Source organism: Haliotis rufescens, unplaced genomic scaffold, assembly GCF_023055435.1.
Source record: "Haliotis rufescens isolate VD_foot unplaced genomic scaffold, xgHalRufe1.0.p SCAF_18, whole genome shotgun sequence".
Lineage (NCBI taxonomy): Eukaryota > Metazoa > Mollusca > Gastropoda > Lepetellida > Haliotidae > Haliotis > Haliotis rufescens.
In genome coordinates, this window is record NW_025963868.1 from 6,986,865 (window position 1) to 7,040,987 (window position 54,123).

Consider the following 54,123-nt stretch of genomic DNA (forward strand, 5'->3'; position numbering starts at 1 on the left):
ATTACTAACTAACAGTAGTTTGTAATGATCGGATACATATGAATACAGATAGTAGTAGTTAAAAAATTAACGATTAAGAGCTGACGCATATAGATGTAGATTTTCATGGGTCGAACAAGTCTGAGATAAAGATATTTTTATCTAACATGTTTTGTCATATTCAATTGATTGCTTTGAAGAAGTTCATATTTTAGCTTTCGAATGACAGTCGATACGTAGGACGTTTATATAACTTTCTTATATTTCTTGAAGGTGGCATACCAGACCAGGTGCCATGTCTTACGCCAGGCATTGTCTAAGAACAAGGAATGGAACTAAGGTCAAGGCCGTGAACGTGGCTTTTGATTGGCCCGAGTACATCGGGAAGCGAGGGTTGTTGGTCGTCTCCCCCATGTTGTCGATGTAGTACCACATGTCCATGCCCTGCAGAGGGAGAGGAAGACGTTCAAGCATGTTTCAGAATGTTCAATATCAAGCGTGGGAAGTCAGATAGTGCTCTATTAGGCGTTATTTAAGTTACTTGCTATTTACATCCCACAAACCAACATCCTACAAACGTAAAGTAAATTGAATTGAATTGAAAACAGTTGTTTTCCCCAATTAGTCTGTAAACTGACGTCAAACAAAAACGCCACAGAAGGGAACTGTAGGATGCGACGTCACCCTATACAGTCATGCCCCGCTTATACGGACTTCAGATATCCGGAAACCTCGGTTCCCGGACGATTTTCATTCAAAACGAAATAATTACTATATAAATTTACCCGTATTTCCGGAAATTCAGTTTCCGGAACCGGACAGTCATTTTCATACACAAAACACTGAAATGCACACAAAATTGTCTCACATATCCGGACAATACACTTCCGCTGTTGGTAATCCTTTAATTCGTGAGAAGTCAATTAACCAAGTGACACTGAGTTACGTTTGAGACGAGCTTGTTTATTGTACATGTAATCCCCTTCGATAAATATGGCGTCTGTGGAGGTCAGGTCAAAGTTGTGTAAGTATGTATATGTTCATTCATAATTATAGGTTTGTTTTAAATGCACGGGGATAATGATGTTCTTATGGAATCTTCTTAAAAATATTTCTGAATGTTGTTTTCATTTCATTTCGACCATCGAACATGCGTTTTAGCACCAAAACATCTTGATACATATTTTGACATTTCAGGGACCAACATCCAGGAATAGTTCGATGAGGATGGGTTAATACACCCACAAGCATGGAACGGTGAACGGATTGCCAGATTAATGTTTCTCACATCCATCATGTCATAGACTATTTGGTAGCCACAAAACACAACGATGCATAATATGTTAAGAAAAGTGATCCACCCATCAAATTTAACTATTTCTACAAATTTAGAAGAAATAATAATTCCTCAGCTTCATAAAGGTCCTGAAAGACTGGTATTATATCCCCGTCCTTTAGAGTCAATGTATATCTTTCAACAAATGACGCAGTTGCACATTTGATAGGAGATTTGCGAGAACATCTTTTTGACACAAAAATACTGATATTTATTGATTCGTTCTTACCCGAGGAAAGGTGATGTTGAAGTTGAAGCGAAAATAGCCTGATTCGAACGTCCACGAGTCGTTTTAGCACCAAAACATCTTGATACATATTTTGACATTTCAGGGACCAACATCCAGGAATAGTTCGATGAGGATGAGGATGGGTTAATACACCCACAAGCATGGAACGGTGAACGGATTGCCAGATTAATGTGTCTCACATCCATCATGTCATAGACTATTTTGTAGCCACAAAACACAACGATGCATAATATTTTAAGAAAAGTGACATGCACTTTTCGTTAGAAGAACCTGATAAAATACTATAAAAGTGTGATACGTACCGAAATTCCGTTCATTGTGCCACATCTGTTGGCCACCACGTACCACATCATACCACGATCGACGTTGAAGGTAACGCGGCCGTTACAGGTGACGCTGTCCCCCATGGTGGAGTCGTAACGCTGCATACAGCCGGCTTGGGTCATTCCAACGTCAAGGTTCAGGATTTGCTGACCGGTGGCGCCGAATTGTAGAACAGACAACTTCTCGTCGCAAGACTGTGAAAAAGCAAACATACATGTACATATGTGAGTGTGTTGGGTTTAACACCGATTTGAGCAGTATCAGCTTGATGTGGGAGGAACGCCCAAGGTGATGCATGTTCTAACTGTAAACACTTTGTGTGGGCCTCTGGTACGTTGATGACAAACCTTAATCATGCAGGGGATGAACGGAGATTCGAATCCACTATCATAGTTTCTGACACGCCGTGATATAACTTTAATACTGTTAAAAGCGGCGTTAAACCCAACTCACTCACTCACTGTACAAGGAAAGGAGCCACCCATGCCCCAGCAAACATAATCAGTGATATTAGTTTGAGCTTTGTGGTATTTATATAATTGTTTCCCTTAATAGCTCTGTACGTTATATTCGATCATCTGTCTTTAAAGGTAACACATTGTACCACCTGATATGTCACGTGACCACTAAAAGGTCCGGCTTTAGAAAAAACAAATATAACAATATTTCCCATCAACTCTGTGTGAGGGAGACTTTCTCAAAGTTCAATTGGTGAGGTGTATATTTGGAATCATCATTTTGAACACTAAACTGAGAGGACAAACACATTGTATTTTAATGTGTACAGCCAATAAGGTGTTGTTCGTATATATACCATTGGCTTACATTGCATTTAATAGTGCTTCAATAAACATCATCTACCCGTACACTCAGCTCATTGCAAATTCACCAAAGTTGTTTTCGTTTAAAACTCATTTCTGAATTTTCATTTGTAATTATTTTTGCAGTCATATAAAATATAGATAATATATTGTTCTCAATAATTAGGGACCGTAAATGTCGTCTTAATTGATAAATTTGATAAAATTGATTTACATTCAGCGTAAAGAAATATATCTACAAGAGGGATGACTCTGCTTTCGAATATTAATTTTGCAAACACCTGGTATCATCATAAAGATGATGGTGACTCATAAACACATGCTTATGATATTGTCGGAATCGTACAATGGACTTATTTCTAATGGTTATAGAAAAGGTTACATCACTGTGCTGGACACGTATTAACAATAGGTTTGGTGACGAATTCCCATGATATGTCATCACATCTATGATCTGAAGACAACGGCTGTTCAACTATCAACTATTTGGCTCACGACGTTACTCAACAAAATAAGTAATAAAAACATTCTTTCAGGTAGGGACAGGATAGATATATAATACACCTGAAAATACTTCTCCTCTTCAGACCGCCTCCGTGGTTCGATCCCCGGACGCGTCATACCAAAATACGTTTAAAGATGGTACTTGCGCTCGGCATTAGGGGCTAAAACAAGGACTGGTCGGCTCGGAGTCAGTATACTGTGTCTGAGTGGGGTATTCATATTAAACTGCGGCATGGTATCTCAGTGAGCTAGCACTATAACTCGGCATCAGTCCGGACTAGTACAAGCAACCACACACACACACACACACACACACACACACACACACACACACACACACACACACACACACGTCCATGTACGTCGCTATATAAATGCAATAATCTTGGACGCGACGTTAAACCAAATTTCACCTCACCTCACCTCTTCATTTTTTAATGTCCCAAAGTCCATTTCTGGTGTCCCCGCCGCCCATTACTGCTGAAATATTGCTAAATTCGGCGTTCAACCCAACTCACTCACTCACCCACTATGATCTCCCTCACCTTGGAACCTTCGTTAGCCTGGAAGTACTGGTCCTGTTTGTAGAAGAGAAGCTTCATGGGGGAATAACTCTGGAAGAAGAGAGAAATCTTTCACAGCCGTCACAAACACATCTCTGTTGAAGACAGTCTTATATCGATGACTGACGTTTCGGTAAAGATGCTTTTGCCTTTATCAAAAGGATTCATCCATTAGTTTATTCATAACTAAAATATTAACTTCAATGATACCAGTGATGTATCAAATTTAACTATTTCTACAAATTTAGAAGAAATAATAATTCCTCAGCTTCATAAATGTCCTGAAAGAGTGGTATTATATCCCCGTCCTTTAGAGTCAATGTATATCTTTCAACAAATGACGCAGTTGCACATTTGATAGGATATTTGCGAGAACATCTTTGACACAAAAATACTGATATTTATTGATGCGTTCTTACCCGAGGAAAGGTGATATTGAAGTTGAAGCGAACGTAGCCTGATTCGAACGTCCACGAGTCGATCAACTGCCATTCCTGGAAGGAACATAATGTTTTTATACGTTACAGATGTATTACTTTAAAAGTTTTAATTTACTTCGTATGTGAATATTGCAAATGTTGTACATGTATAACATATTGGAACACTTTACGAAACAATACGAAAATAGTTATAACTAATATTTGAACGCCAAATGTTTTTTTGTCATTTCTGTCATGTAAGGTTGAAGTAAAATATATTTGTTTGTTGCTTAACTCCTCACTCAGCAATATTCCAGCTATTTTACAGCTGTCTGTAAATAATCCGGAGCACCCAATCCGGTGATTGATATCATGAGCATCGATCCACGCACTTTGGATACAATGACATGCATCAAACAAGCTGCTGAAGACCCATTCTAAGCCGGATCGTCAAGGGTATGAAGACAAAGGGTATAGAGAAATTTAAAAAAATGTCAATGTGTTAATAAATTCGAAAAATAGAGTGGGGAAGAATAGGAAAATGTGAATATGTCAGACTTGGTGACGTGTATATTGCCCCATTCATAATATAATACGTAGGGCAGGGCTGGCCCCGTCGTCGAAGGCGCCGCGACTCGCTGTGCGTCCCTTGGGCACGCCAGAAACCTATGGTTGTGGGTTCGAATCCTGGTTCGCCCAGATTATGTTTCTAGGTTTGTCAGCACCATACCCGTGCTCGTGGGTTTCACCGAAGCGGTACACGTCAGAGACCTGCATCACTTCGAGCTTTCCTCCCACATTAAGCTGACACGCCGCGATATAACTGGAATATTGTTAAAAGCGGCGTTAAACACAACTCACTCTCTAGTATAATACCTAAAGCATTGGTTTGTATGGTCCAGACTGCATTACTTACAAGCGGCCGGTATATCGTTCGAATATTGCTGAGCGCGGCTTTGTACCCATGCGGGGAATCAAACCAAGGTATTCGGCATGACGAGTGAAGGCTTTAATCTACCCCAACGGCCCGTATCAATGATAAAATACAATTACAGTAAACTACGGTTATAACGAACTCAAAGGGACCACTTTTTTGAGTTCGTTATAACCGTAGTTCGTTATAAGCATATATACAGCATATAAACAACAAATGGCCGGGACTAAAAAATGAGTTCGTTATATCAGTCGGTTTGTTATAAGCGTGTTCGTTATAACCGTAGTTTATGGTATACTTACATTAGATGTTTGAAGCCTCCTCTGGGCGACTTTGAAGGTAGCTGAAGTGTAGGACGAGAACACAAAGACGACGCATAGCACGGAAAGGAACGTGGCGGCCATCTTGGCGTAAAGACGTCGAAGAATTGTAGTGCTATTCCGTAAATCATGCTTTATAAAGGCACCGCTCGGACAGGATATGCAGCCTTAGTAGCGACTAGTCCTACGTTCCCACAACTCGTGGGGTAAACAACTAAATTAGACTACCGCATGAGAGCATTCATGTCAAATTAGTTTCAACCAAATCGGCTCCATGACGTTAAAACGTCACATTTGTTTCAGTAGACTCGTTATTTTCGGATTGTCATGTCAGCCTGTCGAATTAAGGAAACGGGTGTGGTCAAATTAAAGAAATAAACAAGCTTGCTGTGCTTGTTACTACTGACGGACCTCCTGACTGTGCGAGTACGACTGTCAAGTGTTTGTTTACGCGTCCCCGTCGAAACACGTCTCCCAGTAGTCTATGCTTGTCACCGGGGCTGTGAACTAACAACAGGGTGGTCAGGCTCGTTGACGTGGCCGTTGACGTGCCCCGTTGACGTAGGTCCTTATCATTCTGTAATTGTTGTGACTGGTGTTTTCTCAATTATTGATCGGCCCTTGTGATATAGCAAGAATATTGTTGAGTGCGATTTACTCAATGATATGTTTGTATATATCGTTCAGTATATACAATTTCATGAGGTTGTATCATGTATGCAAACTCGTATTGCTGTTGCACAGATGGAATCTTTCAAATTTTAAAGGAACATGCATTTGCCTTTTTAGCAGTAAGGGTGCATTATTCTTTGTGATGTTTGTTTTGTGTTGTTTGTTTGTTTGTTTGTTTGCTGTTTAACGCCGCACTCAGCAATGTTCAAGCTTTTTGTCGGCGGTCTGTAAATAATCGAGACTGGACCAGACAATCCAGTGATTGACATCACAAACATCGATCCACGCAGCTGGGATATGATGACATGCATCAATCAAGTCAGCGAGCCTGACCACCCGATCCCGTTAGTCGCCTTTTACAACAAGTATTTTATTTAAAAGCTGTAAAATAATGTGCCGCTTGCAATTTATTTGATTCTGTAAAATTCTGCTTCCTTAAAAGGAAGTATTTATTTTATTTGAATCGAACACATTCAAATGATCCGACTGATCAATACATGAAGTGTCGTTTGGAGGTAAACGTATTCGGTAACATGATTCGTCAACAATGCGCCTACGCTGTTGGAAGCAGATCTGTCTTTATCGTTTTTGGTTTCAACAAAATGAGTAAACGCGCTATCGTGTGACTGGATTGTCTGGTCACAAACAATTTATGTGCCCATCGTAGGGATATTAATATATATATAGAGAGAGAGAGAGAATCTCACCCTCGTGTCTTTTGATATCAAATATATCAACACGAGTTGATAAAGGTGGAAAAATACCGAGGCTTGCCGAGGATATTTGCCACTTTTATCAACGAGTGTTGATATATTTGATATAAAAAGACACGAGGGTGAAATTTTATTTATCATCCATCATCATTCTTCCCACTTTTTCTGTTTGTAGACAGTAATTAGCAGTGTCTAAGTGTAAAAAGAACTGCTAACAGCTTCAGTAACAGAGCCATTAGTGATGTCATTTGATTGTGACGTCATGGTAACCAGTGACGTCCCAATGGTCTTCAAAGCATTGTGATGCAATTTCATTGCAGCGATATCTACAGTGTAGATATCGCTTGCTCTCATCAAAGCGATATCTCCAGTGGGAGCAAGTTTTGGATCATATATCAATATTATATATATATTAGTGAAACTGGCCTAAAATTCAGCTTATCAATACAGGTAATTTGTAATTTGTGTTAACATTGACCTGCACACAACGTGAGTATCTTGCCTTGGTTGCGTCTCTCGATAAATCGTAACACTGTCAAGATCCAAATGCTGAATCACGATCTTTACGATCAAGCCATGCAGAGTTATGCCCCTTATGTCGTCACCAGTGGTATCCATGCGCCGATGTGGGGCAGGCCTTGTTTTCATAGAGTGTTACGTGTCTCAAAAGCGGCATGTTTGGTTCAATTTGTTGTTTGACGCCGCACTCAGCAATATTCCAGCTATATGACGGCGATATCAAAACAATCGAGTCTGGTCCAGACGGTCCAGTGGTCCACATCATGAGCATCGATCCACGCAATTGGGATCGATAACATGCATCAAACAAGTCAGCGAGCCTGACCAACCGATCCCGTTAGTCGCCTCTTACGACAAGCATAGTCGCCTTTTGCGGCAAACATGGGTTGCTGAAGACCTATTCTACCCCGGATCTTTACGGGACCAAAGGCAGCATGTACGTCTTGTGATGTACAAATATATTCGCTAAACCCTGTACAAAAGTGGCATGTAGAGTGTTCAGCGAATATATTTGTACATCACAAGGTCACAAGTTACAAAAAATTATTCTGGAGTGTTCGTTGTGATGGGCAATATTGCATCTATATCGTGACAGCCAGTGTACTCTATATTGTAACTCAAAGTGCTATCAACCAATTGTGGCACTATGTTTGCCGTTAAAGGCGACTATGCTTATCGTAAAATGCGACTAACGGGATCGGGTGGTCAGGCTCGCTAACTTGGTTGATGCATGTCATTGATCCCAATTGCGTGGTATTATTCACTGGATTGTCTGGTCCAGACTCGACTATTTACAGACCGCCGTCATATAGCTGGAATATTGCTGAGTGCGGCGTTAAACAACCAACCAACCTCAAACCTGATGACCTTCCAGGCTAGCTAGGGCAGTCGATCTGAGGTAAAGTGTTATACCAGGGAACATGTTGCATCCGTGACCGTGGTATGGCTCCATCAGTTTTGGGTTTTAATGAACTATATTCACGATTGTGTTCCTAAGTTAATCATTTTGGAAGTATTTGAATTGACAATCAGCCAAATGCACTGATATGCATTTGCACGTCAGCATGCTCTTTCTACCACGATTTTTAAAAAAACGTCTTACGACTCTTGCTCAGAAGTTGTTTGATCAAGTTTACAACATTCAAGGCCCCAGTAAAGCTTTCAAAAATGTTATGGTAGTCATATAGAGGATATTTCTAAATTTGACGTATCAGTGACAAAAATGATGTCCGATGCAATTCCCTATTGACTTGTACCATGTGTTCCCGTTTTTTTCCCGATGAACACTTGATTTGCCCTTGTATGTGTTTATGACGGGTGCCACCGGCGGGGCAGGATACGCTCACCTTTTCGCAAACACCTGGTATCATCTCTATTTGATAGTGATTCATGAACACATGCTCATGATATAGTCGGAATTGTACAATAGAGATTTCTATTAAATATGGAAAGTGTTTTGTCGCTTGTATTTATTCGTGCATTCTAACTGAGCCACAATGACATATGCATGTACTATATTTCCTCTCAAACCCAAACGTCAGCATAAGTACGTGCTGTGTGTGTATAATGCGTGCTCCATCCTTCCATACACTCGTCACACGAGGCACCATCACCACACTTAGTGGAAGAGGGACACTAGATGTCTTGGAAGGTATTTATACAGAAATTACTTGACCAATACTTCTTGCATGATTCATTTTTATCTCACATGAAGATGTTCTAAGACGACGAACATGCAATCGAGAACCAGCACATATGCATTTGTAGGTAGATCGCTGTTTATATGCCATTGTTTGTATATTCATGATGCTATCGCAGACGTCTTTAGGTAAACATTGTTTGTATATTCATGATGCTATCGCAGACGTCTTTAGGTTACATTGTTTGTATATTCATGATGCTATCACAGACGTCTTTAGGTTACATTGTTTGTATATTCATGATGCTATCGCAGACGTCTTTAGGTTACATTGTTTGTATTTTCATGATGCTATCGCAGACGTCTTTAGGTTACATTGTTTGTATTTTCATGATGCTATCGCAGACGTCTTTAGGTTACATTGTTTGTATATTCATGATGCTATCGCAGACGTCTTTAGGTTACATTGTTTGTATATTCATGATGCTATCGCAGACGTCTTTAGGTTACAGTGTTTGTATATTCATGATGCTATCGCAGACGTCTTTAGGTTACATTGTTTGTATATTCAGGATGCTATCACAGACGTCTTTAGGTTACATTGTTTGTATAATCATGATGCTATCACAGGCGTCTTTAGGTTACATTGTCTGTATATTCATGATGCTATCGCAGCCGTCTTTAGGTTACATTGTTTGTATATTCATGATGCTATCACAAACGTCTTTATGTTACATTGTTTATATATTCATGATGCTATCACAGACGTCTTTAGGTTACATTGTTTGTATATTCATGATGCTATCACAGACCTCTTAAGGTTACATTGTTTGTATATTCATGATGCTATCGCAGCCGTCTTTAGGTTACACTGTTTGTATATTCATGATGCTATCGCAGACGTCTTAAGGTTACATTGTTTGTATATTCATGATGCTATCACAGACGTCTTTAGGTTACATTGTTTGTATATTCATGATGCTATCACAGACGTCTTTAGGTTACATTGTTTGTATATTCATGATGCTATCGCAGGCGTCTTTAGGTTACATTGTTTGTATATTCATGATGCTATCGCAGACGTCTTTAGGTTACATTGTTTGTATATTCATGATGCTATCGCAGACGTCTTTAGGTTACATTGTTTGTATTTTCATGATGCTATCACAGACGTCTTTAGGTTACATTGTTTGTATATTCATGATGCTATCGCAGGCGTCTTTAGGTTACATTGTTTGTATATTCATGATGCTATCGCAGACGTCTTTAGGTTACATTGTTTGTATATTCATGATGCTATCGCAGACGTCTTTAGGTTACATTGTTTGTATATTCATGATGCTATCGCAGACGTCTTTAGGTTACATTGTTTGTATATTCATGATGCTATCGCAGACGTCTTTAGGTTACATTGTTTGTATATTCATGATGCTATCGCAGACGTCTTTAGGTTACATTGTTTGTATATTCATGATGCTATCGCAGGCGTCTTTAGGTTACATTGTTTGTATATTCATGATGCTATCGCAGACGTCTTTAGGTTACATTGTTTGTATGTTCCTGACGCTATCGCAGACGTCTTTAGGTTACATTGTTTGTATATTCATGATGCTATCACAGACGTCTTCAGGTTACATTGTTTGTATATTCATGATGCTATCACAGACGTCTTTAGGTTACATTGTTTGTATATTCATGATGCTATCGCAGGCGTCTTTAGGTTACATTGTCTGTATATTCATGATGCTATCGCAGCCGTCTTTAGGTTACATTGTTTGTATATTCAGGATGCTATCGCAGACGTCTTTAGGTTACATTGTTTGTATATTCAGGATGCTATCACAGACGTCTTTAGGTTACATTGTTTATATATTCATGATGCTATCGCAGACGTCTTTAGGTTACATTGTTTATATATTCATGATGCTATCACAGACGTCTTTAGGTTACATTGTTTGTATATTCAGGATGCTATCGCAGACGTCTTTAGGTTACATTGTTTGTATATTCAGGATGCTATCGCAGACGTCTTTAGGTTACATTGTTTGTATATTCAGGATGCTATCACAGACGTCTTTAGGTTACATTGTTTGTATATTCAGGATGCTATCACAGACGTCTTTAGGTTACATTGTTTATATATTCATGATGCTATCACAGGCGTCTTTAGGTTACATTGTTTGTATAATCATGATGCTATCGCAGACGTCTTTAGGTTACATTGTTTGTATAATCATGATGCTATCGCAGGCGTCTTTAGGTTACATTGTTTGTATAATCATGATGCTATCGCAGGCGTCTTTAGGTTACATTGTTTGTATATTCTTGATGCTATCGCAGACGTCTTTAGGTTACATTGTTTGCATATTCAGGATGCTATCGCAGACGTCTTTAGGTAACATTGTTTGTATATTCATGATGCTATCACAGACGTCTTTAGGTTACATTGTTTATATATTCATGATGCTATCGCAGACGTCTTTAGGTTACATTGTTTGTGTATTCATGATGCTATCGCAGACGTCTTTAGGTTACATTGTTTGTATATTCAGGATGCTATCGCAGACGTCTTTAGGTTACATTGTTTGTATATTCATGATGCTATCGCAGACGTCTTTAGGTTACATTGTTTGTATATTCATGATGTTATCACAGACGTCTTTAGGTTACATTGTTTGTATATTCATGACGCTATCGCAGGCGTCTTTAGGTTACATTGTTTGTATATTCATGATGTTATCACAGACGTCTTTAGGTTACATTGTTTGTATATACATGATGCTATCGCAGCCGTCTTTAGGTTACATTGTTTGTATATTCAGGATGCTATCGCAGACGTCTTTAGGTTACATTGTTTGTATATTCAGGATGCTATCGCAGACGTCTTTAGGTTACATTGTTTGTATATTCATGATGCTATCGCAGACGTCTTTAGGTTACATTGTTTGTATATTCATGATGCTATCGCATACGTCTTTTGGTAACAATTTTTGTATATTCATGATGCTATCGCAGACGTCTTTAGGTTACATTGTTTGTATATTCATGATGCTATCACAGACGTCTTTAGGTTACATTGTTTGTATATTCATGATGCTATCGCAGACGTCTTTTGGTAACAATTTTTGTATATTCATGATGCTATCGCAGACGTCTTTAGGTTACATTGTTTGTATATTCATGATGCTATCGCAGACGTCTTTAGGTTACATTGTTTGTATATTCATGATGCTATCGCAGACGTCTTTCGGTTACATTGTTTGTATATTCAGGATGCTATCGCAAACGTCTTTATGTTACATTGTTTGTATATTCATGATGCTATCACAGACGTCTTTAGGTTACATTGTTTGTATATTCAGGATGCTATCGCAAACGTCTTTATGTTACATTGTTTGTATATTCATGATGCTATCGCAGACGTCTTTAGGTTACATTGTTTGTATATTCATGATGCTATCACAGACGTCTTTAGGTTACATTGTTTGTATATTCATGATGCTATCGCAGGCGTCTTTAGGTTACATTGTCTGTATATTCATGATGCTATCGCAAACGTCTTTAGGTTACATTGTTTGTATAATCATGATGCTATCGCAGGCGTCTTTAGGTTACATTGTTTGTATATTCATGATGCTATCGCAGACGTCTTTAGGTTACATTGTTTGTATATTCATGATGCTATCGCAGACGTCTTTAGGTTACATTGTTTGTATATTCATGATGCTATCGCAGACGTCTTTAGGTTACATTGTTTGTATGTTCCTGACGCTATCGCAGACGTCTTTATGTTACATTGTCTGTATATTCATGATGCTATCGCAGCCGTCTTTAGGTTACATTGTTTGTATATTCAGGATGCTATCGCAGACGTCTTTAGGTTACATTGTTTGTATATTCAGGATGCTATCACAGACGTCTTTAGGTTACATTGTTTATATATTCATGATGCTATCGCAGACGTCTTTAGGTTACATTGTTTATATATTCATGATGCTATCACAGACGTCTTTAGGTTACATTGTTTGTATATTCAGGATGCTATCGCAGACGTCTTTAGGTTACATTGTTTGTATATTCAGGATGCTATCGCAGACGTCTTTAGGTTACATTGTTTGTATATTCAGGATGCTATCACAGACGTCTTTAGGTTACATTGTTTGTATATTCAGGATGCTATCACAGACGTCTTTAGGTTACATTGTTTATATATTCATGATGCTATCACAGGCGTCTTTAGGTTACATTGTTTGTATAATCATGATGCTATCGCAGACGTCTTTAGGTTACATTGTTTGTATAATCATGATGCTATCGCAGGCGTCTTTAGGTTACATTGTTTGTATAATCATGATGCTATCGCAGACGTCTTTAGGTTACATTGTTTGTATATTCTTGATGCTATCGCAGACGTCTTTAGGTTACATTGTTTGTATATTCAGGATGCTATCGCAGACGTCTTTAGGTAACATTGTTTGTATATTCATGATGCTATCACAGACGTCTTTAGGTTACATTGTTTATATATTCATGATGCTATCGCAGACGTCTTTAGGTTACATTGTTTGTGTATTCATGATGCTATCGCAGACGTCTTTAGGTTACATTGTTTGTATATTCAGGATGCTATCGCAGACGTCTTTAGGTTACATTGTTTGTATATTCAGGATGCTATCGCAGACGTCTTTAGGTTACATTGTTTGTATATTCATGATGTTATCACAGACGTCTTTAGGTTACATTGTTTGTATATTCATGACGCTATCGCAGGCGTCTTTAGGTTACATTGTTTGTATATTCATGATGTTATCACAGACGTCTTTAGGTTACATTGTTTGTATATTCATGATGCTATCGCAGCCGTCTTTAGGTTACATTGTTTGTATATTCAGGATGCTATCGCAGACGTCTTTAGGTTACATTGTTTGTATATTCAGGATGCTATCGCAGACGTCTTTAGGTTACATTGTTTGTATATTCATGATGCTATCGCAGACGTCTTTAGGTTACATTGTTTGTATATTCATGATGCTATCGCATACGTCTTTTGGTAACAATTTTTGTATATTCATGATGCTATCGCAGACGTCTTTAGGTTACATTGTTTGTATATTCATGATGCTATCACAGACGTCTTTAGGTTACATTGTTTGTATATTCATGATGCTATCGCAGACGTCTTTTGGTAACAATTTTTGTATATTCATGATGCTATCGCAGACGTCTTTAGGTTACATTGTTTGTATATTCATGATGCTATCGCAGACGTCTTTAGGTTACATTGTTTGTATATTCATGATGCTATCGCAGACGTCTTTCGGTTACATTGTTTGTATATTCAGGATGCTATCGCAAACGTCTTTAGGTTACATTGTTTGTATATTCATGATGCTATCACAGACGTCTTTAGGTTACATTGTTTGTATATTCAGGATGCTATCGCAAACGTCTTTATGTTACATTGTTTGTATATTCATGATGCTATCGCAGACGTCTTTAGGTTACATTGTTTGTATATTCATGATGCTATCACAGACGTCTTTAGGTTACATTGTTTGTATATTCATGATGCTATCGCAGGCGTCTTTAGGTTACATTGTCTGTATATTCATGATGCTATCGCAAACGTCTTTAGGTTACATTGTTTGTATAATCATGATGCTATCGCAGGCGTCTTTAGGTTACATTGTTTGTATATTCATGATGCTATCGCAGACGTCTTTAGGTTACATTGTTTGTATATTCATGATGCTATCGCAGACGTCTTTATGTTACATTGTTTGTATATTCATGATGCTATCGCAGACGTCTTTAGGTTACATTGTTTGTATGTTCCTGACGCTATCGCAGACGTCTTTATGTTACATTGTTTGTATAATCATGATGCTATCGCAGGCGTCTTTAGGTTACATTGTTTGTATATTCAGGATGCTATCACAGACGTCTTTAGGTTACATTGTTTGTATAATCATGATGCTATCGCAGACGTCTTTAGGTTACATTGTTTGTATAATCATGATGCTATCGCAGACGTCTTTAGGTTACATTGTTTGTATATTCAGGATGCTATCACAGACGTCTTTAGGTTACATTGTTTGTATAATCATGATGCTATCGCAGACGTCTTTAGGTTACATTGTTTGTATATTCAGGATGCTATCGCAGACGTCTTTAGGTTACATTGATTATATATTCATGATGCTATCGCAGACGTCTTTAGGTTACATTTTTTGCAACTGAACACACCAATCACAACTGTAGGACCATGACTGCTTCACTATAATTAAGTCTTCATGGGGAATATTTAATGCATAACTATGACACGAATGCACACTAATATGTCAACTTGTTTTAATCTGCGTAGAAACAACTATGAATTTGAAACATGTCCTAGTAGGATGGTCAGTTTGTATGTTTGTTGATTACTGCCGCACACCAATATTCCAATTGTTTGACGATCGCCTGTAAATAATGGAATATGGGTATGAAACCCGAGCTTGATATTATGATCAACGTTTCACACACAAACAGGTCACCGGATCAACCCACGATGTATTTATTCGCCTAGTACAACAAGCATGGGGTATTCATGTCCCATTGTTACGGGATAGGCCTGTGGTGCGTGTTCTACGTTGATAATGAATTCTATCTGCGTACATAACACAAACTGACACCTAATTCGTATATGAAATGACACGCCCATCATAAACAGATACAGGGGAAGAGTGGATTCTACATTAACACAACGATTTATCTAGTGTGTACTAGTGAGTCTTAAAGTGTTGGCGCATCGGCGACGAATGCCTGGGTTCGATTCCGCACATGGGCAAAATGTGTGAAGCTCATTACCGGTGTCACCAGCCTTTATATAGCTCGAATATGGCTTAAACTGACATAAACCTCTACAAATTACTCACCCACTCACCCACTCACTCACTTACTCTCTAAGGGAGGCTCCGGTATTGTAAGTTACATAGAAAAGTAATAAAAATAATAAAAACGTCCTGACAAGGAAGCATAACGTGAGAGGTTTCTTGAATGCTAGGAAATATCCTGGAGTAGCATAAAATGTAACATGAATCTCATATTGAACTTTATGCAGTGACGTTATAATGGCTTTTTCTTGTTGTTTTGTTGTTTGCCTATTCTGTATATTTCAGACACGGACATATATACAATGGCGAAGTACTACAATTTGGTAGCGCTGAACATCGTCATCATTTTCCTGTTCTTCACGTTGCCCATTCTGTCAGCCCTGTTCATTGTCCTATTGTCCCCGCTTGTAAACACAGGTAAGCATCCTTTAATAATTTGTCTGAATCATAGGTTATTGGAACTTAACTGTACGTCCCTTAATGGGCCAGTATGCCCCTAAAATAATGTCGTCATTATTACGCAAGGAGTTCATATAAATGTCCATGCAGGTACTGATTCATCAGGTGAATGTTTTCAGTGCTGTATCTCGATTGTGATCAAACCACACTTGATAACTGTCACTGGCATATCTGTAACAGGTTGGTCTATGCCCCAGGTTAGCAAAGATACTGTAGTGTCAAGTACCCTTGTGATTGTTCGGTTTATCGTTAATTAGGACGGTAGGGTAACATCGTGCTTTAAGCGTTTGCTCGTCACATCAAAGGCCCAGGTTTGATCCCCTGGGTACAAAGTGTCGTATCCAACTCTTGTGTTTCTGGAATATTGGTAGGAAGCGACGTAAAACCTTATGAACTAACGACTTCTAATGGTAAATGCGCTACATTATCTTTTCCTCATTTTTTTAAGGTCATATAAAATTGTTCCTAATGTGTTTTTTTTGTAATTGCAGTTCTTCTCCTGAGTATCACCGATGCTATCACCTACACGTACCCCACCGAGGTCAGCCCACGTCCCTGGGTCTTCTTCATCTGGGCCTTTATCTTCATCTGGCAGATCATCTGGATCTTCTACTCCATGAACTTAAGCTACCGGGTAGTTCGTGGAGGACCATCAGTCCTCCTCACCTCAGTCTTCCTTGGCATCTTCATCCTCAGCCTTCTCTTACACGTAGCTTTGAACATCGCCGCCGTTTTCGTGCTAGTGTTAGCCTTCGTCTTCCTGATCCTTCTCTCCGCAAGCCTCTTTGCCTGCCTAGCACTGTCTTACAAATCCCTGTATGACAATAGACAGATACTGGCTGATCAACAGCGTGGACTGGATGACTCCCTTGTCAGAGGTTTGGTCCACAACGGTCTAGGCCTGTACGCTACCTGGACCTTGATTGCTGCTCTGATAAACATCGCGGTCCTCATGACCTACAGATCTAATCCACCGATTGACCAGAGCACTGCCTCAACTGTAAGCCTGGCCTTCATAGCCGCGTTTTTGGTCGTGTACTTCATCACTGACCTTACCGTGTTTGACAAATATTCCCGCTACACCTTCACACCCTACGTTGCTCTTTTGTGGGCGCTCGTTGCTATCCTGGTCAACAACGTTGACTTCAGGAAGCACAACACCATCTTCACCGCCGTGTTGCTTGGGCTGACTGGTTTGAGCTTAATTGTCAAGATTGTTGTGGTGTGTGTCAAGAAGAAAACCAACCCCTTGTTTCCTGACCCAACTGCTGTCAAGGACACTGTAGTTGGACACGGTGGACCTTAGTCAGGAAATATTGCAGTTGTACAAACCGTTACAAGCTTCACTACTTTCATAAGAGTTCCAGTATACAGATCTAATTGGATGATTAGAAATAGTTGTAGTGGTAAAGAATGAAGCTAGCTATGTGTTAAATGCAGGATGTTTTCACACGGATATGGCCGCTCTCCCTCACAATATTGCAGATCCGGGGTAGAATAGGTCTTCAGCAACCCATGCTTGCCGTAAATGGTACTCCGAATGGGTACGCAATAGGATAAGATGGCAATGTGGTTGTTAACCTTCTGGTCCAAAGTACATGTTCAACCAGCAGTGAATGGGTACGCAATAGGATAAGATGGCAATGTGGTTGTTAACCTTCTGGTCCAAAGTACATGTTCAACCAGCAGTGAATGGGTACGCGGTAGGGTGAGATGGCAATGTGGTTGTTAACCTTCAAGCTGACAAGGTGCGGATGTCGTCTGTGGGAAGACTCCACACCCTGCTACACCAGCATCATATAGAGCAACAACTGGATGTCCTAGTACAATTAGTCTTTGTACATGTACATATATGTTCCTTCTTACACACAGTTTGGGTAAAGGTATCTTGGTTTAGTATTTTTGCACGTTTTTCAACCACATGCTAACGGCTACACAAAGTAGTCTATTTATTTGCAGGCGGCAGTTTCGAAATCTACAATATATTGTACACACGCACTGGGTGTAGCACTCACATTGTGATTAAAGTATGCTCTGAAATAAATACGTGGTGTCTGAAGTGTGATGTATACTGTCTTACGAACAAAGCACATACCAGAGTGCTCCTTGTTTAAATATGACGACCACATTATTAAGCGGGGTTTTTTTCCGATGAGGTGAAATGGGGTTTAACGTTGCGTCCAAGATTATTGCACTTATATAGCGACGTGCATGCACGTGTGTGTGTGTGTGTGTGTGTGTGTGTGGCTGCTTGGACTGTGGCTGATTTATAGTGCTAGTCCACTTAGATACAATGCCGCAGTTTAACATGAATACCCCACTCAGACACAGTATACTGACTTCGAGCCGACCAATCCTTGTTTTAGACCCTTAATGCCGAGCGCCAGGCAAGGTAACATCAAGTTACGTCTTTTGGTATGACGCAGCCGGGGATCGAACCCCGGACCTTCCGCTCCCCGGGCGGACGTTCTACCTTTAGACCACGGAGGCGGTCAAGAGCTTTTTCCCCCTTCATAAAAATGCGTCATATGATGACAAGAAGAGGGCACGGGATGTCCAGTCGTCTACAGCTCCGCAGTTTGTTATGCTGCAAACTCGGATTGGCTGGTCGAATCTCACAATTGCCTTGATTATGTATCCGTGTTTGTCAGCAAGCCAAACTGTCTCCCTAATCCAACCACATCAAGCTGACCCACTCAACCTTTGACTGCGATACTGATATATTCAATTTACAAAAGCAACAGCTTAAAGGGGTCATATAATATGAATCACTTGCTACAAAATGAGTCAGTTCCAAGGCAACAGTGAATGCTATTTGTATCGCAACGTCTTCCAGCGACCAGGGACACTAAGTCCCTGTGTGGACACTCAGTATCATAGGGGCGGTCGGGTAGCCTAGTGGTTAAAGCGTTCGCTCGTCACGCCGAAGACCCGGGTTCGATTCCCGACATGGGTTCAATGTGTGAAGCCCATTTCTGGTGTCCCCCGCCGTGATATTGCTGGAATAATGCGGCGTAAAACCATACTCACTTACTCACTCACTCAGTATCATAATTAAAGATTAAACGCGGCGTTAAACCAAAATATATCACCCATTGCAAGTAAATTTCATATCACCAAAATATCTCGCGCTCTGTGCTAGGGCTGTGCTTTGCTACCCTCCCTATTACCCGACCCTACCCAGGTACCCACTGTAAGTCTCAGGAGATGTCTCAAAATGTCCGATTTGGAACATTTTTAGCATAGCACTGGCAAAACGTATGTAGATACATGCATTAAACAATCTGGTCATTCATACACTGAAGTTGAAATAAGATATATCTTTATTCAACGACATGAAAAATCAGAAGGAATGGGTGCACAGTCAGAAAGAAATGCGAACATTAGTGACTTGTAGTGTTACCATGGAGTTCTAGACAAGTTTTTTCATTAAACAATATATCACGTGACTAACCACGGGTCCGGGTAGTCCTGTGCGTACCCGGGTCCTACTCAGTACCCACCCGTCCCAGGTACCCGAGTTACCCGTCCCAGCCATGCTTTGGGAAGGGTTTCTACTATTGTCACAGCAACTGATAACGAACACAACTTTACGCTATAATTTCAAAACGCATATTTTTTTATGCAACACATACCAGTTGTCTAAAACAAATGCATCACAAATTCGTTTCTGATTTATGATCTTTGGAAACATTTTGCAGAATCTTCCTATTTCATTTAAAATTAAAAGTAACTGAAAGCTTCGCTTGAAAGACATTATATTACCTGGATCACATGAACCATCGCTTGGAAAGTATCGGTTATTATCATAAACATGTTCATAAACCTATGAACTCGACCTCGCACGTTATTTGAATACAAGGCAAGTCGAAAGGGGTATTAGCCATTCCGCTCAGCAGTCGGTCGCCATGGCAATGATAACGTCCCACTGAATAAACTTTACCTGTCAGCCACATACTGAGGTCATGCGAGATGTGGATATTCGATGTTTTGTTAGTTAGTTTGTTTTGTTGTTTAACGTCGCCCTCAGCAATATTCCAGCTATATGACGGCGGTCTGTAAATAATCGAGTCTGGACCGTGTACTATGTAAGGGGAAAGGTGTACCTGTTGACTTCCTTGGCTCACTGCGTTATAGGGGCTGACCATGTTTTCTGGGGATTTTGGTATTATTTTTAAAACCCTTATGAGTTCCCCCAAATGCTTGAAACATCACTTGGCCTCGTGTATTACACTCACAAGTCTTGTTCACTGGATAAACTGGGTGTTCGGGACAAGAATCTGCAGTGGCGCCCCAAAAAGTCCACAGACATGGAAACTTGGATGTCAAACAACATGCAAAGCCAAGTAACAATATATTCTTTTTGGGTTTTCGAAACAACAATCCTTTAAATCTTATCATTATTTTGTCAAAACGAATAATTTTCAACTTCCGAAATAACTATCCACGAACATTCCAATAAATACAGAAGGACCGCACTGAATTGTATAAGTTAAAGTATACTTCTGTCATTAAGTGTAATAGCGATTACCTCAATAAGCTTTGGTGAAGCTGTCGGGCTTTATTTCTTTGAATATATTGTTTTGCAAAACCGTGTAAATGTTTAGAAAAAACAAACATTATTTATAAAATCTTTCACTAGACATGATTGATGTTCGGGACTATAATTTGCTGTGGCGCCCCCCAAATTGTTTTGCCTCGACCTTTCAGATCACACGTATACAATAAAGCATCTAATAGTTTGTCGCAAAAATACTAAAACTATTCGATGGTGGGAAGTACACAATAACTCGATGGTGGAAAGTATACAATAACTCGAAGGGGGGAAGTATACAATAACTGCATGATGGGAAGTACACAATAACTCGAGGAAGGGAAGTATACAATAACTGCATGATGGGAAGTATACACTAACTCAATGGTGGGAAGTATACAATAACTCGATGATGGGAAGTATACAATAACTCGATGATGAGAAGTATACAATAACTCGAAGGGGGGAAGTATACAATATATTTCATGATGGGAAGTATACAATAACTCGATGATGGGAAGTATACAATAACTCGATGGTGGGAAGTATACAATAACTCGATGATGGGAAGTATACAATAACTCGATGATGGGAAGTATACAATAACTCGATGATGGGAAGTATACAATAACTCGATGGTGGAAAGTATACAATAACTTCATGATTGGAAGTATACAATAACTTCATGATGGGAAGTATACAATAACTCGATGGTGGGAAGTATACAATAACTCGATGGTGGGAAGTATACAATAAGTCGATGGTGGGAAGTATACAATAAGTCGATGGTGGGAAGTACAATAACTCGATGGAGGGAAGTATACAATAACTGCATGATGGGAAGTATACAATAACTCAATGGTGGGAAGTATACAATAACTCCATGATGGGAAGTACACAATAACTCGATGATGGGAAGTATACAATAACTCCATGATGGGAAGTATACAATAATTCAATGGTGGGAAGTATACAATAACTCGATGGTGGAAAGTAAACAATAACTCAATGGTAGGGAGTATACAATAACTCGATGATGGGAAGTATACAATAACTCGATGATGGGAAGTATACAATAACTCGATTGTGGGAAGTATACAATAACTCCATGATGGAAAGTACACAATAACTCGATGATGGGAAGTATACAATAACTCGATGGTGGGAAGTATACAATAACTCGATGATGGGAAGTATACACTAACTCAATGGTGGGAAGTATACAATAACTCCATGATGGGAAGTACACAATAACTCGATGATGGTAAGTATACAATAACTCAATGGTGGGAAGTATACAATAACTCAATGGTGGGAAGTATACAATAACTCGATGATGGGAAGTATACAATAACTCGATTGTGGGAAGTATACAATAACTCGATGATGGGAAGTATACAATAACTCGATGGTGGGAAGTATACAATAACTCGATGGTGGGAAGTATACAATAACTCGATGATGGGAAGTATACAATAACTTCATGATGGGAAGTATACAATAACTCCATGATGGGAAGTACACAATAACTCGATGATGGGAAGTATACAATAACTCGATGATGGGAAGTATACAATAACTTCATGATGGGAAGTATACAATAACTCCATGATGGGAAGTACACAATAACTCGATGGTGGGAAGTATACAATAACTCGATGATGGGAAGTATACAATAACTCGATGATGGGAAGTATACAATAACTTCATGATGGGAAGTATACAATAACTCGATGGTGGGAAGTATACAATAACTTCATGATGGGAAGTATACAATAACTAGATGATGGGAAGTATACAATAACTCGATGGTGGGAAGTATACAATAACTCGATTGTGGGAAGTATACAATAACTTCATGATGGGAAGTATACACTAACTCGATGGTGGGAAGTATACAATAACTCCATGATTGGAAGTACACAATAACTCGATGATGGAAGGTATACAATAACTCGATGATGGGAGGTATACAATAACTCGATGGTGGGAATTATACAATAACTCGATGATGGAAGTATACAATAACTCGATTGTAGGAAGTACACAATAACTCGATGGTGGGAAGTATACAATAACTCGATGGTGGGAAGTATACAATAACTCGATCGTAGGAAGTATACAATAACTCGATCGTAGGAAGTATACAATAACTCGATGATGGGAAGTATACAATAACTCGATGGTGGGAAGCATGGGTTAAAATGGATTGTCGTCTTAACATATACACCGGCCATTCGTCACGCAATGAAATCGATCGTTAACAAAACTCAACTCTCGACCAGGCCAACGTGAGCTTATCACACGTTATGCAATGCCAAATGTTTGCCACTGTATAGCGTTCCTGAATCATGTAATCAGAAGCTTTGATGATGTATGGTCGTAGCTGTTGTAAGTAGCCACACAATGGTAGTGTGCACACCAATGTACTTCTAGCACACTATATCGTGAACTCATTGTGTACACCCGCATATATATGCACAAGAATTTAAAGAAAAACTACACTCCATGCAGCGGTATCACTGTGTACAGCGTTTGTGCAATCTGTGTCTGTGTCTGTCCACGTAAGGACCATATACAGGCTCCAGCAACGGTACCAGACCACCAACACCACAGATAACCGACCACGTAGTGGAAGACCAAGGGTCACCACCCGACGTCAGGATCGTCAGATTGTGCGACAGCATCTACAAGATTGCTTTGTTACTGCTGCGGAAACTGCTTGACAGACAATAGGGACACACCAGCGACACATTAGTGCGGACACCGTGCGTCGACGATTGACCAGCAGACGCCTCCACTGTCACGGGCCACACCGAAGACCCATTCTGACACCACGTCATCGCCGGGACCGTTTTCAGTTGGCAACACAGCACCAGCATTGGCGCCACCAGCAGTGGAGAAGAATCCTCTTTTCCGACGAGAGCCGTTACTGTATCTCAACAGCAGATAGCAGAGGGAGAGTGTGGCGACGCCGTTGGAATCGTTGTTCGGACGCTTGTGTTGAGAGAGACTCTTGGGGTGGACCTTACATCATGGCGTGGGGTGGAATTGGTCTTGCACAGAGGGTCGGCCACACGAGATACTGACTTGTGATGCCATTTTCTCAGAGACTAGTGATGTGTTTCACTTTGAGAACATTTGTCACTTTAATTTCAAACTTGATGATCAGTTTTGCCAAGTATCATCCTTTTAATATGTCTCAAAGTATGTTTACAGTGTTTGGACAAATAAGGTTTGTCATATATCTATCAATGGTGACGTTTCTTTTGCGGTTCAGAATATGTGTGTATTCTCCTGGAATATGTTGTGTTATCTTTGAGCTCTTGTATATATTGGGTACATGCTATATATAAGATTGTTTACATATTTTACATTTTATCTGTGAGCACGTGTCTAGTTTAATTAATGTTTTCTGTGAGGTCTTGTATATATTTTATACGTTTTATCTGTGAACTCGTGTCTAGTTTAATTAATGTTTTCAGTGAGGTCTTGCATATATTTTATACGTTTATCTGTGAGCTCGTGTATATATTTAAGTACATATTATCTTAATGCCGGATTAATTGTTGCTGTCTACTTCCTTGCCTCTGTTTATGGCAAACATAGGTTACGGGTACCCATTCTAATCCGGATTCTCTAGGGGCAGCAGTCGATAGAATTCTTGTTGTTTTACAGCATCCCAAAATCTATTTTCAGAAAGCAACGCCCAGAAAAAAACAGCCACACACACGCGTGCATGCACGTCGCTATATGAGTACAATAATCTTTAACGGAAATTTAAATCCCATTTCACTTCACCTCAACCCATATTGACCGAAAATGGAAAGACAATTCTCAAAACTCTAATGCAGGAATTGCTGTTATCATGTTGTTTTTAATCTTATTACTTTTCCCAGAAGGATCACATTGCATGCCACATGTTTATTTTTTATTTTTAAGGCTAGTAAAAAGTTTTAAATATGTTATATTGATCAATGTTTGTCTTTACGCTAGCTATATTTACATTGCTCATCATCTTGTGAGGGAACGAAAATCTAAGGGGTGACGTTACTTTTAACTTCAACTGGCTTTAACGCCTCCTAAAAATGAACTGAACTGTTCTGAAACGTGGCTAGTTCTTCACACAGTTGATAACACTGTCACTACAAAGTCATTGTCATCAATATGAAGATCAATTTTAAGTTATCAACGATTTTGACCACAGTTACTGTGGGTAGAAATAGTTGGTTATGAAAATGCACAATACAAAATATTTCAATCATGGTCATCAAATAGCTATTTCCCAACGGATTTACAACAGCTGAACTAGAAATAGGTGTGTTAGTGTGTGAGTGTATGTGTTAGTCTGTGTGTGTGTGTTAGTGTGTTAGTGTTAGTGTGTTAGTGTGTGTGTTAGTGTTAGTGTGTTAGTGTGTGTGTGTGTGTGTGTGTGTGTTAGTGTTAGTGTGTGTGTGTGTGTGTGTGTGTGTGTGTGTGTGTGTGTGTGTGTGTGTGACTAAATGCCGGTTTTATTAAGCTTGTTAACTGAAATACCTTGCCGCAATTTTGACATGGATACCCTATTCAGGCACAGAGAACCCGACAAGCCCTTGTTTAATCATCGTAATGCCAGACCCCGGGCAGGGAAATCATCGGGGATTGTACCATCGACCATCGAAAATGACAAAGGGTGCCATGCATCTCTTGCTCAAAAGTTCTTTGATCAGGGTCACATTATTCAAAATCTCAGAAAAACTTGCAAAATGTTTCATGGTAGAGAGGTGGAGGAGAGTTCCAAAACTTTGACCCATCAGTGTCCCAAATGATGTTCAATGCAATTCCCTATTTTGACATGGACCATATGTTCACGTATTTGTTTGGCTGAAAGCTTGACATGCGCTTGCATGTGTGTGTGATGGGTTATATGATACGCAGTGTGAGGAAACACTCACCGTTTCGCCAACACCTCAGGCTGGTATCATCTTAATTTTAAAGTATTTCAGATAGGTATGCGAATGATCGTACAATTATCTATATGTTCAGAAAAAGATTTCTAATGATTCTGGAAAGGGTATTGTCGTTTTTATTTATCAATATAAAGAATACCAATAATTACAATTACAGATCATACCAGGTATGTAATAAGATCTCTTTTGTTCCAGAGAATGTGTTGCATGGAAACGAAAACAAGGAGGATCGTCTTGGTTACAGCATTAGGTAATCCATTTTGTCCATTTAGTCTTTTTTCATAACATTTTTCTGATTATGTTCTTAAATCTATTATCGGTTATATGCAACACTAGTAAGTCAGCACAAAGTGATGATGATCCCTATAGATCGATACAACAACATCAACGCGTATCGTTCGTATCCGCAGCTCTCGCAGAACGCACATTTGTTACACGTCAATAGATAGCTGAGCCTGGTATCTACGTTACGTATTTCTTTTCCGATTGCTTCTGTCTGCTCCCGTCGTTGTCAAATAGCCTTTTAATCTTGCACCAAGACGCTTGTTGAAGACAATCGGGTAAGTTTCGTCATTTCATTCCACCGGCAGTATATGTGTTGTCGTATTGGCATCTGTCATCCCTATGTCTGTAAAACATTGCTGAGATGGGGGCGGTCGGGTAGTCTAGCGGTTAAAGCGTTCGCCCGTCACGCCGAAAACCCGGGTTTATTCCCGACATGGGTCCAATGTATGAAGTCACTTTCTGGTGTCCAACGGCGCTGGAAGAGTTTTAAAAGCAGCGTAAAACCATACTCATTCACTCACTCACTGATGGGAGGGTGGACGGGAAAAAGAATGTTCACAACAAGAGAGGCCGTAAAATCCCTCAGCAAGCAAACATCCACATGTCTGGATCACATAACAAATGAACATATATATATATAGGGAACACATTACAACCGGTGAAGTTAGGCAGTAGATGTTATGACCGGCAACGATCTCGAAGGACGATAGGGGTAAAATGGAAAATGTGACGCTTTTGGATCAGTAGTGTGTAATACCGCCACGATTTGTAATGGTCGGCGGCCTATGACGTCCTTCCCTATCATGTCCCATACGTGATCAATAGGGTTGGTTGGTTGGTTTGTTGTTTAACCCCGCACTCAGCAATATTCCAGCTATATGACGGCGGTCTGTAAATAATCGAGTCTGGACCAGACAATCCAGTGATTAATATCATGAGCATCGATCCACACAATTGGGATCGATGACATGTATCAACCAAGTCAGCGAGTCTGACCACCCGATCCCGTTAGTCGCCTTTTACGACAAACATAGTCGCCTTTTACGACAAGCATGGGTTGCTGAAGGCCTATTCTACCCCGGAATCCTTACGGGTCTGATCAATAGGGGAAAGGTCTGGGGCCATTGCTGGCCTGGGCATTCCATTGACGTGGTGCTGCTGGAGGTGAACAGTGACGACTCGTGCAGGGTGTCCACGGTGTGCAAGGCGGCTAGACGTCGATCCACATGGTTTACAAGCAGGACAACAAAGAGTGTCAGTATGTTGTCCCGATCACCACCAAATCTGTCATGTGGTCTTAGGTTGACATTGGTTTGACGTTCGTCTCGGCGTCGCCAAACATTATATGGTGTAGGATACGTTTGACATATTATATTTCATGTAAAAGAAGAACTGAAAAGTACTGTCAGAAAGTAAGAAGAAATAGTAATTCCTTATAAGATCTTTAGGATTAAATAGCTATGACCTTCATCAATTTGCAATTGCAAACGTGAAAATGTGGCGCAAAGTAAAGCACCAAACCATAGTCTGTGGATAGGAATTCCTTTTTGAGATCTGTTGGAAGGCATATAACGATACGGGGTTTTTATATAAAAATGCCTTTCAGAATCCAGTTCTGTCATCTTGGACAATTACTGCATACATTGAAAACTTATATTCCTTGTAGTTTATTTAACCTAAAATATAAAATTGCTAAATATAAACCGTCCTTTGAAGGCCAGTCAAATCAAAGACAATCTGTGGAGAACTTAAATCAATTCTTGTAAATACAATTTGGGTAACGATATGTTCACCAGGGAACGTTTACTTTCCTCCAAAATTGAAATAAAGAATTCTTGTTGATGACAGTTAGGTAAATGCGAAGAACAGGTGCTCACAAATATCAAAGAACACTGGATTGTCTGGTCCAGACTCGATTATTTACAGATTACCAGATATAGCTGGAATATTGCTGAGTGCGGCGTTAAACAACAAAACAAATAAATATTAAAGAACAAAAGCATATAAGAGAATGCACATGCCATTAACTTATCATCAACTGTGGCAGTTAGCTTTTCTGTACCTGGAATATCAACCTGCTTTTCAAATTTGCGTGAAAGTGTTATCACGAAATGCATTTTCAAAAGAATGCAAGGTCCGTATTAAGCATATTTTCGACTGTGACAGTCATATCATTTTCAGACCCGTTTATGGGTTCCGACTGTTCGTACTGATCTCCGTATAAGGATGCACCTACATTCTTTGACTCAAGATAATAATCAGGAAGAATCAACTGGGACGATGAAGACGGGCAGCTTATTGAGGGGCCTCAGACGACTGGGCCATCAAAAACGGCATCAAACACACACAAACACATATACAAGAAATACCTTCTTTGTCCGCTATGTGTTTGATAGGTGTTGAGACTTCAAATGCATTGTAAGGCATTTATTTTCAAAGTGTTACTGACGAATTTTGTCACGAAATTTCAAACGCACACTCAGATATCAAAGTACACGTAGAGAATAACATGTTCTAAGCTATGAAATATTAAATCACGAGGCGACGCTGAAATGACTTGTATATATCAGATATAGGGATGTTGTAATCCAAGGATATTTGTCATGGACATCGCAAGGAAATAATATTACCAAAATTAAATCGAAAAGATTTGTTTTCCTGTGCGAGATTGAATATCATCATAAAAAACTGAGATAACTCTGTACTAGTATTGTACTGCTTGTTTCTTAAATTTGATGTGATGATCATCAACAGTTATTGAAGGGATTGCCCAGGACGTTAAAGTAAGTCAAACGTCACGTCCATTGTACTTCTTAGCATAAAGGCTGTAACTGTTATTTACAAGCGTTTTAAGCCAACTCTTTGCAAAGCATTTTTTTAATATTGGGCCACAGAGTGTAGATCGGTTGGATGAAGTCGGATGGCCTGACTAGTGAAACAAAAGGTTTTCTGTTTGCTGGTCAGGACCTGTCACCACTCGAAACCGTCAATGTGTGATTTTGCATCAAAATGTAAATATGATATGTAGATTATGGAATGACTTTAATGATACAGTCCAACACATTGTCAGTGGATGCCCAGCTTTGGCACAAACACAGTATTTTAAGCGACATGATGGTAGGCTCGATCATTTTATTACCGTCTTCGCATTGCTTGTGGTTTTGACACAGAGGTCCAGGTCAACAAACCCGATCTTGTCCTTTTTGATTAATCCAATGAAATAATTTATATCACTGAATTTTCTATCCCTTTTGACAGTAGTGTGATTGACAAGATTGAGAAAAAACATGGCAAATATGCGGACCTCGCTTTCGAAATGTCACGCTTGCATCCCAAGTACCAAGTTGTCCGACTCCCCATTGTTCTCGGTGCCTTATGTTTGGTACCTCCCAATCTGTTTCAATTTGAAGAGTACCCGGGTTTGCTACCAGGAATACAGCCCTTATGACAATCTGGGTAATGCAGAAGGCTGCAGTGTTGGGGAGTCATCACATTCTCCGAAAAGTTCTGGGTGGGTTTGACTAGGCAACGCTTCCTGGGAGAAGTCCCATTCGCTGTCTGGGCTGCGTGTAGAGGGGTCAAGGGCCCTGAGCTGATGATGAGCCTAACCAGCCTGACTGTGCCAGGATCACCCAAACCCTCTTTGCTGCATTTTTTTTATTTTAGTCTGTACATAATGACATGTATACTGATAATAATAATGCATGTTAACAGCGCTACATTTATTTTACCCCGGTGAAAGGATCAGTGCACTCGAATCTCATTCTCAGCTTTCTGGGGAATATAGAACCGAAGCTGCCCTATGATCCACTTGAAGGGTAACAGTCGCATTACCATCTCGCCCTACCTGACCCCGGTCAAAGGATCAGTGCACTCGAATCTCATTCCCAGCTTTCTGGGGAATAAAGAACCGAAGCTGCCTTATGATCAACTAGAAGGGTAACAGTCGCATTACCATCTCGCCCTACCTGACCCCGGTCAAAGGATCAGTGCACTCGAATCTCATTCCCAGCTTTCTTGGGAATATAGAACCGAAGCTGCCTTATGATCAACTAGAAGGGTAACAGTCGCATCACCATCTCGCCCTCCCGGTACCCATTCCTTGATGGGTGAAAGAGAAACATATTGCTTCCGTTTCTCTTTCTACTATTTGTCTATTGAAGAAAATGATACCTATGAAAAATTGTGAGGATTGACATCACTTTATGTTTCAGGGTAATCGTGTTGTCTTCGACAGTTTCTAGCTGTTGGACGGTAACTGATGGAAGAGTGTATATACTGGAACTCAATCAACAACCACATCGGGCAAGATCTGCCAGCGGTTGAATACTCAATTCAATTCAATTCTTTATTGTATGAAAGGCCACAGGCCCCTATACAACGGAGTTACATAACATATTTTTTAAGATACAAAGTCAAGGTAACAATTCACTTCGTAACAATAACACATGATGTATGTACAAAGCCAGATGATTTTGTGTTGGAAGCAGGACAGTAATGAAGACAATGTTATAGCATTAAGATGACCACGGCGGTAAGTACTTGTTTCTTAGATTTTCGTATATAGGGCAAATAAACATAAAATGGTGTTCATCTTCGACAACAATGTCACAGAATTGGCATAACCTTAGGGATTTCTCAATAGATGAAAATCTCCCTGTGTTAATTTTTGGATCAAGTCTAAAACAAATAATGATGTTAGGTCAATATTTATTTATTAAAACATTAACAGCAAAACTAAGGGCAAATCCTATGCACAAAGGAAATTATTTGATCTATTTTCGAGAATTGCGTTTTAAAAATGAAATAAAAAATGGGTTACCATGCTTGTTCAAAATGTCGTTAAAAAGTAACATTTATTTAACATTATCCAACTTATTGATCAATACAAAATCTGCATCTATTTTTACCACAAATAATCTTTGATTTTTGCATTCAGCGGACCGATTTTAAATAATAATTGATGGGTTTTTTTCAAAATTTAAATGTACATTTACACGTTTTATGTTTAAAAAGGGGCACCGGTCGTCGAAGGCGCCGCGACTCGCTGTGCAGAGTTGCGTCCCTTTGGCACGCCAGAAATCGATGATTGTGTTTTCGAATCATCGTTCATCCCGATTATGTTTCTAGGTTTGTCAGCACCACACCCGTGCTCGTGGGACGGCTAAAGGTCCAAGTTAGTCGGGATGATAGCTGCTGCTCCCAGTTACCTTCTCATAGTAACACCATCCCCCCCAAAAAACAAGGAGATGCCTAAAGGACCAGTCAGTCGGAATGAAAGCCACTTCTCTCAGGGATCTTCTCATAGTAACACCACCCCAGGTAGATGTCTAAACGTACAAGTCAGTCGAAATAATAGCCACTTCTCCCAGTGACGTTTTAATAGTATCACCATCCCACTGGGATTGATGAGGTTCCAGTCAGTTGTTTTTGTGTGGAAATGGCCATGGGTTTGAGTCATACGCTGAATAAGACATAACCTGGTTTGTTTTATTTTTTCACATCGGTTCAAAACCTCATTTCTGTTCTATCAATGTAAAAACCCATAGAACAGCATGAATGACCCTCCGGTGTGAAGTGTGTTTGAAAGGTAACAGTTGAATACAGTTTATTTTTCTTCAATCATACTTTGTATATTTGTTATATAATTTCCGGCAAGGGTGGAAACTGAACTTTTAAAGTCAGTTAACGCCCTTGCCTCTGGAAGATGTAAAGTAACCATGTACTTAAGTTTAAATCTTGCCTTGGGAAAATGTTACTTTATGAAAGATGTGAATTCGACAGTGTAACAAGTAATTCATGTATTCAGTTAAGTTTGTGTTAACGCTAGGTAAGGGTAATGTTTTTCCCTTCTCGCTCGTGTTTTACAGACATACTACCGACCACAAATAGGGGAACTTATGAAGTGATAGTGAAGCTCTAATAACTAAAAATGTCTGTAAAAATAATTTAGGGCGTGTAAATGAATATCTGGTGTCCAACATTGGGCGATACATGCACGACACTTTACATGCATGACATACTTTAGATTAACTTGCGTGTATTGGCTAAGATTCCGCCTGAAGAGCTACCTCAAGCTGGTCCACGTTGGCGAGTGCTGGACCTCTGGAGTAAACTCTCGGTCTAAGAATATCCAAAACTGCTCTATTAGGGACATTGGGATATAGCGGGGCAGTCCAATTACGATGAGTTATCATTGGAGAGAATCGGTGACCACCTGAGCAGGGTGCGGTCTGGCATTCCCATCTTACATTTAAAAAATTCTGCCGATAATTCAAGCTAATGGAGTGAGTGAGTATGGTTTTACGCCGCTTTTAGCAATATTCCAGCAATATCACGGCGGGGGACACCAGAAATGGGCTTCACACATTGTACCCATGTCGGGAATCGAACCCGGGTCTTCGGCGTGACGAGCGAACGCTTTAACCACTAGGCTACCCGACCGCCCCTCAAGCTATTGGAACAACGACTGTACGCAAAATGTCAACATTTTGCTATCAATTAAAATGTCCATCCACAAGTGACAAATCGGTTCACTTTTCATGTGTGACACTGCACCAAACTAATTATCCACCGTCTCCATGCAGATCATGGTCAAGAATTATTGCCCTGGTATACCGCTTACCGCAAACAAAGTTCTGCAATCTGAGTCTGTGGCAAAACCTTGGTTCGTCTGTAAGCATGGCGCACAGCCCGTCTCCGGTGTTGCCTGGACCACCCCAATCTTTGTCGCCTATTGTAAACTGTTAGGAAATTCGCCTTGCTCTTATAGTACGGATTTCTTCTCTATTGATGACATGAGCAGAATTGTATAAATTATTCAATTGTCTTTCTATATTTCATGTATTTATTTATTTTTTTTTTAAATTGTTATATGTCATGTACTGCTGTTGTGTGTCTCGCATTCATTGGTATATTCACAGTAATAAGGCGAGAGGCCGAAGCACATATACATATAAAAGGTAGGTTTACATTGTGACAGGAGACAAATGTAACATGATATTACTGTGTCTCGCATTCGTTCATATTGTGAACACAACAGCACTGGCGGGAATTCCTTGATTGACATCCTCTTGTTATTTGGGAATAATCAGGTTACCATACACGTGTCAACCATTGAGTATACCCGCCACCCCCTCATTGCAACCCGCTAGACGTTACCCGTCCCACAGTCGAAAAATTACACTTGATTTGCCAAACATTCGTGAAACTGGAGATATTGACGTCCACCCCTATATCGTACCCACAATTCGCCATTTTGTCCTTTCATTGAGATACTGTCTCAGAGTCAGGGGACTTAAACCAACCCTGAATCCTAACGGTTTGCCAATATGATGTGAGTGAGTGAGTGAGTTGGGTTTTACGCCGCTTTTAACAGTATTCCAGTTATATCGCGGCGTGTCAGCTTAATGTTAGAGGAAAGCCCAAATTGATGCAGGTGTCAGACGTTTACCACTTCGGTGAAACCAAAAAGCACGGGTATGGTGCTGACAAACCTAGAAACATAATCGGGGCGAACCGGGATTCGAACCCACAATCATAGGTTTCTGGCGTGCCCTAGGGACGCAATTCTGCACCTTAGACGACTGCCCCCTGTAGGATTTGAAAGAAAATATGTACTTTGGTTGTAAAATATTATCTTGGAGAGATTGGGGTCATTTTAACCGTATCACATAATCATGAACCATCGACGACAACCCACACACAATGAATGAAAAACTACAGTTTAAAGTATTCCTAAGCAATATTACAGTACCACTCTGGTCGGTACGATGTTTGAAATTGATATCGGTACAGTAGGATTGAATCCCTTGTGTAAGGTTCCTAAAATACTTGTCGCGAGAGTGTGTGTAAGTTGGACTTTACCCTACTTTTACCGATATTCCAGCAGTAGCTCGGCGGGGTACAAGAGAAATGGGCTGTACACCTGCAGCAAGACTGACCCAAAATGGTGATTGTAGATGACAGTGATTTAGCTGATTGCAAGACATCGTATTGTGATGGCGAGGGTCGTGGCAAGATCACCCCATCAGCCATAAAGTTGATGTGTCTAAATGCGAATGTTTACAGGACGCAGTAATGTAGACGTAAACCAACAAACAGATGGAGTGATTGACATTCACCTCCTTGTGTAGTGTCGTCAATACCACACCCTTTCCATATAATCCATCAAAAAGTTCTCCTCAAAAGCGACACTCAAATATATAACACGACAAGACATTGGAGCTACACATGTACCTTAAGTGGACATTAAACGCCCACGTGACCATACTGATCATATGACCAGACAGAATAAAACATGAATATATTGTCACTGAGATAGTTTAATGTTGCAATTAAACGAAATAAGAGGTCTTCCATCAACACTGAATCCGTCTCACATCTCGCCACAGAGAACCCAGAGAACACGGTTCCACTTCCGTTAGGAGGAGATGAGGGAATGACGGATCCATTTGGGACAGTATCGTATTTGTAATCAAATCATTTTTCTATTTTACACTGAGGCACGTCACACTTTCCCCAGCGTTCGTCTACATTCATGGTGTAACACCACAAATACTTGCCGTTTGATGGGTCACGGCAGAAGTTAGCAGATCCGTTGAGAGTTTGGGGCGTATCAAAGCCTGGGATAGTGAACACGGTGTCTGTTGCGTAGCTGTGAGAGTGTGGCTTCATAGCATCCCATCGCTGGCAGGTGTTGCCGGATGTTGTTGTTGATTGAGTTCCAGTATACAACGCCCTTCCTTGAGATACCGTCCAACAACCAGATACTGCCAAGGACAACATGATCAAATTCGTCAATAACCTGATAAACTGGCACAATTCTTTTCCATGGTTTTTCAGACAAATATTATTTATTAAAAAAAACGGTTGCAACATTCGCCTCTTTTCATGCACTGTCGCTTCGGTTGTATCTTCCCCAGGGAGTGCACTGATCAGTAGACCTCGGTAGACATAAATGAGCAGTGAACACGGTGTAGTAGTAGTAGTGGTGGTGGTGGTAGTAGTAGTAGTAGTAGTAGTAGTAGTGGTAGTAGTAGTAGTAGTAGTAGTAGTAGTAGTAGTAGTAGTAGTAGTTACAGATTAAAATCTTAAATGCAGACTTCTCTCAGGAAGCGCTGCCTTGTCGAACCCACCCAGAACCTTTCGAAGAATGTGGACACTGCAGCCTTCTACATTACCCAGATTGCCAGAAGGGTTGTGTTGCGTTGGGGAGGTACCACACATTAGGCACCAAGAACAATGGGGAGTCGGATAACTTGGTACTTGGGATGCAAGCATGACATTTCGAAAGCGAGGTCTGCATACTTGCCATGTTTTTCCTGAATGTTGTCAATGAGTTTTATATGTATATGGCACCTTCTACATATTCTGGGGCGTAATCGATGGACGTCTGTGTCGAAACCACAAGCATGTCTACGACAGCAATACAAGGATTGAACCACTCCATCATGACGCTTAAGATACCGTGTTTTTGTCAAAGCTCGGCATCCATTGACGTTTGGACATTACGTTCATTGCAAAATCTACATTTTATTTTCATTTCAATGCAAAACCACACACTGATGGTTTCGAGTGGGAACTGACTGGTCCTGAGCAGCAAACAGAATGCTCACTTTTCAGCCAAGCCGACTTCATCGAAGTGAAAGGCTCTGCAGGGTTTCTGATCCTCTCAACAGGATGAACATAAACTCGATGCAGTGGTCATTCAGGAAAAAATGTAAACTACGGCTCGCCGAAAAAGGGGAGTCCTGGGCTATTCAAATACATTTTTCTCTGTTCAAATACTTCAAATTTCTCCCTGCAAGGACGTCATTAGAAGTTGATTCCTGATATTTTCTATATATTTTTTTTAAACATAAATCGAATTAAGGGTAATTTGCAATCGGGATATTGACCAGAACTGGGCAGGGGAGATCAGTCTGCAATAGCTCATACTTTCAACAAAGTGCCAGTTTTCATATATGCATTGAGGTAGTTTATATCCTTACTGTTGGCACACTTCAGGCTGACCTTCGTCCACAGCCCGTCTTCCTTGCAGTAGCTCGTCACCATCTCACCAAGAGAGAGTTTAAGGAAACCCTTTTTGCATCTGTACTGCGCGATATCATGTATCTTGGTTGAATTGCAGTCAACGTCTGTGCCTTCTAAAGGTGTCGGTGAGCCACAATCTCCATTCAGCATAGACGCCAGGTTGGCTGTAATGAAAATGTAAAGAAATAAACACGATGTTTTGACATAGCAATATCTGAGGGAAGCAGTGACCGAGCTAGTAAAAACCAGGGTGTTCCCCTGAAGTTATTCTGCCCGGTCCCTGCTGACGAGGAGCGTGTTTTCTGAAACATATGAAACGTCCCAAAAACATTACCGTATTCGACATAATAAGCGCCCAGGGCGCTCTCAAACTTAGAAATAGTCGGCTCATATTAGAATATAATTTTGGTGAAAAAAACAAAGATGGAAGATAAATTTCGTGGTTTATGCTGACAGTCTGAAATTTTCATATAAGACATATTTATTCTTCCAGAATTTAATTGCCCATAATTAAGGGTGCATATAACAGACGAGTCCTTATTATACGCGAATAAATAAGTCTAGTGTACATGATCAATCGGAAGGGGTGCTAATTGGGATTGTTCACTCGCCAATATATTAGCAAATATCGCCGTGGGCGCTTATTAGAGCGGGGCGCTTATTACATCGAATACGGTAATTAATAGTTGATTAATATACCATTCTGGGCCTGTGGCCTTACATTACTATAAAATCTACGTCAATGTCTATGTCTAAAACAAGTCGGAGATCATGGAATATCAATGTTACTACCAAGAATTAGAACAAAGATAAGTGTTGACAACAAATATCCTATGCAGGAACATTTACGTTTGTAACTCTTTACATCAAGACACACATCCTATAAGTTGCTTGTTCCTACAGCAGTAGCGGTTGGTTGGTTGGTTGTTGTTTAACGCCGCACTCAGCAATATTGCAGCTATATGGCGGCGGTCTGTAACTAATCGAGTCTGGACGTGCATGGGGTGTCATTCATGACGTGTACACAGAAGGTCGAGTAATCTCTGTAATCTGCTCATCAAAATACTGTGATTTACTTGGTTTCATTCATTGCTTGTATGTGAACTATTGATGCGGCGTGTGCGCGGAACGTTCACGGCTATTGGCATGCTGGAGTCTGGAAGAAGTCAGCGTGCAGTGGCCATTACCACAATATTCAACAGTCTGTGATCAGGAGACTATGGAACAGATACCAACAAACCCAACATGTTGACGATTGACAGCGTTCAGGGTGTGCCAATTCAACGATAAGTGTACAGGATCGATTTATCCAAAGTCCGCCTCTCGGAAAACGAGCACGCATTAAATTCTTGCAAACTTTCATCAGGCTACTGGAGTACGAGTTACGATTAGAAATCGACTATAATAATCAAGAAGAATCATCGGATCCTGGCGATATTGAGAGGTGCAGCTAAAAAAAGGTCATTAGACGACTTAGCCACTTGAGTATTTGAAACATGAAAATTGCACCAGCAGCAAAACAAATGTACACTACACAATGGAAGTAAATTACCCCGTCGTGATTTTAATTAGAGTGAGTGTATTAGGTTAATGCCGCTTTGAACAATATTACAGTTTCAGCTTGAATTTGGAGGAAAGACCGAAGTGTTGCAGACGTTTACCACTTAGGTGAAACCCACGAGCACGGGTACGATACGGACAAACTTAGAAACATAATCAGGGCGAACCGGCATTCGGGCCAACAATCATAGGTTCCTGGCGGCCCGATGGACGACATTCTGCACAGAGACTTGCGGCGTCTGGGCCGTTAGACGACTGGGCCTCCCGTGACCCCGATTTTTATTAGAATGGGTACACAGGTACACAGGTACACAGGTACACAGGTGTATGTATATGCATGACTTACGTGGCGACCCGTGAAGATCCGGGGTAGAATACGTCTTAAGCAACCCATGCTTACCGTAAAAGATGACTATGCTTGTCGTAAGAGGCGTGTAACGGTATCGGTAGTCAGGCTAGCTGACTAGGTTGATGCATGTCATCGATCCCAATTGCGTGGATCGATGCTCATGATGACAATCACTTGATTGTCTGGCCCAGACTCGATTATTTACAGACCCCGCCATATAGCTTGAATATTGCTGAGCGCGGCGTTAAACAACAAACAAACAAACAAATTTTCATGGATAGGGCATGATGGCTCGAAAACGTGATAACGTCTTTTCGTACCCGACGGCGTGATACGTTTCTCGTAATATTATCCTAAAGTCTGATCCGGACTCGATCATTTTCCGTCTCCGTGATGGGGCTGGCATATTGCTGAGTGTTCCGTTCTCGACGCAGGTAAAGCATTGCACTAACCTTGTGTGTTGTATGTGACTCATGCACCTCTGCCAGTCGTCCACTACAGGCATGGATGTTTTCAAACGAGATAGCGAGCGATGGTGGTATTACGCAATACTCAGCTGCACCATTGTTTTACACATTATGCGAGACTGGTCACCTCGGAGTCAGTGTGATGCGTATGTGTGGGGTACCGGTGTTAAACTGCAGCATGTTATGTCACCTGCTTTGAGTGAGTGAGTGAGTGAGTGAGTTAGTTGGGTTTAACGCCGCTTTTAACAGAATTTCAGTTATATCACGGCGTGTCATCTTAATGTGGGCCTCGGACGTTTACCCTCGAGCACGGGTATGGTGCTGATCATGACAAACCTAGCAACATAATCGGGGCGAAGCGTAATTCAATCCCCCCCCCCCCCCCCCCCCCCCCCCCCCTAGGTTTCTGGCGTGCCCTAGGGACGTTCATGTAACTTTGCACAGCGAATCGGCAGTAGAGATATGTGGAGCATTGTAAAGCATTTGTGTTCATCACGAAACGTCAAACGCATATTCAAAAGACATTTTGAAGTATGTCATGTTCTTGGCTATGGCAAACCAAAGATCAAAGAAAGAATTGTGTACATACGCGAATATCAGATATGAGATTGTCATCCAAGGAGTGTGAAACGAACTGTGAAGTGAGTGGAATGGCTTTTGTTCTATTTTGAGCATAGAAAACATCAGATCTTGACACGACCTTGGTATGCAGCTGTGCACGTCAAATTGCATGCAATTTGTCCCTTATCATAAAGTAAAATAACATATTATGTCTATAATGGCTCAACTTTGCTTCCCACTACAAAGTAAGGTGAGTCGAGGTGAAATCGGGTTTAAAGTCGCGTCCAAGATTATCGCAATTATATAACGACGTGCATGCACGTGTGTGTGTGTTTGTGTAGCTGCTTGTACTAGTCCGGGCATATGTCGATTTATAATCCTAGCTCACTGAGATACCATGCCGCAGTTTAACATGAATACCCCACTCAGACACAGTATACTGACACCGAGCCGACCAGTCCTTGTTTTATTCCCTTAATGCCGAGCGCCAGACAGGGTAATAACAAGTACCATACTTTAACGTGCTTTGTTATGACACAGCCGGGGATCGAACCCCGGACCTTCCGCTCTCGGCGACTGGACGCTCTACCACTAGACCACGGAGGGGGCAGACTACAAATTGAGAATGAACACTAATGAATGACAGAATAAAAGTTAAGCTGGCGAATGAAGTGGAAATAATATCTTCTTTACATTACACGAGCTTCAATGAAACAAACACTGACACAAACATAGTTGCGTTTTGCATACATGTGTACCTTGAATGCAGTATTTAATATTGTCCTAAAACTAAATAACATTTCACAAAATGTAGACAATTAACAACGCAATTTTGTGCATCTGTACTGCTGCACATATGTCTACATATTGTTCTCCAGAAAAAAATGTTCTGCGTATGGTAAAGCTGAGTATATCCAAACTTTGTGTTACGCCGCATTTAGCAATATTCCAATACTATGGCATTGAGGGGACGACAGCAATCGGCTTCACACATAGTACCCGTATAAAGAATCGTACCCGATTCTCTTTGTGGCCATCCCTTGGGCACACCAGAAACCTATGATTGTGGGTTTGAATCCCGGTTCGCCCCGATTATGCTTCTAGGTTCGTCAGCACCAAACCCGTGCTCGTGAGACCTGCATTTCCTCCCACATTAAGCTGACACGCCGCGATATAACTGGAATACTGTTAAAAGCGGCGTTAAACCCAACTCACTCACTCATAAAGGGACAACAAAGGGCGTCAATGTTGTCCCAATAGTGCTGTCCATTTACCCTTCCTCGAAAAGTCTGTCACGAAGTCTTATTATGGTATTGACTCTGTCAGACGGGGCAATGACAAACACGTTACACAATTTTTATTTTCAGCATCTTTTTCGTTTGTATGTTGCTTAACTCCGCATTCCAATATTCCAGCTATTGGACGGCCGTCTGAACATAATCGAATCTGGACCAGGCAATCCAGTGATTGACATCATGAGAATCAATCTACGCAATTGGGATGCACCGACCAAGTCAGCGAGCCTGACCACCCGATTTTAATATGTATCATATCGGAATGTCCTTGACACAAGAAGTAAAACATCTCACCCCAAATATACCTTTGTCTAGAAATTCACCTGGGCACGCGTCCTTCTCATCACAGCTTGTCTAAACTACCTATCTTTAACGTTGTCACAAACATGCGTGAGACATGCAACTGGAATGCCTACGGATCAATCGTATATTACTTATATGGACCAACTTGTCTGGAGATTAGGAGGTAAGAGAACATGAGGAACACCAACTCTTAAAAAATGCAGATGCAGCGGTAGCTGAGTGGGGAAGCATCTTCCCGAGCCAAGGGAATTAACTGACTTTAAAAGTCCAGTTTCCACCCTTGCCGAACTAGGCTGGCATTATGGAGTTAAGAGTTTGGCTGGATTGACGAGTCTGTGCATAGTCCAATCAAAATCGTGCACCGAAATCGAATTCCGGTTCGTAAACTGTCGTGCAGAGTTTGGTCGATTGCAGGATTTGCAAAGCATGTGCACCGCCAACTCGTTGTCAACAGATATTTTCCAAATCTTTTCCCGTTTTTAATCAAGGGCTCACATGATTTGATGCACTTCGTGATGTAAGACCCGTTTTATCACAATATAGATTTTGATTGTTGATCAGATCGTCTTGTCTAGGCGCCGCCATTTTGTTTGAAGCAAATGGAAGTGATACGAGAGGTGGAATCTGATTGGTATAGGGCATAGAAGGGACATTACTCGTTACAGCCACTGGTGGCGCTACGATAGAGCCCAGGAATTCCAGCCGAGTTCGGCAAGGGTGGAAACTGGACTTTTATAGTCAATTAACTCTCTTGCATCGGGAAGATGGTGGGGAAGAGGCTGAGCGAGCGAGTTTAGAAAAGTGTTATCTCATACAAACAGTTATTATTGTCACGGCAATACGTCCATAGATTACAGATGTATTTTTCGGGTGAACGAGAGAATGTGTACATCGGTAGACGAGTAAGTGAAAGAGTGCTTGTAGGACTTATCAGATAGGTAATTGAGAATAGCTGTTCTGCTGTTATCGTAACATTGTCGATGTTCCGATTCCCATTTAAAAATAGTTCTTCTGCCAGAATAAAACTGTTTGCAAAATAATAAAAGCCGTAATGTTTCTCTTTCTACGTCAAAAGGTTCTCATTGTGTGCCACAACGTGTAAAATTACACGAGGAAGCCCTCGTCACTGTCGTCACTTTGTCACGTGACATGACGGAGTGTTATACTTTATCTGTTTTGAGCCACTAATTCAGCATCACGATGTGACAGATGGCACTGCGACAAAATGCAGGAACACCAACGACAGCCGGATGAAGGAAATGATTAACACCAGAAGATGTCTCCCATCGTTGCAGAACAAAAGCTTCAACTCACGTACGGCTTGGTTGCTTCAACAACGTGAGTATGAAGAAGCAACCGAAACGTTCGCTCCGTATCTTTGTTCCGTGACCGCATTCGTGACCAACTCGTGTTATTCCGGGACAAGCCGAATAGCGACTCGTGCCCCTCTCATGGCCATTTCTGCGACCGGGCTCCGTCTATGCGCAAACGGGCATACCTAAAACGATTGTCAACTCGTTGCGTAATGGTTCACATATATTTCCCCATATATTCTATATATTTCAGATGCAATTTAAAACACATCTGGACGTGCGGAATTATACAGTATGGTTGAGCACATTTAACTGTGTCTTGGGTATATTTTCGATGCAAGACATATGTAAAATCAAAAAATATTTCCGAGGGATTCTTTGACGAAGAACTTGAAATCATACGCGCATTCTGATTGGTTTGTCGTATTTGCGCACATAACATTCATCGACACGGAGTCTTCTTGCATGTAACGGAAAGGGAAGAGTGATGACGAATGCTGCGACCGCTGCGGATCCAAAAGGGACACGTTGTTATTGTTGTATCAATCCACTGGGATCATGTAACTTTGTCATGACTTTCTGAAGTTTTAGAAACCTTGGAGAGACCTGAGAGGATGGTGAATAATTAATATAATAAACTTCAAGTGAAGTATAAAAGCTCATTACCCACTGTTTTCTCCAGGTCACCAAGACGAACCACGGTGTTTTCACTGTCATGTGACAGGTTCTCTGGAACAAACAGGAACATATTGCATACCTGGTATAATAATTAAATGTAAATATTTAAATTCTGAACTTTTTAAAATGAAAATGGCAAAACGCTTTCCATAACCATACGTACTCAGTCGACAGTAATTATTGTTACGGCAATATGTCCATAGATTACAGGTGTATTTATTTATTTATTTATAAACTTATTAAAATCAAAACGGCAAAACGCTTTCCATAATCATACGAAGTCGCTCCTCGGGACCATTATGCAATTCCGACTATATCATAAGCATAAATCACTTTAGAATAGACATGATACCAGGTGTTCACAAAAAGGTGAACTTTTCCTAATCCACAACAGCCACACGGAGAAGCAGGTCAAATGTTCACCTGATAAAACACGGGAACATGTTGTACAAGTCAAAATAATTAATTGCATGCATCTAACATTTGGAAATGTCTTCCATAAAACCTTTTGTGGAGCTTTACCGAGGGCTTGAAGGATGTAACCCTGATGAAATAACATTTGAGCAAGTCCAACTCAAAAAGGCTTATTCTGTAACCCGGTTGACAAACCGTATCCGACTGTACATATATACTGACTGACTGACTAGCACTGTTCAAAAACTGTCTGTTTCCCTGCACACCGTCCTCACACACAACAAACCCCTACCCACCCTCTCACGCTCTGGTCATGTGACTCCCCCGCTCCACGATCAAATGATCACTGGGTCAAACTTGACCATATGACCGCTACAAGTCTTGTGGCGCTTTTTTTTACATCCAGTAGCCTCTGTTCGAAGCGACTTTATACCACATCCCCCCCTCACATCAACACTCATTTAATGTTTGTAGAAAAAGCGTGATCTGAATCTTTAAGCATAGATCTGAACATGAAACAGGTGAGGCTGTTTCATTGGACTCTTTTATTTCTGCCTGCAGTAATTAATAATATTGTTCATGAGAATGACTATGACAGGGCAGGTTGATTTAAAATGTATTCTTTTAATGTTCTCAACTAGTTTTAAAATCGAAACTGTGATACTCTAGTTATTTTACTGTCCTTCGCTGACAGATATTTATTCCATTCAAATCTATGTATTATATGTCAGTTCTCGTCACGATATTGCTGAAATACTGCCGATGTGACGTAAAATCATAACTCACTCACTCACTAAAGTCTATTAGAGTACAAAACTAAAATTACACCTCCGATTTTCCTCGCATACTGATGTACAGTGCAAATATATCTATTGGGAACCCAAAATATCACCATTGCTTGTGTAAAGAGCCAAGAACATTGATAGGCCAACATTTAAAAAAAATTCGAATACTTGTTGGTGAGGTGAGGTGAAGCCAGGCGGGGTAAAAACAAGTACCGTCTATTTGAGAAAAGACCGCTCACCAAATTTCTTCTCGAGAACATTAGCACGCCTGTCAGCAGCCACTTGGTGAGAGGACGTGTTTTCTGAAAATATTATTTCCGATGCAGTTAAACAATAGTTATACTTATGGTTACTGCCCATGGCGATTCCGGATTCGATTCCCCCGTAACCTATGCTTGTCGTCAGAAGAGGCAACTTAGTGGTTAGAAGCTAAGCCTGCACTAAGAAGAGATTCAAGAGAATAGTGTTACCGGTCTACTTCCAAATTGAAACAATATCATAACGTAAAATAATTCAGTGTGAAATCAACAAACAGCAAATAAATGGTGTTTAATTGTATTTTAAAATGAACTAGGTTAACAAATCAATACACATTACTTCACATCAAGTACAAAGGCAGTATACAATAGAGTGGAGTATAAACAGTATACGGGCAGTATAAAATCTAATAGAAGTGGTAATAATCACCTAGCAGCAACAGTGGTCAAGCTTCCAAAATGGCATAGGCTGTATATAATGAGTGACAACAATGATCTTCACAAATCCGCTGGTCTTGATGTAATGTAAAATTATAGAGGCACGCACTGATATAGTGTAAACCCCTTCTAGAAGGTACTATAAGGACTGGATTAGTCTAACTGTTCTAGAAGATTCCTGATTGCATTTGATTCCAAAAGTATCTAAATACAGTAACTTCCACAACACTGCTTACAATAGATAGTGCTACATGTACATTCGCGAAAACTAATTGTCACAAAACAATTCTACTGAATCATAACAATTGCAATTAACAGTGTTTAACAATACATAATACTACCATTTAACAATAGTAAATAATAAATATCAGTAAAAAATCAGGTTAAAAACAACAACATGCATTTAATTTACCATTTGCTGTCTCCAGTTCACCAAGACGAACCTCTTTGTTTTCATTGTCATTTAGCAGATTCCCTGGAACAAAAGACATCACATTTTATGCCCGGTATTATATGTAATTATAGATATTTGCATCCTGGACTTAAACTCTTTCCATAATTATTAGAAGTCGCTCCTCAAAAAAGAGACCATGTACAATCCTGGCAATGTCATGAGCATGTATGTATGCTTCGCTGTAAAGTAAGGATGACACCTCGTGTTCATGAACCTAACCCGCAACAGAAGCACGAAGAAGCATGTCAAATATTCACCTGATGAAGCACTGGAACATATAGTACAAGAGAAAATTGCGAATTGCATCGGACATCACCGATGCGTCAAAATTTTGGAAATGTCCACCATTTGGGTACCATATTTATTTTTAGAAAGATGTTCTGAGGGCTTGGGTTATGTGATCCTCATCAAACAACTTTTGTGGCAGAGTTTTACGACGCTTGTTTATAACGCATATGGTCGGGAGCGTAGGGTCAACGGTTGGATCCCCGTAATGTTATAGCGAAAAACTTTATAAGATGGTACTTATTGCTGTCCTGGCAGGCCTTCAGCGTTAAGGGATAAAAAGGCTGTTTGGCTCACAGTCAGTATAATGTGTCTGCGTTTGATACCTTGTTAAAATTGTGGCACGATATTTCGGACGATCAGCACTTAAAACAGGTTTTAATCCGGGCTAGTATTAGCGGACAACGACTATAACACAATGCTATTTGAGAAAAGACCACTTACAGAATTTCTTCTCAAGATCATTAACACGCTTGTCCGTAGCCTCTAGGTATGATGACTTGTTTTCTGAAAAGATAATTTCCGATGCAGGTAAACAATAGTAATTCTAATGATTACTGCCCATGGAGATTCCGGATTCGATTTTATTCCCCGTAACCTGTGCTTGTCGTTAGCAGTTGAAACCTTTGCAAATAATAAAAATTAAGCCCGAATTAAGAAGAGATCAAAGAGAGTAGTGCTATGTGTCGTCTTCCAAATTCTTACAATAAGATAGCGCAAAATAACTCAGTGATAAATCAACAAATAACAAAAAAATGGTATATTATTTACAATTGTATTATAAAATTAATTAGAGTTACAAATCAATACAAATTACTTCATATCAATTACAAAGGCAGTACACAATAGAGTGGAGTATAAACAGTATACTGGCAGTATAAAATGTAACAGAAGTGGTTTGGATATTCACCTAGCAGCAACAGTGGTCAAGCTTCCAAAATAGGCCTAGGCTGTATATAATGAGTGACAACAATGATCTTCACAAATCCGCTGGTCTTGATGAAATGTGAAATTATAGAGGCACGCTCTTGTTCACTGATATAGTGTAAACCCTTTCTAGAAGGTACTATAGGGACTGGATTAGTTTAACTGTTCTAGAAGATTCCTGATTATATTTGACTCCAAAAGTATCTAAATACAGTAACTTCCACAACACTGATTACAATAGATAGTACTACATTCGCGACAACTAATTGTCACAACACACTTATACTGAATCATAACGGTGGCAACAGTGTTTAACAATACATAATACTACCATTTAACAATAGTAAATAATAAATATCAGTAAAAAATCAGGTTAATAAAAAACATGCATTACCATTTGCTGTCTCGAGTTCACCAAGACGAACCTCTCTGTTTTCATTATCATTTAGCAGATTCCCTGGAACAAAAGGCATCACATTTTATGCCCGGTATTATATGTAATTATAATTACTAGCATTCGTACTTTTCTTAAATATAATGACAAAACTATTTCCATAATTATTAGAAGTCGCTCCTCAAAAAAGAGACCATGTACAATCCTGGCAATGTCATGAGCATGTCTGAAACCATCGCTGTAAAGTAAGGATGACATCTCGTATTCATGAACCTAAACCGCAACAGCAGCACGGAGAAGCATGTCAATTGCTCACCCCATGGAGCACGGGAACACATGGTACAAGTGAAAATTGCGAATTGCATCGGACATCACCGATGCGCAAACGTTTGGAAATGTCCACCATATGGGTACCATATTTATTTTTAGAAAGATGTTCTGAGGGCTTGGATGATGTGATCCTTATAAAACAACTCCAGTTCAGGCAGAGTTTTACGACGCTTTTTGACATCTTGTTTATAACGCATATGGTCGGGGAGCGTAAGGTCGACGGTTGGATTCCCATACATGTTATAACGAACCTTCCGTTCTCTGATCAGACGTCATATCTACTACAATACTGAAGCGATCCTAGGACATTTCAAACGAATATAACACAATGGTGTTTGCGAAAAGACCGCTTACCGAATTTGTTCTCGAGATCATTAACACGCTTGTCAGTAGCCTCTAGATATGATGACTTGCTTTCTGAAAATATAATTTCCGATGCAGATAAACAATTGAAATACTAATGGTTACTGCCCATGGCGATTCCGAATTCCATTTGATTCCCCGTAACCTGTGCTTGTCGTCAGCATGCAGTGGCAACTTTGCCGATAACTACAATAAAGCCCGCATTTAGAAGAGATCAAAGAGAAAAGTGCTATGTGTCGTCTTCAAAATTCAAATAATAAGATAAAGTAAAATAAGTCAGTGTGAAATCAACAAATATCAAAGAAACGGTATACAATTTATAATTGTGTTACAAAAATTACTAGATTACAAATCAATACACATTACTTCACATCAATTACAGAGGCAGTACACAATAGAGTGGCAGTACGGTTTTCAATGGCAGTGTAAAATATAAAAGCAGTGGTAATAATATTCACCTAGCAGCAACTGAGTGGCAACAATGATCGTCACAAATCCGCTGGTCTTGATGTAATTTGAGAGGGAACCCTTGTTCACTTATATAGTGTAAACCCCTTTTAGACGGTACTATACAGGGATGGATTTGTCTCGGTGTTCTAGAAGACTCCAGATTTCACTCCAAAAGTATCTAAATATAGTAACTTCCACACCACTGCTTACAATATATATTATTAGTACTACATTCGCGACAACTAATTGTCACGACACAGTCCTACTAAATCTAAACAGAAACAACGTAATACAATTGCAACAGTGTTTAACAATACATAATACTACCATTTAGCAACAGTATATAATAATTATCAGTAAAAAAGCCAGTTAATAAAAAACAGGCATTACTCTTTGCTGTCTCCAGTTCACCGAGACGAACCTCTTTGTTTTCATTGTCATTTAGCAGATTCTCTGGAACAAAAGAGAACATATTGCATACCATGACAAGTGCTCACCTGATGAAGCTCACCGATGCATAAAACTTTTGGAAATGTCCCCCACCTCGGTACCATATTTATTTTTATAAAGACGTTCTAAGGGCTTGAATGATGTATCCATTATGAAACATCTTTTGTGGCAGAGTTGTATGACGCTTTTTTGTAATCTTGTGGATAAAGCATATTTAGGTTCGGAGAGCATCCCCGTACACGTTTTTACGAAAAACGTTATAAGATGGTACTTATTGCTGCCCTGGTAGGACTTAAGGGGATACAAAAGGTTATTTGGCGCATAGTTACTACACTGTGTCTGAGTGTTAAAAATGTGGCATGGTATATCAGAGGACCAGCACTTTAAAACCGGTTTTAATCCGCACTAGTATAAGCACATACACACATGCACGTAGCACACACACACTCACGCACGCACCCACGCACGCACGCACGCACACACAAGCTCACGCACCCATGCTCACACACACAATCACGCACGCACGCACACAAACACACACGGGACGAGCATGTGTTCATGAATCACTATCAAATGGAGATGATATCAGGTGTTCGTGAAACGGTCAGCGTACCGTGCTCGACCGGTCGCACCCGTCCCAAACACATGCAAAGGCAAATCAGTTTTCCACCTTAATAAACCACGGGAACATATTATGCATGACAATTGAGGGAATTGCATCAGACGACATTTTTGTCACTGGTACGTCAAATTTTGAAAAGTCCTCAACGTGTTGGTTGGTTAGTTTGTTGTTTAACGCCGCTGTCAGCAATATTCCAGCTATATGACGGCGGTCTGTAAACAATCGAGTCTGAAACAGACAATCCAGTGATTAATATCATGAGCATCGATCCACGCAATTGGGATCGATGACATGCATCAACCAAGTCAGCGAGCCTGACCACCCGATCCCATTAGTCGCCTCTTACGACAAGCATGGGTTGCTGAAGACCTATTCTGACCCGGATCTTCACGGATGCCTCAACATGTCGACCATGAGCAAGACCTCTTTGAACTCTTGATAGAAAGAGCATGTCCATGTCTCAGAATGTAAACGCCAAAGACTGAAGCTGCTGGAACATTGCTCGACATGGAAGGAAAGTTCAGTATTGGAATGTCGAAGTCATCCCTCTTGTCATACAGTCTTGTTGAGAGTGAATGTCACTCTGAATAATTATAAAATTATCTAAATAGGGATCAAATGAGGCGGTCTGACTGCTCTTTATTCCTAGTTCAGGTGGGTAAATCAGTGGAAACGAATTGGCTATTTGAATGTTATTGAACAATATCAGATCATCAATATACCAAAAATGTAAACATTATCTTGGATAAACATTAATTATCTATATCTATATAACCTCCATATTCCACATTTCTGTACATCACTTGCATAATAACGGTGTACGTTTCTACACCGAATCGGTGCACCCATTGTAATAAAGACGCTGCATATCTAAAGATACCCCTTGTTCATCATATACCAACTTCTGAACGCCACGTAACCAAGCTGTGGTTAAGTTCATTGATGAATTCACATTTTATATCCATTTTAATAATAATGATTATGGCCTGATAGTTTAACAGTTCTTTAAGTGTGTAGTTTACTAAATGCATTAAAGGACCGATCGGTACTTGTTTATGCGAGTTAACGCCCGTAAAGGTAAGAAATAAAATTATACCGCGGATTTTACTTTCATACTCATGTAAAATGTTCTAAAAGGAAATAGGGAATAAAGATACACAAATATTTCACATAGATTGTGTAAAGAGCCAAAACATTGTCAGGATAACTGAAATTATGAATATTTTGTTGGTGAGGTGATGTGAAGGCCAGGCCAGGTAACAACAAGTACCATCTTTCGTTTGTCGTGGCCTGAGGATTGAACCAAACGAATTTCCGATCAGATGTTATATCTACTTTAAAACTGAAACGATCTTGGAACAGTATGATCGAATATGACGTGATGCTATTTGATAAAAGACCAGTTACCGACTTTCCTCTCGAGATCATTTACACGTTTGTCAGTATCCTCTTGGTATGGTGAGTTGCTTTCTGAAAAGATAATTTGCGATGTAGTTAAATAAACAACAATAATACCATCGATTATTGTCCATGGAGATTCTGGATTAGATTTGATCCCCCTACCTATAATTGTCGTCAACAGAAGCAACTATGTAGATCAACAATCAGGCCTGCACTCAAAATAAATTTAAGATGATAGTAAATAAATATCAGTTATAAACGATTTAACTAAAAGAAATACATTACCCTTTGCCGTCTCCAGGTTACCAAGACGAACCTCTTTGTTTCCATTGCCATTTAACAGGTTCTCTGGAACTAAAAGGAACATATTGCATACCTGGTACGTTGTAAATATTTCCATTCTGAACTTTGTCAAATTAAATGACAAAAGTCATTCCGTAATCATCAGAACTCGCTCTTCAAACTAGAGGCCATTGTACAACTCCTTTTGTGTTTACAGCAAGTGTTTATGATAGCAGGTGTGTGCGAAAAGGTGACCTAGCCTAACCCCCAATAACCACATGAAGAAGCAGGCCAAGTCTTCACCTAATCAAAGGTGAGGTGAGTCGAAATGGGGTTTAACGTCGCGTGCAAGATTATTGCACTTATATAGCGACGTGCATGCACGTGTGTGTGTGTGGCTGCTTGTACTAGTCCGGACTGAGGCCGATTTATAGTGCTTTGACACTGTGATACCATGCCGCAGTTTAACATGGATACCCCACTCAGACACAGTATACTGACTCCGAGCCGACCAGTCCTTGTTTTAGCCCCTTAATGCCGAGCGGCAGACAGGGTAATAACAAGTACAATACTTTATCGTCTTTTGGTATGACATGGCCGGGGATCGAACCCCGGACCTTCCGCTCTCCGGGCGGACTCTCTACCACTAGACCACGGAGGCGGTCGCACCTAATCAAAGACGGGAACACATGTCTCAAGGTTTACTGAAGGCCCTCATCAAATAACTTTTGAGCAAGATTTGTATGCCGCTTTCTGACATTTAGTTGACAAATCATCTGATCAGAGAGCATACGGATGACGGTTCGATCACCATACGGGAAATGGTATACAATCATACAATCAACAACTGTATCATAAGATAAACTAGGTTTATACGTAACGTTTGGTATGGAATGGGTATTTGGCGACGATTTTGACGTTCTGGTACGTAAGCCGGACTGCTTCGATGATGATATAACAAGACTTAACGAAGGATAATATTTCGCTTACAGATGATCACGTTTTTGAACAAATGATTATGAAAGTAAAATAAAACATTATAAAAATGTTTTTACAAAGTGATCGATATTCATTGCCTTCTCCTTAAACAACCAACGTTAAGATTTGGCAGTAGGGGGATATCAAAATCCACTAGAAAACACTCCTCCTTGTTGTCCCAAAATCACTGAAGTCACAGCACAAACACTTGATCACAACAGCTTATTAAACATTATGAAATTAATTCAGCACATGCTCAAATAAGCAAACGAATCAGTGTGTCGGGGCTGCAACTGTCACATTTCCTTCACATCCTGGCGTCGAAATCTTGGAAATCACAAGGTCACAAATATGCAATCCATCCTGTCATAAAGTGCTGGCTCCCCTGCAGCCTAAAAGGCAGCTGTTCTGTCAATCTCCAGTTCCATTGGCAGGCTCATTCTCAGTAAATCAACAGGTTAATGTTAAACCATATAATAGACCGGGGTTGTCATCTCTCTTCGTGTAACTTGTCAGAAGCACGGAGACTGTAAACAACTAAAAGCTCGGAGGTTCGCACAGTTTAACCAGCGCTTTCACTCTTCAGTGAATCTATCCAAACTAACGTTCAATTCTGAATTAAATATGTTTACCAGATCACAGATTACGTGTATTAAATATGTATATGAGCTCACAGATTACATGTGTTCAATATGTATATGAGCTCACTGATAACATGTATTTAATATGTAAATGAGCTCCCAGATAACATGTATTTAATATGTATATGAGCTCCCAGATAACATGTTTTAATATGTATATGAGCTCCCAGATAACATGTATTTAATATGTATATGAGTTCACTGATAACATGTATTTAATATGTATATGAGCTCCCAGATAACATGTATTTGATATGTATTTGAGCTTACGGATAACATTTATTAAATATGTAAATGAGCTCACAGATTACATGCATTTAATATGTATATGATCTCTCAGATAACGTGTATTTAATATATACATGAGCTCACAGATAACATGTATTTAATATGCATATGAGCTCACAGATAACATGTATTTAATATGTATATGAGCTCACAGATAACATATATTTAATTTGTATATGAGCTCACAGATTACATATATTTAATATGTACATGAGTTCACAGATAACATGTATTAAATATGTATATGAGCTCACAGATAACATGTATTTGATATGTACATGAGCTCACAGATAACTTGTATTAAATATGTAAATGAGCTCACAGATTACATATATTTAATATGTACATGAGCTCGCAGATTACATGTGTTAAATATGTATATGAGCTCACAGATAATATATATTTAATATGTACATGAGCTCACAGATAACATGTATTAAATATGTAAATGAGCTCACAGATTACATATATTTAATATGTATATGAGCTCACAGATAACATGTATTAAATATGTACATAAGCTCACAGATACATGTATTTAATATGTACATGAGCTCACAGATTACGTGTATTTAATATGTATATGAGCTCACAGATAACATGCATTAAATATGTAAATGAGTTCACAGATTACATATATTTAATATGTATATGAGCTCACAGATAACATGTATTAAATATGTACATGACCTCACAGATAACATGCAATAAATATGTACACGAGCTCCCAGACAACATGTATAAAATATATACCGCTGATGGATAACACATAATTACATCAGCGAAGAGTCATTATTTACATCAGCAGGTACACATTATTCACAGAAACAAACACATAAACAATATCAGTTGCAGAAAAAATACATCAAGTAGGTTTGATGCTTCTTTGAATATCATATAACGATGTGGCAGCTTGATGTGGGAGGAAATTCCGGAGTAATGCAGGTCACATACGTTTGCCACTGGCGAACAAACCTAGAAACAAAATCTAGAATTCGAACCAATGGTCATTGGATTCTGAAACGCCTAATGGAAGGAAGAACAGCGAATTATGGCGCCATAAACGACAAGACATCAAGGAGATCATCAGAAGATGAACGTTATCAGTATTAGATACAAATTGTTAAACGGAGATCGGGCATGAAACATATCAGCAACACTTTGAATTCGCACAGAAAGGAAACAAAACATAATACATATTCAGATCTGTTACTTTTTCTTCATTTTGGTCTATTGGCGGTAAAATATCTATATATTTGTAAACTATCTCACTCGACTTATTCACAAACAATGTCAATTATATTTGATTCAAAAGGAATTGGAATTATCACTTACCATGTGATAGTGGAAAACTGTGGGCACCTATAAAACCCGAGAAATCATTCGACTTCAGCACAAATGCCTTTACTGCATTTCCAGCCATAAGTACCCAGAAACAGATAACACACACGCGACACGCGGCCATACTGCCTAAGTGTGGTGTTTTCTGAACTTAATGTATTTCATATATATGTAGGGTGTACACAATGTGTTCACAATGAGGTGTATTCGAAAAATATTACCATTGTGTAACATATAACAAAGGCTAGGCCAACATTTTCCTCGTTAAAGCTTGTAATTATATTTATTAGAAGAGCTATCCATTGTAAAACATTCAACATACTATCTGATTAGGTAATGTTGGCCTTGACAGAAAGTTGAGTTGTTT

The 54,123-nt window shown here is 39.9% G+C and overlaps 3 protein-coding genes across 4 annotated transcripts in view; 1 reads left to right on the plus strand and 2 right to left on the minus strand.

Annotated features, from left to right (window-relative positions):
- The window catches only part of LOC124149718, a 6,023-nt gene extending 434 nt beyond the window's left edge, over positions 1-5,589 (minus strand). Inside the window, exons 1-5 of the mRNA XM_046521463.2 lie at positions 5,433-5,589; positions 4,197-4,271; positions 3,760-3,828; positions 1,868-2,083; positions 1-423 (exon numbers count right to left, since the gene is read on the minus strand). The exon at positions 1-423 is cut by the window's left edge and continues 434 nt beyond it. Coding sequence (XP_046377419.1) covers positions 280-423; positions 1,868-2,083; positions 3,760-3,828; positions 4,197-4,271; positions 5,433-5,534 — 606 coding nt within the window. The 5' untranslated portion in view covers positions 5,535-5,589 and the 3' untranslated portion in view covers positions 1-279. The remainder of the gene's footprint in view (positions 424-1,867; positions 2,084-3,759; positions 3,829-4,196; positions 4,272-5,432) is intronic.
- A 3,378-nt stretch (positions 5,590-8,967) lies between these two features.
- On the plus strand, positions 8,968-18,342 carry LOC124149674. Its single transcript, XM_046521403.2, has 3 exons — positions 8,968-9,005; positions 16,154-16,285; positions 16,819-18,342. Exons 2-3 carry the CDS (start codon positions 16,171-16,173, stop codon positions 17,631-17,633), a joined length of 930 nt encoding a protein of 309 aa, XP_046377359.2. The 5' UTR covers positions 8,968-9,005; positions 16,154-16,170; the 3' UTR covers positions 17,634-18,342.
- Positions 18,343-34,411: 16,069 nt separating this feature from the next.
- LOC124149673 lies at positions 34,412-53,890 on the minus strand. Of its 2 annotated transcripts, XM_046521402.2 has the most exons (12): positions 53,751-53,890; positions 50,512-50,580; positions 50,233-50,295; positions 48,144-48,206; positions 47,295-47,357; positions 46,611-46,673; positions 45,734-45,796; positions 44,963-45,025; positions 44,095-44,157; positions 42,645-42,707; positions 36,088-36,294; positions 34,412-34,866 (listed from the first exon to the last, which is right to left on the minus strand). In XM_046521402.2, exons 1-12 carry the CDS (start codon positions 53,878-53,880, stop codon positions 34,577-34,579), a joined length of 1,200 nt encoding a protein of 399 aa, XP_046377358.2. In that variant the 5' UTR covers positions 53,881-53,890; the 3' UTR covers positions 34,412-34,576. The 2 variants fall into 2 exon arrangements, with proteins under 2 accessions (XP_046377358.2, XP_048253988.1); XM_048398031.1 differs by lacking the exons at positions 45,734-45,796; positions 46,611-46,673.
- Positions 53,891-54,123: the final 233 nt, after the last annotated feature.

What these genes read in the sequence shown, in the direction of transcription:
- LOC124149673 (XM_046521402.2), bottom strand. Translation starts at nt 53,880, where the DNA reads ATGGCCGCGTGTCGCGTGTGTGTTATCTGTTTCTGGGTACTTATGGCT. An exon ending in TGAACTGGAGACAGCAAAGA is followed by an intron (nt 47,358 to 48,143) that starts GTAATGCCTGTT and finishes TTATATTTTCAG; the next exon opens with AAAGCAAGTCATCATATCTA. An exon ending in TGAACTGGAGACAGCAAATG is followed by an intron (nt 44,158 to 44,962) that starts GTAAATTAAATG and finishes TAATATTTTCAG; the next exon opens with AAAACACGTCCTCTCACCAA.
- LOC124149674 (XM_046521403.2), top strand. Translation starts at nt 16,171, where the DNA reads ATGGCGAAGTACTACAATTTGGTAGCGCTGAACATCGTCATCATTTTC. An exon ending in GTCCCCGCTTGTAAACACAG is followed by an intron (nt 16,286 to 16,818) that starts GTAAGCATCCTT and finishes TTGTAATTGCAG; the next exon opens with TTCTTCTCCTGAGTATCACC.